Below are 71,701 nucleotides of genomic sequence, written 5' to 3'. Positions count from 1 at the left end.
AGATCCTCCATCTTCATCTTCCACAGATCGAACCGCGTCCCATCGAATTTTTCGATCTCAATCCGTGACCCTCCCGACATCTCCGATAAACCCTAATCTCTCGAACACAAGGCTCTGATACCAATTGAAGGGATTTATCGGAACCGAATCAGATGATCATACAGAGAATCGAGAAAAATTGAAAGACGCGCGAGATTACCCGGGTTCACCCCAAGATTAGGGCTACGTCCCGCAAAGAGATTTTCACTATATTTTTCGGTTTACAGCCAATTTGCAAATTACAATAATAAAACCGAGCAAAATATAGATGCCCAAAAACGGGCTAAAAAACCTAAATCTCTTAACCCCAACCATACGGGCCGGCTTAAATAAAAGCCCGTCGGGAGGCGCCGCCCCCGAACCCCCCCCCGTGGACCGGGCAATGGGACACCCGTGTCGGGGCGCCGCCCCGAACCCCGCATCCCGCGCGTAGGGGTCATATGTCGTTGGGTAACACTTCGGTTTCCTTAAACTCACGTGGGCGTACCCGATGTGAGAAACAAGGGTCCCCGAAGTATTCGCCAACTCTAACAGTACGAATCCTAGAGCATTGTATAAGTTATGACCCCACCAAGTCCTGCGAATTCCATTAAGGGGAGATCGGCCACTCGACCAATGATTGTACCATTATGAGGCACAACGTTCGAGCTTTGGAGGCTACTGGAACCACAACAGATCGTATGAAGATGTTCAATATTGTCCCCGAACTCGATTAAATGGAATGACAACATTGAATGTCTTCATGCGGTTCATGGATTGAGTTGTACACGTATCAAAAGTTCGGAGATCTTATTGAACAAATTTAAAATTCAGGGATCTCATTGAACATTGAACCAAAATTCATGGATTATTTGTGCCATTATCACTATTATAACATATGCTGCGAGGGATGCACACGTACGGACGTTACAAAATAATGTGTTTTGCCGCCTCCACTGCACTAGTTATATCTTTATACACGGATCACACGAAGTATCCAATTAACGCGCGATTGCCCGAAAATTTCTTGGGTTCTCTGAAAAACCCACCACTTGTTCTTCATCTTCGCCATCAATTTTGAACTTCCAGATGACCTAAAATGGCGTACAATTCTTCCTATTGTTGTCTAAGCGGATGACAAATCTACAAAGTTGTTTTGTGGTGGGCCTAGCGATGGAGATATCAAGGAAACACCGAGACAATTACATGGTTCACTTATTTCATGTTCTTTTATATACTTAATTATTCTAGAACACTCGAACTTTTAGAATGTACAAATGTCGACACCTGACGCAATATTTTCACAGTTTTCTAAGATTCAAATATTCCAAACATTGACACCTAACACGCGTATCCTCCAATTTCTCCGCCATCACTTTGAAGACAGTCTGAAATGACCTAAAGCTAGAATCAGGTTCCTCGTGAAGAGCAATGAGCAAAATGTGGTGTGCTGTTTGAGAACCGGAAAAATAAATTACGTTTCTCGCTAATTATTAAAAGGTGCCTATGGTAACATTTCGATTTCCGAAAATAATTTCTGAGCAGAAATGATTTTTTCCGATTCTGCACTCGATAACGGTTTCTGAACAGAATAATGCATTTGATAACTGTACAAAATTTCGATTCTCGGAATAGAAAATAGAAGAAGAATAGAAATGTGTTTGATACGACTCGAAAAACTTCTATTTTCAAATTTTTTATTCAATTGTAAAATGTCAATTGAGGCGGCGGGGGACCAGTGAATTGCAAGGGTAGGGACTGGCGAGTTGCGGCAGAAGCCGACGGTGGAGCCGTGGTTGTAAAGACGAGCATCAAATTATATTGAGCTTGTTTTTCTAAATTGAAATTGTTTCTCTTTTTGTTTCCCAAAACAAAGAAGTTATTTTTTTTTAATTTTTTATTTATGTTTTTGAGAACAAAAAAAAATCAATCAAAATACACAAAAAGAAATTTTGTTTTTGCTTCTGTTCTGGGGAACAAAAGATGACAATGAGGAGGCCGAGAACAGTGGTTATGACAAACACCACACAGGATAAAGATCGAAGCTAAAGCCATTTTCCAAAAGTTTCTGCTCCAGGGTCCTGCTAATACAGCGACATCGTTATTTACCACAAAATAACGGCGCCACAGCGATCCCAGAATCCCATTTGAGAGGATTGGCAGCCGGGATTGGAAAAGTCAAAGAGATTTTGAAGCATCGTTACTACGGACATACAAGATCCTAGAATATTGAATTATCTGCTACCGCATTCATCAATTATGATCTTCTTGTCTATGAGTTTTAATTGGTGAGATATTCCTTATGTACGAGTCCAAACAAAAAAAAAAATTTACATGATCCAACCTAATCCAAATTCACTTTAATTTTGAATGACATTTCAAAAAATGTTCTTTTTATTTTCTTATGGAAGCAAGAAAATCAGGTTATTTGAAATTCAACTAACCGCACTGAAATAACTCGATATGATAAGGCACGCTAGCTCTCTTCGCATTAACTTTAATTAGAGATTATCGCGTATGCCCTTTCTAGAAAAAAGATATGGTTTTTTTCCTCTCTTTTTTCTTTATAGATAATTCACATTGAACAAGTTTTTGATTTGTGTTACCAGAAGAGATAACCCAATCCTAATCGACATCAGATACCTGAAAAACTTGTCACTAGAATTTAAGGAACCATACTGTCAAATAAAGTCACCGCTTTGTCTTTCAAATTTATTGATGGGCGTTAATTGAACCCTTTTAGAGAGACGCGGACTCTCTCGCCCTCTCCACCCCTGCGATCCTGCGAAAGCAACACGAGCTAGGCCGCACGATCATGGAGCTTGCCGGAGTTCGTGGCATGTGAAAGAAGGCCCCGACCACTTGCCTTGCTTCACCAGCACCGTCTCCGTGAACGGCCACTCTTTCCAGACTCCAGACCCCTGCACATCCTCCAAAGGAGCTCAGAACGTGGCCTCCAGGCGTGCCTTCGAAAACTTATCCGCGCTGCCACCTCCTGCATGTTCGGCTTCTTTCAATGCATTACTGCCTGGAGTCGCGCCTCCTCCTCCTTCCAGCAAAGGTAGGGATTACGCTGCCGGCTAAATTGTGTTGGTGTTGCTAGAGTCTGTCGTGCGAATACGTGTCTCTGATAATGCCTGTATTCTCCTAAAACTTGAGAGATTTCTTCTTTGAGTGTCAGCTATTATCGTCAGTGCTTGGGTTTACATATAATGACATAGTTAAGTTGAGATGGATGTGATAAGGACGTTTATGTGTTATGGGTTGGTAAAGGATGTCATGATTATAGATTAAAAGGATTGTATAGAACGTGCTCTTAACTGTTTTGGCCTTTCACTGCATTTAGGAATACAATTATCTAATGCACCGCCTGTTTAAGGGATTCTGTGGTGAGCAAGCCTTAACTTTCTAACTTGAAATTGTTTGACATTATAGACATTTGGTCTTGTCTTTACAAACCAACCAACTGCAAAGGAGTCTTGCTTTGCCATCTTTTTGGTTGTTGCTTCTTGCCCTATAAAACTCTCCCCTTCTATCTCCACAGTTGAAACAAAAATTCGTTTATGGCTTTCTTCATCCATGACTGTATCATAAATTGGCAGGCAATAACCTTGTTTTTTAGTGAAATCTACCAAAAGATCCATGTATGAAGCACATTCAACAATCTTGCTCTGTCATACATAAATCTTTTGGTAGATTTCACTAAGAAACAAGGTTATTGCCTGCCAATTTATGGTACAATCATGGATGATGAAAGCCATAAATGAATTTTTGTTTCAACTGTGGAGATAGAAGGAGAGAGTTTTATAGGGCAAGAAGCAACAACCAAAAAGGTGGCAGAGTGTAATGCTGCAAAAGTTGCTTACACCATCTCAAAAAGCGTACATCCGGTAAGTTACTCATTTCTTTTTTGCATTACTTATCAATAAGCTGTTAGTATGGTATTATTCTGGATTAACTACTGGAAAAAGATAACTTGATTGGCATTAATTGAGGCCATTCTTATTATTATCTGCATCATAGCATGATGTGGTGTCTTTATGAAAGGAGAGATATGTATTTAGCAATCACTTTTTGCTTCCGTTCCAAACTGTTATGTGAAGTACTTTTCTTCAAAGTCGAGTAATTTGCCTTCATTTGCTCTTGTAGCGAAAAGAATGTGGTGGAAACAATTGCCTTAACATAGGTTAATAGCAGTCCTTTTCAAAGTTTAGAGAAATAGTTATCTTGAAACTATTATTTCACGGTATTCTTTTCTATGTCGTCTAATTTAAGTAACTGAAGAACAGCCGACATTCTGCAGTCTACCATTCATGCTAAATAGTGTAAGAGGCTAATTTGATTAGTTTTTGCATCAAAGCGAAACCTGGAAAAACTTGTGTCCTTTTTTTGTTCGAATGTGGATCTCATTCTGATGTTCAAGTTGTGGCTGACTTTAAATGCATGCATGCTTTGAGGCTGTGCGCGCTATCAGGTTTAAGCTTGATGATAATGGTAAATTTCTTCCGTGTTTTATTGTTGTCTCGTCTTTTACAGTTATCTCGATTGACATTTTCAAATCTACATGCTACTAGCTCTTAATTGCTTTTGAACAGCATAAACATGGGCCTGGATACTGTGATAAAAGAAGATAAATTTTTATCTCAATTGAATGACAGAGAATGCTGAGCAGAGTCGCTCAACCGTTTGGACAAAGAGCTGCAGTCCTCCACAGTAGATTGGCAGCTCGGATTCCACGGTGGCAGTACAATGCGGACTCTGGGAAACCGCTGCTTCTTCGACTCCGGGTTTGCCCCTCTCATTGGACATATTCCTTATCAGTACATTGAAAATTTTGGTTTCTCCATCTTTCCCAGCACCTTTAGGCTCTTTACGTGGAATGCGATGATCTCAGGATACGCCGAAACTGGAAACGTTGAGTTTGGGAGGGATTTGTTTGAGAAGATGCCTCGAAAGAGCTTGGTCTCATGGAATTCTGTGATAGCAGGATATGAGGAAAATGAGGACTATAAAGGAGCGGTTGCACTATTTTTTTTTTTTTGGAAACTTGGTTTCAAGGAACTTGTCTTTTACCTTATGTTTTCGTGGAAATGAAGCAGTCTCTTGTTAAGTAATTCTCATCTATTGTCTAGTTATTGATTAGTCAACAAGTACTAATGATGGATTACCATTATTAAGTAATCCAAAAATCCCAATGCGTGCCGGTGCCCTACCTGGTTCATTGATGGAGCTTTCTCTTTCTGAGCATATCTTCATGCACGTTAAACAATCTTCAATACGGACGATCCCAATCAGTTGGCCGATATCCGACGGCGAAGAGTTCACTCTTGCGCCTTGGTCTTTTGGCATGCAGAAAGACCTATGGCTGGTAATTTTCTTGTTAGCTAGGAACATGAAATGCAGAGGGAACTGATAACACAGCCCTTTGCAGAACGAGAAAGGCGATAGGTAACGCTATTCTAAAAGAATTGATGATGTTTAAGTTCGTGTGGGCAAAACAAGTAATTTTTTTCACATCGTTAATTTTAGAAGCACTTCCAGAGGAGGAGAACCTATTTCCCATTATTCTTTCGACCAAGATCAGATGCCAACAGGTTTCTGCGAAGTGCTACAGAAATAGCTGACTCGGAATAATCACTATCTTGGTACTTCCAAGCTCAAAAAATCCGGCGACGATGAGAGACATGAGGCCGAAAATCCTGATGAAGAGCTCACAAGATACAAAAGTTACAAACTTTGGCGCTTCAGGCATCAGCAAGCGAGATCAGCTGATCAACAACGGATGGATCTGCCAGTGTGCTGGTGTCTCCAAGCTCGTCTAATTGCCTCGATGCGATCTTCCTCAGGATTCTCCTCATTATCTTTCCACTGCGGGTTTTCGGTAGGCTGGGCGCCCAGTGAACTTTGTCGGGTGCCGCAAATGCTCCTATCTGAAAGTTGGACAGAAGATAAATCAGATTGCCTGGTAGAGTTATGTTTGTGAATTACCTCTCAGAAGTTACACAAGATGGATTATAAAATTGATTTCACCTGTCTATTAGTTCATGGACGAAAAACGAATTTATTATAAAGCCTGATGAAGCAAATAATATAGCACAGAAAGCCAAAAAGGTCCAGGAACATATAATGGAACCTGCCCTACATTTGCTATTGTAATGCCATACATAGTAGGGACACGAGTTTTAACAAAAGTAAATGTTCACACAAAGTGGTATGCGAGGATTACAGATCCAACTGATGACATATTCGTCTTTGGCTCGAAAGAAAGGGAGAAACCAAAACGAAAAGATAGTGGCAAAGTGTTAGACGCAGTGAGTTCATCATGATCCATCAGCCAAAAGTGCCCATTTAGCATGTCTTCCACTGTTTGGCCACCCTTGTTATGCACCTCATGTAAGGGAAGGGACATAGAGCTCCATGCGATGAATACGTTTGTGTTCAATTAAAATATGCAAATAATTTCTAAGTAGCTAAGGGCAAAATCATTAGTCGTCAGCAGGGTATCCAATTAAAGAATTAGAAGTGTATCTAATGATCAAATGAGCAGTCTGACTGAAATCTTAAGCATTAGGTGCCCCATGGTAATTAAGGAGGGATTGAGCACTGTTTGCAAAGCCCAAAGACAGATTAAGAGGAGCAAGTAAACAAGAGGGTTCAACAATATTTTGCTGTGTGTGATTAGTATGTGGAATGAAAATGAGCTCACAACCATCATTAGACTAAAAAGTTACTCTGTCCAGAACTTGCATATTTTCGGATGACAAATTTAAGTCACTTTGGGGAGTTGTCAGAAAGCAAGAGCGCTTAGTTTTCGAATAAAGAATCAATCGTTAAATGGGATGCAAACCTGTTTCCTGACGATGAGTATGAGGCTTTTTCTCAGTTCTTCGCTGTAAGGTTCACCTTCCACCAGAGTGACAAAGGCATAAATGCCTTGTCCTTTAACCTAAAGACAAAAACACGATTTGTTAGCATTTTGAGCAAGCACGGAAAAAATTTTGTCATCAATTACTCTCTCTCTCTCTCTCTCTCTCTCTCACACACACACACACACACACACACACACACACACACACACACACACACGAACGCACGCACGCACGCAAATAAAGAACACAGAAAGAAGAAGCATGTAGAAGTAACCTCATGCTCAAAACCAACAACTGCAGCTTCCGCACATTTGGGATGCGAGACAAGAGCAGATTCAACTTCTGCTGTACCGATCCGGTGTCCGCTGCAGAGGCAAGTGGAGCATCATCAGATAACAAGTCCAGTATTCAAGGATCACTAAGTGCTTTAAGAAGGAAAGAATTGGTCTTTGGAAGTTTCCCCACAAAAACAAAGCCACATTGTATGAGCACCACAAAACTGTTTGAATGTGGAGGTACTAAAAGAGAAGATCATGAGAATTTCATGTAGTACCTGACATTGATGACATCATCAACTCTACCAGTCAGCCAGTGGTAACCATCGTTGTCCCTTCATCAATGATTGAGCAAATAAAGAAATTAATGAAATCTAATTGTACAACTTACGGTGCAAAATATATAACTATAACTCCACCTTCCAAAGATATATAAGCACAAGAATATCGTTCAAGTTAAGGAATTGTATAAACATCCCAAGTAAGAGCACAGGCATAATGCAAGTAACTACAGCAATAATTTGACGGTTGTATCAACTAACCTGCTGCAGCCATCACCAGTAAAATAGTATCCTGGGAATGGCTTAAAGTATGTGGTTTCGTATCGCTCATGATCACCATAAAGTGTACGAAATGCCCCAGGCCATGAACTTTTAATGCACAGGTATCCACTACACTCGCCTTCAATTTCAACCCCCTTCTCATCCACTATGACAGGCTACACAAAACAAATGTGGAAATTAGTTGGAGAAGACACTTGCTGAAGGCTAAGAAGTTTTTCAAAGGTCGAGGGAATGAAAAGGTTTAGAGACCTGAACCCCAAAGAAAGGAAAAGTAGCAGAACCAGGTTTCTGTGGCCAGGCACCAGGTAATGGTGTGATCTGCAAGGTATGTGAGTGTCACTGGAGTTAGATTGGGACCATAAAGTGGATATTGTGGGCATTCTTTGTAAAAAGTTCAAACATGAATGCAAATGAAGAACAAAATGTACCATGAAGCCGCCAGTTTCAGTTTGCCACCACGTATCAGATATAGGGCACCTTGAATCCCCAACTACATTGAAAAACCACCTGAAGAAATGTACACCGGTTTATGGATGTAGTGAAAAATTTACATCAGAAAGTTAGGATAAAGCTCTGCACCTCCATGCACTTGGATTGATAGGCTCGCCAACACTTCCTAGGACCCGCAAGGATTTGCGTGAATACTTGGTAACATACTGCAGCACCAGAAGCAACTTGATGACATTATTGTACCATCATGAAGCTGACTTTAAAGAGCTTCTAGACTCATGACCGCAACATAATGGAAGAAACAGAGTGGCTGTAGGGGAAATTCAACAGAATATAAATGTAGGGTTACATATATTGAAAGGACACTCAATCAGCCAACCCTTTTTGAGATGGTTAATAAGGTCAGTGAACATGGATGAGGAAGTCAGTTGATACAAGAGGAAGTTACATGGAATTACTTTCACTAACAATATATCTAGCCGAGACACCTTCAAGTCAAGATCCATATTAGTTCAAGGGAACAGAGGATTGCTAAGTTTTTAAACACAAATTTAGGTGCCGAGTTGTAGAAAGACTTGCCTCATCACCATCACGCATGAGCGATCTCACCAACGTAGGGGCAGTATAGAAAATTGTCACCTTGAATTTGTCAACAATATCCCAACAGCGTCCGGAGTCAGGATAACTTGGTGCCTGCAAAAAAAAAGCATAATTTGTCATTGGATGCGAGTGCAAACAAAATGAATACCATACAGCCAAGAGGATGATGATGATTTCTCTTTTTTCAATTACTGTCTCCAGTGTAACTGACTTAGCTAGCAGGAACAAAATTTGGATATTCTTTTACCTTGGACTAGAGAACCACCTTTCCTTTCTACTATTATAGTTTTCTAATTCAGTTTCTGACTGTTTCATCAATGATGCTTCTGTTTGGGTTAAAAGAGCCTTCTTCCACTTTACAGACAGCAAAATTACAAACTTCCTTAGATTGGTCTGGTGATGTTACTAAAATTTTATCTATTTAATATATCCCTGGTAGGATAACCTGATAGGACGTTGGCTACTCACAAGCAGATAACAGAAAACTGAAACAAATAGCATGCATTTATTTTCAGAGGATCTAAGCCACCAAGTACTTCAATGAACTAGACTGATTCACTTTCTAAGAAATGATGAATTCAAATGGACATACATCAACCATGTCTGAGATTCTGAACACTCAAATTGCAAAGTCATGATTTCTATTGACCCATATCAATGACCAGTTTATCATGTTCCCCCACCGCATATGCAAACATAAAATGGTGCAAGGATTATGAATATTAAACATTACCCCTTCAAAAACTACAACAGATGCTCCATTGAGCAAAGGTCCATAGGTAACGTAGCTATGCCCAGTAATCCAGCCACAGTCAGCAGTGCACCTAGACCAGGTGAACAAAAATGCAAATATGAGTTGCAAAATAGTCGAAGAGATTGTGGACGTGATCTTTTCATGGACGTACTGGATGAATCAACTTACCAGTAGATGTCGGTTGGTTTATAGTCAAACGCATACTTGAATGTCGTGGCAGTGTATAACATATATCCTCCAGTTGTATGGAGAACACCCTATAAGAAGCTTCATATTAGCACATACCAAAAGAAACAAAGAGAGATGCATAATCGTGAATGAACCGAGTCTTGAACCTACCTTTGGTTTTCCAGTGCTACCGCTGGTGTAGAGGAGAAAAAGTGGATCCTCTGCATCAACCCACTCTACTTCACATGTTGGTGGATATTTAGGAACAACGTCCTAGAATCCAAACATTGCTCATCAGTTTCAACTATAAAGCAACCACCAGAATCCAATTCAAACTATTTTAAACTAAGAGCCTAGCAATCCAAAAGTTATAAATAGTCCAACTTTTCTAACGAGGGGACAATAAGTTCCTTTCGGAAGAATCTACCATATAAGCTGGTGAAATTGACCAAATAGAGTTACTCCATCTTCTAAATATAGGATTTCAAGAATTTAGTTATATGAACCTGCCACCATATATCTCTCCCTTCCTTCCATTTGGTGCTCTCTCTCTTCATGGCTGATTCGTTTTCGTACGTTAAGCATACACCTGCCATAAAGGAAATTAGTTTAGTAATTTGAGGATATGAACAACAAACACATAAAATCATATGCAGTGAAATTAATGACAATTGAATGAGAAAAAATATTATCATGATTATTGCTTAACCAAGCAGAATTATAGGGCTAAGTACGGGGCTTTTGGACACTTCAAACTAGATAAAAGATTTCAAGACAGACTAGTCTGACACTTCACTCCATCGACCTCTGCAGTAATCGGATTAAAACAAGGTAGCAAGAAGCAAATAAACCTATAAGGTCCCATATGTGAAGCTATCCACGTTTCCCTTCCTAAAAAGACAAAGTTACCACATTGCAAATGGACAATAAAGATTCTACGCTAATATAAGAAGGCTTACATCAGCTTGGAAGTTTGATTTGGTTACTAACAATTACCAAGCCAATAGCCATGATTATAAACATGTTGAAACAACCCAAACTCCACTACAATAAATCAGTTCTCGCAGAACAAGAAAGCTAATCCATACTTGAAGAATATCACAGAGGGGTTGTGGCGTAATTAAAATATCACTACAGAATTTCATGAGAACAATTCTTCAAGACAGTTTTCCCTGATGAATTAGTAATATTACTTCAGTATCAGTTAACCACTCATTCCATGAATCAGAGATTGACCATACATCGATCATCAACATCTTTTAGGTCCTCATTGAGTCAAAGCACGCAAGTAAGAGAAGACATAAAGGTAAGACAATTTGGGCGTCAGGTCGCAAGTAAATATTGGTAAAACCCATACCTACAGAAACTCCATTGCCAGATGATTCAACAAGGGCAGCATCAACTATCTCTTTCAGATTTATGACCTTTGAACCTCTTTTAACTGCATTGCAAGTAAGTACAACCTTCGGTTTGCAATCCACAATTCTTTGGGAAAGAGACTCTGCAGAAAATCCAGCAAACACAACCTGAAAGGAACAAGAAACGAAGCAATTGGTATAGGAAGATCAAGTACTGGAGAACGAAATAGATATGGGAGATAAAGAGATCAAGCAATACCGAGTGTACAGCACCAATACGCGCGCAGGCAAGCATGGCTATTGGCAGTTCCATTAACATGGGAAGATAAATGACCACCGCATCACCCTTCTTAACACCGATGTCTTTCAAGTAATTCGCAAGCTGAACGAATATACAGTTACCAATTACGATAACAACTTCTGATAGAGACTACTTCATTATCCAACAAGCTCACTAGCAACATAATGCACGTAAGCATCATATCCACCTGGCAAACTTTTTTAAGCAGCTCTGAGTAGGTCAAGGTGCCATCATAACCGGGCTCATTCCCTTCCCAGTAGATGGCAATCTTGTCTCCAAGTCCAGCTTCCATGTTTCTATCCAAGCAATTGTAGCAAATGTTGGTGATACCACCTTTGAACCACTGCTAAGTCACAATCGAAATCACAAAAATGGTAATGATGAATTCTTTTCTGAGAGGAAAAAAATTTGAACGACTTCAGATTATTTATGACATGGCAAAAGAGGAAAACCTCGATCTTGACTTCGCCCTTCCGCACATCGAGATTCTCATAGTATACTTGCTCACCCCACTTCTTTTTCCAGAAGAATTCAGATGCAATATCAGACCAAAAGCCGGCTGGGTCCTCAATAGACCTTTTGTACATCTCCAAGTACTAATAACGTCGAAATGGAACAGAATCAGATCAACCCACCAAAACATGCAAAAGTGCCTCAAGGCCAAAGCCCGCAAAAAGAAAAAAAAAACTTGGGAAAAAGGAGACAGACAAAAAAAAAAAACTTTACCTTTTGCGGAGATGGAACAAGAGCCTGTTTGCAAAATTCATCACTGGGGAAGACGAGATCATTCTCTTCAGAGGCAAGAGCTTCACCGAGGATCACAGCATTCAAGTGCGAGATCCTACCAGCCCCCGAGGGCAGAGTGGCCAATGAATCCACATGGCGCAAGTGATGCGACGTCGTCAAGCTCCTGTTCGACGAACATGTATATGATCCCACTGAGTCGTCCGATCCGTAAGAGGCCATCACGGACTTTCCGACACCAGATTGGAGATTCAGAGGTTGAGGAAGACGGCGACGGTGGTGGGGGCGGTAGTGATCAAATCTGGAAGCGGGAAGAAAGAGCAGACACTTACATGCCACCGCAAGATTATGACTTTGAGGAAGTACCATCCTTGGAGAATGATATCGACCCTTATAATATCCCAACCATCGAAATTAAATACCAAAAGTCTGCATTAAAGAAAATCCAAAAATGGCAAATATTATCCTAATTGGTTTCTCTTCCTCCTTACAAAGCCCTCAAAGTTGACTAAAAAAAAGTCTAGGAACAAGAGATAAATGCTTACTTTCTTCCACCTGTGACTCTCGGCCTAACAGTAATCTCGCCGTTTATGAAAAGGGTATCCGGAAAAACACTTTTTCCTTTTTTTCCGATCAAAGGATGAGAAAGATGACTACTTTGCGAAAGCTCACAGCGAAGGAGAGAACCGAGATTCGGTCGGTGAGCAGATTGACATTTGGACTTGGGTAATTGGGCAGTTGAAGACCGAGAAAAAGAAGAAAACCAGGCTTGAAATCTGGCAATTTAATAAACCCGAGAACGTTCAACGCACGAAAGCTCGACAAGAATAGAATAGTAAAACTTATCTTCTTGGTTTGACGAAGTACAGCAGTATAAATTTAATCGAATCTAAGCCAGACGGGCAGAGCCCATTTCTCTAATGTCACGGACACCGCCTACTCAATACTGGGTCGACAGAGCTGCCGATGGCTGACCCCATATCGGCAAAAGACGAATAAAAAATTATACACGGTAACAGTCTGATATAAAGAAGTCGGAAGGGAGGAGGTGGGGGGAAAGGGAATTAGGCAAGAGAGAGAGAGGGTGGCGAGAGATTCTGGGGGGAGGCCAGGCGATCGGGATGATGAGAAAAACGCTGACGCAGAGAATGAATCATTTGTTCTGCGAGGCAGCCTCTGTCTCTCCCCTGTTCTGAGGAGAAGCTTTCTGAGTTCGGCTGTTTCTAGATTATTATTATTATTATTATTATACCATTTTCTGCCCTTCGTTGTAGGAATCGCCGTCGATTCTTGTCTCTGATGGCATGGCGTATGGGGCCGGAGGTGACAAAATGTGTTTAAGATCATATTTTAATCTCTATATAATAAATGAGATTGCCTCGGTGGCCATTTTTCTCATTTAGGAGGAGGGAGGTAAGAGGTTCGAATCTCTATCTTCAGATAGAGTGGGTGGAGAAACCGTGAGGAAGTAGGATTTCACAACCTGCACACAGCGATTAACATACACAATATGATTTGTATAGTAAAATAGGATAAGATAGAACTAGATAATATATATAAATAAAATAAGGCTATCAAAAAATTATTTATAATAATGTAAGTCATAAATGAATTGCATTTAGTTTTAAAACAAGCTTAAGCGGGTCATAAATGTATTATCGAATAACTTGATGGGTCTTAAATGAGTTCTAAATTGATCATAAATAAGTTGACTAATTATCTTAAATGGGGCATAAATAAATTTTACAATTTTAAACTTGGGAATGTTTTATAATTTTTTCTTATTTTTTCTACAAAATTCGATTGAAGGAACCCCAATCACTCGAGAGCAGGTCGCGACACCGAGGAAGAAGGAAATCCGATTTCTTGGAAATAAATAGGATAAATATTAAGCACAAAAATAGAAATTTATAACAAAATTTTTTTTTTAAAAAATTGAATTAAATATAAAAGTGTTTTATCAATATGAGTCGGGTTATGTGTGTGTATTGGGTCGGGTACAAATCGCTAGATTTATATTGTATGAAAATTGATTAATATGATTCGGACAATTTTCCCCACAACCCACTCATTTAACGGGTCTAGAGGAGAGGGAGGAATTTTTTTTCTTTTTCATTTTATGAGCACTATATATTAGTAATTATTAATTAATTAAGCTTCATTTGTTTTGCTAAAAATTAATAATTTAAAAAATATTTTTCTACAAAAGATCGTTTACATCGCTTAATGAAGTGAAGGAACAAAAGTTTCCGTTGTCCTTAATAATGTTTAGATATAAATTATTTTTGTTAATGAAAATATTTTTTATTAACTAATCTTTAGCAAAATATTTTGCAAATCATTCTTTTTTTCGTGAAATAAATGGAGTTTTAAAGTTGGAGAGAAATGCACTATAAGTCCTAAAACTTATTAGGAAAGCATAATTGAGTCCCGAAACTTTCGAAAAGTGCAATCAAATCTTAAAACTTGTCAAGTTATAGCAATCAAGTCTTTTCATTAACTCTGTCTACTTTATAATGACATGATATTAGTATTATTATTTTTTCTCTTCTGCGTGCATATCCTATGTGCCGTTAAAATTAACTAAAGTACAAGAACGGCCGCGTTTTGTCACCAGTACTAATTTTGTTACCCAAAATCTTAATTATATTAGTGGTTGACAAAAGTCTAAATTGTTTTCCGGAAACAAAAAGAAAGGCTAAAAGTAAAAAATAAAATAAAATAATAAAATAAAACCACACGCGGAGGGCCAGGTTCTCCCGCCTCTAAACCTTTTATAAGCTTGTCTTTTTTTGGAAAAAACTTTTGGACTTTTTCAACCTAGTTAATTGTTCGACCAAAAAAAAAACCTAGTTAATTTAAGATTTTGTGTAAATAAACTAGGACTTGACCAAACAAAAAAGACATCATTTTAGTGCTTTAGTTAACCATAGCGCTACGTACAACGCGAAGTGGGAGAAAGAAAACAGTAAAAAAGATTAATCCATGATTTATCGTTAGTCAAATCTGATGCATTTAATAAAAGGACTTGATTGCATAAAATTGACAAGTTCATTGATTTTATTACACTTTTCTAAATTTTTAGAATTTGATTGTACTGTTTTGATAAGTTTTAAGAGTTATGGTGTACTTATGGAGCTGTCAAGAGTAGCAAGTTTGATACTGACTTGCTGATGAATCATTCCATCCGGTCCTCGATTTCTAAGGCTGTCCACCACAAAAACGTTTGAAAAGGAAATCCATGGCACTGACATTATGTCAACTTGACATACTGAGCTGTCAAGTGTCAACAGACGGTGATGAGAAGAATTGTCTAAGACAAATGGAGCGAAGACCTGATCAAGCGGCCAGAATGTCGCAAGTACACTCAAGCATTTTGCAAATAAGAAATAAAGCACCAACAAGATGATAGCTTAGATGATCGGAGATTTTGTCTAATTTCTAGCACTCCGGGAGTAAAATCCCGAATGCATCAGGAAAATAGGAACGGGACATACTTAAAGATCGTTGATAGAGATGGACCGATCGATATATTCGAAAGCTAGTTGAGGCACCATCCTACCACTAAAACAAAAGAGAAGGAATAGAGTCAGCGGAAGATTACATTTATGGAGGCACCCGATAACAAAATCCCATGTCATATGGTCCCAATTTTCTCACAAGGGCGTCCTCTGAGCATTTATTCTGTAATTGAAGGTCGTAATGTCCGATGAATCGACTTTTTCTTGTGGCATGTTGAACCCATACTTGGACCTTTTTTTCCCCTCGTTAGATTAGATTTAGCAATCCCTTTGCTGAGGTAGTCCTTACTACGACACGTCGGTTGAAAGATCCGGGTCCATAGGGTAGCTAATTATCACTCATTGGTATGAAAGAAGTCGGCAAACTTTCAAAACGGAAGGACCTCTTTTTTTTTTTTTTTTATCTCTAATTATCATCTCTCCGACTTTTGCTCAACCTCTTTACAAAGTGGGGAGCGAACCCCGTAATTATGATATTAACGTCTCCACCCGCCAATCCCTTATCGGCAGAACCGCATGCCAATTGGCAAAAAAAGAAAGGCCTTTCACCTCCAGAGATATGATATGGTATGGTTGGTTGGTCACCTTCAAGGACCAAAATGAATCCTTAATCGGCCTTGTCGTTATTGGGATTTTTTGTTATTATTATAGTAATCCCCCTTACTTTAAGACGGTCGAAGAAGTAAATTAGTCATCTTACACACTGCAAACATAAAAGAAATACTCGAGAGTATCTAACTCGGAATCTAAAACTCCATAGAAGATTGAAATTCTCGTTGACTTGTCTTCTTTGCTTAGGCTGGCGAAACCTTCCCGGCTAATCAGGCTTTGACCCCTCCCGGCATTATGCATTTAAAAGCACAAGGAGAAGACCCAATTGAAATTGTCTTTTTGTCTCGATCTAGGAAAGCTCGTACCGATGAAATAGTCCATCCCTCTGCAAAATTTAGAATCTTAGATAGACTTCCTTAATTACAATCATAAGCATTAATCGTAACTTCAACGAAAAAAAGGACATATATATAATTTAGAGACCATATTGATAAAATAAAAGTAACAAATAGGGATGAGATTGAGCAAAATGAAAAACTATAGAGGTTAGCGGCGCCATTATCTCCCAATAAAGATTGCACTATCCAAGAACAGGTTAGTCTAGAAGGCAATGGCCCGATGTTAGAATTCGACGCACAATCACAACGAAGTAAAGCGTAAAAGCGAGAAAGAGAAATTAAGATACAAAGTTTTTTTCTGGTTCATCATTAAACTAGGACTACTTTTAGTAAATGATTCCACTATAATTAGTATCTCGCACATTTCAAACCATAAAAGCTCTCTTAATTCAATACCCCTGTATTTTCCTATCAATGGAAAATATGAATCGCACTCTAACACCTGGCTCCTCGTGGTTCGTCATTATGTATCCCATCCGATGAACCGACGCGCACCGAGAACACATGCACTTAGTGCACTTCAAGCATTTTCCCCGAGCTCGCTCGCGATGTGCACCTCAAGAACTTTTTGATAAAAAAGGATATCCATAAACAAAGTTATCAATTCGAAATGCTAAGCTGATAGCCGGCGTTAACGAGAAGAATTGTGTAGAAAAATGTAGTGATGCTTGATCAAGTGGCCACAACGTCGTAAACACACTAAATATGCTGCGAGCAAGGAACAAAGTACCAACAAAGTGTTGGTTTAGATGGCACTGCTTGAAATCTTCCCGGCCAAGCTCCGTGCCATGGAGCTTCAATCTCTAATCTCGTGGAGAGTGGGCTTTCCTTGTGATCCGGGATTAGAGCCTTGTTGAGAGCACTTCAGGAGTAAAATCGTCAATGATAGGGGAGTGCACCCTTAGAATTGTTCGGGGAGGTGGACTAGTCAAGACACTTGAAAGTTGGCTTTAGTACCGACCCATGAGTTCTTTTTCTAAGAATAAAGCGAGGCGTATGTTTTCAGTTTTCTTAAATTGAGCAACAAACCGATCGACCGACTCGTTTGTTGCGCTAATCAAGTCTAGCCAAATCGGTAATCGATATGTCGTTTTACGTCTTGCACACTCCTTACGAATTTTGGGCAATCTACAAATATAGAGAAATACTCGGTATCTAACTCATAACATGAATCGACTTCGAAGTCATGACATGAAATATTTATTCCACAGATTGCTCTGACTTCATCGACTTAGGTGAGCATAGCTGTCATTACATATACATTAATCTTGTTTCACCCCTTTGGTATTTGCGACCAATCTCGCCCCTCGACTTTGGGTTGACTTAGCGTGCACTCCAAGCTGTCTCAACAATGAAATTGACTTTTCCAACTCCAATTATTTCACCAAAAAAAAAAAATTAAATCATTTAAAAGAATATTTTTCTTAAAATAACTACTTGCATTGCTTGAGATAATTAGCCAATGAAAAATATTTTCACTATCGACAACAATTTATGTCTAAACATTTTCATGGACGAAGAAAATATTTTTAATTCATTCGATTTTGGGAGCAATATAACCGGTTATTTTAAAGAAAATGTTGTTCAAATCACCCATTATTCAAACGGAGCCTGAGAAAAACCTACACCAATGAAATTGATGGTCGCTCCCACCACAGTGAAACGACTATCTTGGAACCTTAGATACCTCATTAATCCTAATCATAAGCATTAACAGTAAAGCTAGTGTCTAGATTCTCTTCGATGATCGTGTCATTTGCCTACTCGACCCAAACACGTCGAGTCGCTGATATTTATTTTGAGTGAAAGCTAATGAAAAAAGCGGCATTTTCCGTACCATGTTGATGCCGGTTCGGTAAATCGGACGACGTGGAGTACCTAAAAACCGAGATTGATTTTATGTAATCAGTTCACGAGGGTCTTAAAAACCTTTTTTAGACCTGTGGCGGCAAGTTCAGAAATCTTGAAGAAGTCTGGGCTTTGAGTTTGACTTTTCAAATGTATTGGGCCTCGCGTTTGGGCCTGTTGGGCTTATTCCTCCCACCACCTACACGCTTATCCAATTTGCTATTTTTAAGGCCTAACTTGCGACTCGAATTGGATATTTACCATTTTAGGTTTTTTTTTTCAAAAAAAAATAATTTGAAATATATATACGTGTGTGTGTTAAAAACGATCGCTTATATTGTTTAAAATAATTAGTTAATAGAATATTTTTTAATTATCTTCAACAATTTATGTGAAAATATTTCCATTGGCGTTAATTTTTTTTATTCATTTTTTAAGCAATACAACTAATCAATTTAAAAAAAAATTATATATTTTTTAAGACAAAAGGAATCTTAGTTTAATTTTTTTCATCTTAAACAATCAAGCAGGCTGCGTCCATGAAGTCATTCCGAGTGTGGAAATAGCCCTGCCTGTAAATTTCTCGTCTCAAAATTGTCAAACTTCAGTGATTATCATTCTTGTGAGTTTCACTTAAAAGGGAAAATTGCGCCAACAATCGTAAAAGTACGCTTGAATTCAGCAGAATCAAGTCATTCTGACAAGATGTTGGGAAAATTTGCTAACGTGGCACGTTGAAAACTTAAACATAGCCTATAGCTTTTTTACTAATTTTGAAGAGATACCCCGTTGATGTGGCATTACGTCAGAAAATAGGCAAAATATTAAAAGCTGGAAAAAGAAAAACAGCTAAGAGAGGCGGGGTTGAGTCGGATCTTATGTTAACCAGGGCCGGCAGCAGCCCTGGCGAGGGCCAGCAACCCTCGCTGATGAATTGGGAGGGCCACGCGATCTCTCACTCAAACTAGTAGACTAAAGAAGCTCCTTGATTCGTTGCCGTCAACGGATTTTCAAGTGGTGGAGTTAGCCGGCGGCCTCTCGGAGAATCTCATCCCTCTCATCTCACTGAGGTTCGAAATCGCAGGCGAAAAGGGCAGAGTTGAAGTTTTCCTTCACAAGAACTTACAGAAAAGTCAAAGAACAGGCCGGCCGGAGGGAGTGACTTCATGTTTTTGGCCTTTACAGGGTTAACTATGAACTGGCTTTCGATGCCAGATAGCAGTTTAGGATCTTGGATAGCAGGCCAGAAGCCGAGAGGTAGAAGCGAAAACAGAGGTCAAGAAGGCCCAAACCCCCCCCTGAACCAGGAGGTGAAGAAGGCAAATACCAACAATGAACAATAACAAAACATCCTGCAATTCATCTCGAAGAACAAGCAAAACGAGTACTTGGCTAATAAAGAGAAAAGCCTGATCTCCAGTTATCATTTCACTGACCAATCTCATCACTTTGCTTTTGTAATCAAGTCTGCTAATGGCAGGTGCACGAGCTCCTTCTTTCCCCTGGATGATCCGGCGCATTCCGTCCTAGACTCTCCCGGGAGAAAATCGACCGCGAAAACCGAGCAGCAGTAGAAGCCCAAGTTCGGGCAATCGAACGTGCAGATCTCACTTAAGATTTGGGTACTCAGGTCGTAAGAAAGGATAACACCGGGAAGCCTCAGGTAGATGACCTTCAGAACTGAGCTATACCCGCAAGGAGAAATAGAGTACGGCTTCCAGTTCGACAACGAAAAGCAATACCTGTTCTGTTCAAGTTTTGTGAAAACATCTGGCCTGCATGAGAATGAGGCTTCCGGTTGGACAGTGTGAACGAGTTGTTCAAGTCTCCTGAAAACATCTGGGTTGCGGGCGATTAAGGTTTCATGTTTGACGGTGTGGACTAGTTTCCACTCGAAACTAGTGATATCGCAGGTGGAGTAACCAGGATAGTTGCCATGATCTTGTCCACTGAGAAGAGCCCAAGCGTGGATTCCTTCGAAATTAGAGTAACAGTAGTGTACCAAACCTTCGGATTCCCACAAGCACTGTCCAAAGGTCATCGTGTGCCACGTCCAATTCTGAGAATGGTTCGGAAGCCTAATGAGCTTACAGTGGTGCTGACTGAGAATGCACATAAGCAAGTACCCGCCGACTTCCCAGTATATAGCTCCGTTCGCGAAGAGAGGTGTTGTGCCGGGTTTTGGAAGCTCAGGTGGTAGACGGATTAAGGGACAATAGGGACTCCACATACCTGTTTCAGATGAGAAAATTTCCATTTCTAGCCAATCATCCTCTTCTGAAGATGCTGAAGGGGAGTTCGCAGTAACTGATATAGCTTCAACTCGAAAGACCCGCACAACTTGGTAGTGTTGGCCATCAAAAGCGAAGGCTGTACTGATGCTTCTCCTTGTGATCTGAGGCTGTGGAAGTGCTATCCACCGCTTGGCAAACAGATCATAAATAAGGAAAGATAAGGGGTTTGCTGATGGAAGGGTGAGCAGAAGCAGGCCATTGCAGGAAGCAAATACATGGGCATTTGTTTCTGTGTGGAACCCATGGTTTCGATCAACACTTACATAACATCCCTCGTATACATCAAGGAGAACAAATTGGGATGAGCCGTTTTGAAGAAGGTAGTGGCACAGAAGGCCTACATGATGATCTCCACTGACACGGGATATGCTGCTGGAAGGCCTCTCCATAGTTCCCAGAGAGACAAAGCTTCTCCTACTGTGCTGAAGTAATTGCAGCTCCAGGAAGTTCCCATCAGAAATATTAAAAGACCTACCAACAAAGAGTTGGAAATTAGTATTATCCTACTCCTTGGATCAATTCCTCTAGGCCTTGGCTTAAAGTGCTAAAAGAATATGAGAAGATTTTGATACTGCCAAGGATGTGGTCCCCTCGACATTCTCGCCCTCATTTGCCCATGTGTCGGCAAGAGATTTTGATGAGGTTGTTTCTGCTATTAAATTATATGACAGGCGCAAATTTTGACAACTCCAATACAAGCTAAAACAAAGTCAAATAAGCGGCCGTATAAGATTCCTTGTTACATATAGCTTCACAAAGAAAAATGTCAAAAGGCTTACCAAATAAAAATTCACTTGGTCATGTAAGACCTCTTCAAAGCCTATCTCTTCAGGACACCTTGACTATAAACATTATGAATCATGCTTTCCTATCCACATATGCATGCCCGCACGCATCTTATGAAGGAGTTACATCATTTACTCAAGAAGAAAACCGATTTTGTATTCTTATTCAAACATCTCATCCTTAAATAGTTTGCTACACCAGATGTAATTTGTCAATTACAAATACTATATTTGATGCATAAGACACTTCGCACTAAGAAACATCTTCAAGTGAGGACAACCATATGTCTAGGACTCATCGCATCAAGAGGGGCCCAGGTAAATAGGACAGGCTTGAACAAATTAAATAACCAATTTATATGTATCATCAGCATGTAACTATGTTTTATGTTAGATCAACATATTCTGGCTCATTATAGTATGCATAAATTCGGTTACAAGCAAACATACTAACTATGTAAGTTTTTAGTTCACAAAAAATGCCACTTGCCATGACACACCCTATTTACTGAAAAGGTCATTTTCCGGGATATAAATGAGGCAAAGCACAAAGATAAAGAGTTAAACAAAGACAGAGCATACTTAAGATATTTTTTAAAATAATGCATCAGGGGCTCCCACCGCCTGCCTTACCAAGACTGGGCTCATCAAAGTCTGGAACGGGTTAAGAAGTATAAATAGTAGTAGTTTTGCCCGGCAGATGCTATTCAACATAAGTGAAGGAGGTTCACATAAGGGACTGTAAAGATCTATATACTAAGGAGAGGGATTACATTCTTTGCAACTACACAGAAGGTAATCAATGTGCAGGTTACCTTGGAATAATGAAAGCTCTACGACCATCTAGTTCTCCTATCATTGTTCAACAAGCTCCTCCTCCTTTGAGCATTTTGCTACTTGCTCATGCTTCAGGCATTCCTTTTGTTAGGGACAAGCTTGTACAGCTTTAAAAAAATTTTTTACCCTCCTGTCACAGGAAAGAAGTACTCTACTTTAAAAGAGTGCACATAATTGAAAAGCAAAAAGATAGAATGCGTCATCCCATTAGGTGGAAAAGGAGAAGCTCACTTTTGATTAGGACGCACAAAACTTGACATACAAAAGGTCACTCGATCATCATCACTTACTAAGAATAAAAGTGGATGTTCTACAGATTCTTGATTTGCCCCCAAGCCCAACATGACTAATTCGCCTCATACTTCAAGAAGAGATAATATTGTCACAACCATACATCCTTTCAACTCCATTCACCTTTGGGAAGAGTGAAGTAAATCAGTTGGTTAAAGAACAAAAAAAGTAAGTTATATATCAATATTTTAACCTCATTGTCTGCGAATGAGCAGCCTATGCAACATTGCTTGATTCTAGGCTTAGTATCTGCCACTTATGATTCTTTCACATCATTAAACTTTCTGTAAAGTTCAACACCAATGAACTCATTCACATGTTATTATGCAATTTAAAGGTGAAATCATCACACAACACGTAAACTGAAGCAGCTTCATGCTGCAGCCCCAGTTGATCCAAAAAACGTGAGGCCCTGGAAAGCATAAGTAAACCATATCATATGTAATAGGGTAAGGACTATAAAACGTCTACTTCACAAACTTTAATTCTCCCAAGGAAATTGAATAAAAAGTAGGAAAACAAATGAGCATGAATGAAGATAATGGAAGTACTTACCATTAAATTAAAACAAACCTACCACAGCTCACATCTAACAGTTTGTTATGCCCAATACTTATCTTTGGTTGAGAATTAGATCCAACACATCTGACTGGGCTGTATCAGCCATGAAATAATGTGGCGTACCAATGTGAGCGGAAACTGATTGATATTTACATGCTTCCAAGATTTTCAAATTCTAAACAGGTTAAGCAAGAGTTATGCTTTCTCAAAAGAGGATCCTGCTAAAGTTTGCATGAGGAGCCTACGTGACACATCTAACATCTTGGCTCACCAGCACTTGGCTTTTTAGCTGACCCTTTAAGACCTTGAATATCAAACCTCACTTTTTTTCGCACAAAGTTTGTAAACCACATGTTTCCTTCCTTCCTAACTTCCCATAAGTTTCTGAAGTTATTCTGTAATTGAATGAGACCAAGCAATTGAGAAAATGATTGAATTATAGACGTCCCTATTGAATTCCTTCAGATACACCAGCAAACTGAGAGGTTGATAAAGAAGCAAAATGATAAGGGGATCCAATAAGAGAATGACAACAAAACATAGAAGATGCTTTCGGAATAAGGTTGTGCAATAGTGCACCAATATAAGCCAGTAATCTACAAGAGAATATTTTGTCCAGGGACTTTTAGATATCCTAAAAACCCTCTACGAGCTATTATGCTAGACAGATAGATTTCCCAACTCCAACAACAAAAATTGTCAAATTCATCTAACATCATTGATAATAAAATGGATGGCAATTGAAAAGACGTTGAAAGAATCTTAGCTCAAGGCCCGTGCTAAAGATTATCACAGCATCATGCAATTTTTCACTTGGTCAGAGCGTACGCTAGTGCAATGAAACTGAAAAAAGAATAATGGATATGATTAGCAACACTAATCCATTCCACTGAAGCCGTAGAGATTGAAACAAAAAGTGATTAATTGAACATATCTCATCTCAAGCCAAGCTGCAGAAACTTGAGAACCATCATGTACACGGTTTAAAAGGTTCTTCGATAGACAAAATTTAACTGTCAGCTAAAGCCATGTCAGGGAGCTTTAGGATCATAACTTCTGCATGAAAGCCGTAGCTGGTAGTCAAGACTATACTAACGACTACATTGGTCGGGCAATACTTGAGAACCATCATGTATACAGTTTAAAAGGTCCTTCGATAGACAAAATTTAACTGTCAGCTGAAGCCATGTCAGGGAGCTTTACGATCACAACTTCTGCATGAAAGCTGTAGCTGGTAGTCAAGACTATACTAATGACTACATTGGTCGGGCAATATCTATACTACATTGGACCATGGCAGGGAAACGTCAATTGTCAGTCCACATCCCATTTGAAGTGGGGAAGCTGACAGTGGTAGATACTACCCATTTTTTAGGCCTCTTCAAAACTTGAAGGAAAAATCCCATCTGCACTTGAAACATATTGGGCAATATCTGCCTCCAAAAATGCTGCCGATATATTATTGTTTTGCTTCATCTGCGTGTTGCGAAGAAAATCAAAGTCCTCATCTTGCATAGTGGCGCGATTATATAATTCAAGCAAGCAAGCATAATGCTCTGGAAGAGGTGTGATTGCATAAAGTTCTCTCATATTTACAAACAACTGATATGCCTTCTCCAGATTGTTCATATGTACACAAGCACATAAAACCCCAACAAAAGTAATTGCGTCTGGCACCACATTTCCCTCCTCCATCTGGCCAAAAAGAGCAAGAGCTTCTTCTCCACAACCATGGACGCCTAAGCTAGTGATCATTGCATTCCAAGTAACTAAGCTCTTGATCTGCATCTCATCAAACACCCGTCTTGCATCTACTAAACTACCACATTTGCTGTACATGTCAATAAGAGCTGTCCCGAGGAAAACCCCAAGGTCGAAGCCATTCTTCAGAGCATAGTCATGTATCCATCTACCCAATTTTAAGCTTCCCAGCTCTTTGCACGCTTTCAACAGATTAACCAGTGTGAACTCATTTGGCTCAACTTTATCAAGCTGCATTCTCCGGAACAAATCAAACACCTCCTGAGGTTGCCCATTTTTCACATACCCATCAATCATTGCGGTCCACGAGACAACATTTTTATCGGGCATCTGCTCAAAAGTCCCTCGGGCAGCATCCAAGTCGCCACAAGCAATCAGACCGCAGATCATGGTCGTCCTCGAGACTACACTACGTACGGGCATATTCTCAAACACCCTGCGCCCACTCTCTTTATCCCCACACTTGAAATAAAGATCCATCAAAGTGTTCTGAAGAAAAACGTCCCTCGAGAACCCCGCCTTTATGGCCATTCCGTGAACCTCTTTGCCTTTATCAATAACCGATAAACCGATGCAAGCTTTCACAACGAATGGGAAAGTAAACTTATCAGGAGCAAACCCTTTGCAAATCATGAGATTATACAACAGAATCGCCTGCCGCGAGCTTCCATTCATCGTATACTCTCTAATCATAAGATTCCACGTGAAGGTTTGCGGTCTCTCGATGCGATGAAACACCAAAGTGGCATAGTCCATCTTACCATGCGAAGAGCAGGCTTGAATCATCTTCCTGACGAGCAATTGGTCACTGGACAGGCCACTCCGGATCATCTTCGCATGAGCTTGCTTGAGCTGCCTGAAATTTGCACACTTTTGGAGCAAAACCAGAGCATCCTCGGAACCAAACCTCTGCGCGGAGTACGACAACGGGGTTCTCCCTTGAAGACCATCGGGCGTGCTCGAAACACAAGCAATCATTATAGTGAGCTTCCAATGCGGGTATTTCACCAAAGGGCACAAATTTTTTTCTCAGTTGGGAGGACAAAAATTGACTCTGTCGAGAAGAGAAGCGAAGGCACGCCGACGACTTGCTCAAATTGGTGGTGGCGAACAACATGAGATAAGAGCCTGGTTATTCATAAAACCACGACAACAATTGCAAAGTCAAACGTTAAAGAAGCCCGTGCATTGCTACCTCGAAGTCCTTTACCTCGCTCGCTGCTCCTGAGAGAGAGAGAGAGAGCAACGGCTCCCCTGCAGTGGCTGCCACGAAATGGGATTGCATATGAAAATGAGAAAGCGAAGGGAGAGCAACAAAAATGTGTTTCTAATTTTACCAGAGATGGAGATGTTTAAAATATCTCCTTTTTCAGGATTTTTATTTTTCCTCTCAGAGAACATTTCCTTAAAATAAGTGAGTGCTTCCTCCAGTCATGGGATAAATGCTCTAGAAATTTTAATACTTATTATGAAAGTGCGATTGAATCCGAAAACTTACAAAACGGGCAATCGGATCGTAAAATTTGTCAAATTAGTGCAATCGAATCATTTCACTATTTTCATGTAATTTGGCTAACGGAAAATACTTGGCTTTTTTTATCCGACGTTGCAATGATGTGGCTAAAACAATTTGATTTGATATGACTTTGATGATAGAAAATTTATTTAAGTTGTATTAAAAATAAGTAAAATTTAAAAATAGAGAATAGAAAATAGAAAAAGAAAAAGAAAGAAGATGCATGCGAGGGTTGCAAGCCCGCCACCTCACTATAGTTGGAAAGGGCCAGCCAAGCATCAATGCTCTTCGGAGGACTTTGTGTCATGTCGTGTCCCACACTCTCCAACGCTTTGACATTTCGATACTCTTTGACATGCGACCAATATGTGATCATTGCTCCATACACATCAACGACACACACATGGTCAATTTTAAATATTTTCAAAAAATTAAGGATCAAAATGTAAATTTATCAAAAATATATATATTTAAGTCATATATCCAATCACCTCAAAATTAATGCACCAAACCCAATTAGCAAAAAAAAAAAAAAACACTAATCGTGAATTTGTAACAGAAAAAGAACAAGAACAAGAAGAAGTAACCGTGTCGCATGTTGGTGTCGGTGCTACTTAACTGGAGCCGGTGAAACCTTCCCCGGACCGAGTGAGGGTTGCCGATCTAGTGCGGGGGTTGGTAGCCCTTCGCCGGACGTGGTTGAGGACCGCGACCCTCACCCAGCTGGGCGAAGGCCGGCGACCCCGCCAAACATTTCCCACCATCGGCGGCCCCGCCCATCAATAGTGGTGGAGCGATGGCTGTCCTGGCCTGCAAATTCCTTTGTTTACTTTCTTTTTTAAGTGCTTTACATTTTGCATATATTTAATATAACTAAAACAAAATTTATATAAAAAATTCAAATTTTGTCCACAACGACGTCATTTTAGCCTTGTGCTCCTTGTTCTAGCCACGTAGGGTAGAGTAGAAAAAATAATAAAAGCGGCCATATCTTTCGTTAGCCCAATTCGACGGAGCTAACGGAAAGATTCGATTTTACCAATTTGACAAATTTTAGAACGTCCACTGCACATACCTCTATAGTTATCTTCAGGAATTAGTAAATAGAATATGCATGCACGTTTAAAGCGGAAAAGACATGTTTTGGTCATTACGTGAAATTCAACCCAATTTTTTTTTTTTTTAAAGAAGAAGAAAAACTATCAACATTGGTACTCGAGTTGCCTTTGTGGCAATAAAATCTTTTACTTCTAAACTTCCATTTGACGGCATTGCTTCCGTTAATTTTGGAGACTTTTAATTTGTTCGTCCACGTGGCCGTCAATGAGCCAACGGGACATAGTGTATGTATTCTTCATGTGCAAGTACGAAAAAAAAATATATTCAAAATAACAGATTATCTGAAAAACAGAGAGCGACAACTACTCGCAATGTCCCAACCTATCAACGGAGTAGGTATTTCTAATCATTTCTGGGGAACGGATTCCTCTAAAGACCGTTGGATAAAAAAAAATATCTGAAAAACTCTAAATAAAAATTTGAAGTGTCATCATTTTCTCAAATAAGACCTTAAAGTGGCATGAAAGTTTTAAATAATAGCCTAAAGTGGCCATGACTGTTTCAAATAAGTGCTTGACATCGCTGGTCACTCAAGGGCATATTCGTCAAAATATAATTTTATTTTAATTTTTAGTTAAATGAAATTTAAGAAAACAAAAGGCTAAAAACATGATATAAATGCCCTAACCAACCAGCGGGTGAGGCCCTTTTTTGAGACCGATATGGCTACTTCGGGCTTTTATTTGAAGCAAAGTCCACTTCATGTCCTTATTTGAGAAAATGATGATATTTTTAGTTCTTATGTGAAATTTTTCCATACATCACATAGATTGATCATAAAGACTTTAAGGTTTTTTTTTTAATATATATTACAATATTTTGTAATTAAAACTACGATAAATACAAGAAATTAGAGCTCATAACAATATGGGCGAGCATAGCTCTAGGGTATAACTGGGAACCCGAAATCGGAACCCGTAGGAATCGGTTTGGTTCCTGGTTCAAGGATATACAAGGTAAGTTCGAGGTTTTGGGATATATAGGGTGGGTTCTATGTTCTAAAAGACGAGAAATTTGTTCTGATTGATAGGTTCCAGGTTCCACCATCTACAATTTGGAACTTGGACCTTGGAACTAGGGGTGTGCATGGTCCGGAGTCGGTTCGGTCCTCGTCCCCAAATTTTTGGAACCAGGGACCCGACTGGGACCGGACAAGACCAGGACCGACAATCGGGTCTTGTCCTTATAGGACCAAGCGAGCGAAAAGGCAAATGCAAAAGGAGCGAGCATAGAGCGTAGCCGCATTGCGAAGGCGAGATGCGAGCGTTGAGCAAGAGGAGTGAGTATCGACTGTCGAGCAGAAGATAAAGATAGGTAAACTCATGTGTAGCGAGAGGAGTAAGTGTTGACTATCGAACAGAAGATGAAGATGGGGATTAGGTTTAGATTAACTATTTCTTAAAAAATTTCTAATTTTTTCTATCTCTATCTATATATATATTTATATATATTCTAGGCGGTTCGGTCCGGTCCTATCCATGATAGAACAATGGACTGGACCGCCCGATCTCCAATCCCATTTATTGGGATCGGGAACCGAACCGCTCACCTCAAGGATCGGACCAACCCATTCGGTTCCGTCTTGATCCAGTCCCCGCTGATCTGGTCAAGTTTGCACACCCCTATTTGGAACCCGAAACAAGTTTTTGTGTTTTTCTTTGTATATATCTTTGCGTGATCATGTATAATCTAGGCATGAGTATGGTTCCGGGGTAAAATTGAGAACCAAAGAATTAGTCGGGGTTGAGTTTGGATTGATGGTAGCATTGCTTCGCTAAGGTTTTGATGTTTTATTGGCCTTCTCTAGACTTTTGCAAGTTTTGACTTTGTTATAAATAGGAGAATGAATTGATAGACTGACAATTTGTGAGTGACACATGGAAATTGATGTTGTAATTATATGGAAGTTAACCGTTTTGGCTCCTATTTTTAAAGTTATTCAGCTGTGGTTAAAGTCTTATGATTTCATTGTTTTTATGGATCCCTTAATAGTTGTTATGTTGACTCTAATTTTGCTTAACAAAAATTAAAAGAAAAATGAAAAATTATAGATTCGCGATATCCAGAACTGCTCTCGGAACAAATGATATGGTGGGTTTCAGGTTTCAAGGTATGACGGATAGGTTTTAGATTTTTAAAAAAATGAGATTCGAGATGAAACTTACAAGAAACGTGAAATCTCTCGCTCTGAAACCGCTCACCCCTACATACCAATCTGAGAATCCATCCGTCGGTGGACCATACTAAACTGGCCATCTTTCTTTCTTCCACTACATACCAAGCCATGAGAAGAACAAATAACAGAATCACTGAATAAAAGCAGAGCCAAAACGGGCATCAGCATCACCACCAGCCACTCGAATCTACAAGAAGATAATTATTCAAAGAAGGCGAATCATTCGAAGCGATCACCGATTACGACAATGGCATCGTATCCCTCGTATAAAAATTTCCCACTTCCACGGGGAAGGATAAGAGGCAGAGGAGTGGAGAGGGAGGCGGCCGGGGCCGGACTCACCTTCCGCCGGACGAACATGGACGTCTTCATACACGAAGACTACCTCATCAAACGGCGCCAGTCCAAGAAGTCACAGCACATCAAGCAGAAGCTCCTCCTGGAGGTTCGGACCAAGGCGGGGCTGCAAACCTCTGCTGGAGAGGCGGCGACAGCCGGCAACGGCGGGCGCGTGAGTTCGCCGACCATGGAGCAGTCTCGAGATCGAGCCCCAGTGTGAGATATGTTTTTTTTTTATTTGGTTGTTTCCTTGAAGGAGTAGTAGAAAGAGAGCGCTACTGTCACCAAGCTCACATGTAATGTGCTGGTGTGCATCTCAAGTCTGGCTCTGTCTGGACTGCATCAATAGACAACTACGAAAATAAAGGTTGCTGAGTATAGGTAAGAACAAGAGCATCATTAGTGAAGGTTGCTGTGCCATGCCCGTGATCTGAGCAGCTTGGTTTCTCGGCATGTGATCGCAATGTCACTGATGGAATCAATCGACGTATCCGCAACATGTGGTGCGCATAGTCATTTCAGGACATGTAAATGGCAACCACCTAAATATGCTATTGCTCTGTTTGTAGCCAGAGAGAGGATGTGAAGAATTGTTAATCTGTGATTCTTCATGACAAGTGCTATATAAGCGTGGGAAGAGGGATAGTTCGGTTGGAAAATTTCTCCTGCGATCCGGGTTCACATGAACCTAGCTTGCATGTATTGTTGGATCAGGTGGGTTTCACGTGAAATTCATATGATCCAGCAGTTCACGCAACTGCTGCAATTGATATAGAAAGCATGCTACCCCTAATCTCACAATAAAGTAATATCAAACAGACTCGAGTCACTCGGCATGTGTCGGCGAATTGAGTTCTTGAACCCCAAGTCTTCTCCAAGACACTCAGCATTATGTATTATATTGCCTTGGGAGATTCGTATCTAGCTGTGAGAAAGAAATGGGTCAACAAAATCAGACTCCATGTGCTTGATACAACCAATCTTCTCGAGTTTAGTCATTGTTTTGTTGGAAGAAACGAATCTGGAAACGAGGTTGACTTTTTGAGTCCAAGTGGACGTAATCCTAGTGCTCACTCCTTGTCCAGCGCATCATCAGCAACAAAACCCCACGATGCTTCTTGATTTAACAAAACGAAAATGCAGGTACAAGTGAAGAGATCAGTTGGGTTGTGATCCACGACATCGCCTGTAATGTTGCAGACAGAAGTCAAAAGATTGGATCAGCCTCGTAAAACATCTGTTCTGTTTCTCCTTTTCATATCACGGATGTCCGAACATCTTTTGGTTATCCAGTTGGAGAGCAATTCAAGATTAGGAACTTCCTGGACCATCATCAGTCCAGAATGCATGTCTTACTTTGATTCGATAATATTTCTAGGAGGGAAACCAGAGAAGATCACGGGTCAGCGGATCGTGAAAAAACCTCTGCCGAGTCACGAGGATCGTCTATGTCCCATCAAGAAACTGAACAATCGAGACAATCGATAAAAAAAAACGTCGCTGACGAACAACCAAGTTGATTATTACACACTAGAGATAACAAAAATCTGCAACGCCATCGTCGAGGGGTGAAGCTAAATCTGGCAAGATGATTAGTGAGTTCCCAAAGAGAACTATCACATCCAAGATTGAACAAAAGAAGAAGGAATTTCATATGTCCCTGTCCCTCTGGCACTCCGGAGGCACACTGGGGAGCCTAACTCTATCAGTACAGTAGTTGTAGATGGTGAACTTCTCTCGGACCCACCGCAGTCGCCGGAACTGCGCGGTGTCGAGGTCCTGGAACTCCTTCTGGTCCCACCATCGTTTGCCCTGGCTCTCACAGAACTTGGCATTGACCGAGGCCTCGCAGCCATCGATGTGGAAGCTCTTGTAGGAAGCCACGAACGGGGCTTTGGCCCAGTCTGTCTTCTCGATCCCGCCGCGTGTGGCCCAGTCTTCGGCGTTCCACAGGCTCGAGTAGATCTTCATCGGCTGGTCGAAGGGGAACTTCACCCCAAGGTCCTTGCTGTTCTTGAACACTCTTATGGGCACATCATCCACAAAAAACCTATTGGGTACATCGAATTTCCGAGACACAATTAGAACCGAAATATGTCATTCAGGATAGAAAAGATCTGTGGTTCAAAGATTGTAGATTGGCATCGGATCAAACACAAAAGTTTCGTTAAAGTCGGAATCTTTAAACGGATTGAAGCAGAACTACCGGTCCACCAGACTTCATCGAACCTCATTCTCTGGTCGATTCAAGAATTGACAAGGTCGAGCTCGACTCGGCTCATCATAAGTCGATGCGAAATCGCCGATGAGCCGAAGTTCACATAGTCGGAACTTTGTAATTATTGCAATAATTGCTGGAGACTTACACAATCTGATATAAGTTCCAGAGCACAGAGTAGGAGTGATAGTCCTTGGTGGGATCAAACCACAGATAGATCCTCTGCTCTTTGTTTCCTTTCCCCCCAGTGAACACATTGGTCTGCAAAATGTATGGTTGGCCAGTTCTGTTCCCCAAGAACTCAAAGTCTATTTCGTCATGCTCTGAGTTCTGAGACGACAACTGCAACAATGACACACAACCCACGAGTTTCAATTATAATTCCTCTAATAAGGAACAACAATCTTCAAAACTAGAGTGAAAATTGGTTGGATTGCAGAAGGAAAAGCCGGCGACTTACGTAGAACGCGGTGACCGTGCCCGCCGAATCGCCGGGCACCATCTTTATTTGCATGCTGAAGTGGCCGAACAAGTAGGAGCCCTTTGATTGGAAGCCAGTCCCTTCAAGAGCAGAGGCAATGTCAAAAGCAAAACAGAGCAAAAGTGACAGGAAAAAAAAAAAGCTTACGAACTGAGAGATTCCGTCCATCCTATCCCCCTTCTGTCGCGATTTCAGATCTGTTTTTCAATGTTTTCGGTCTACTAACGAAAGTAGCTACATTCGCGACGAAACCGAGTGCTAGGGGATCACAATGTCCTTACCGGTGTATTTGTCGAGAGAGAGCTGAATCTCGGAACCGCCATTGAAGTACTTGATGTGGTCGAACGCCCAAGTGGGCACGTAGCCGCGGCCAAAGGGGACGTCCACGGGCTTTCTCGGCGTGGCGCCCCTTGCTCCCGAGGCGAGAAGCGAGAAGCCGAGGCACAGGAACCATAGAGAAGAAGCCATTTGCCTTACTCTGAAGAACAGTATAAACCCTTAGGCCGGCCAAGTTCACCGTTACTTATAAAAGCAGACAGAATGTGGGGGTTTCCCGTATAATTTATGGCATCAAACTCTAGAACAGCGCAACGGGGACCGACACGGAGAGAGGAAAGAGAGATTCCCGTTGGTCAGAGAACATGTGGGTATGGACTAAATCCCTGGACCATGCGTAAAATACATTAATCTTCTCGAGCTTGACGCCTTTCTTTAGCTTTTCCAAGCTATGCTTTTGCTTTTCTTCGTTCGCATCGAGGATTTGGTGGAGACTGAGAGAGACACGACATGGTGTGCAGTGGTCTATCGACCGACCGGCCACAAACCGTAGGGGACAGTTGGACGGTTTGGGTCTCACGGTGTCCGGTTTTGCTGTGTGATTTGGATGTGTTAGGCGGGCCTCGGAAATGAGAGCCGCGAGAAGAGTTTCATTGGAGCAAAGCGGGGGGATGGGCAACTTCTTGCCACGACCATGGATGCCAATTTTAATTAGGAAGCTGCTAGCATGATAATTTAGCAAGTATTATCGGTTATTTCGATCATACGAATTTTCAATCAATGAACGCTTTATGCAAAACACGCCGTGATGGGATGTGAACGTACGATTGAGATTTTACCGTTATACTATTAGAAAAGCATTTCCCTTTTAACTATTCTATTTTCAGGGAGGCTATTTTTAGTTTGAAATAGATTTTTCTATTTTTATTTCCTGTACGACTTTGATGACAACATAATTTTTATTTTCGAATAGAAAATCTTTTGATAACAAGCATAAAGTTTTTACGATTACCGGCATCTGCGCCTAGGCTGGGGATTGGCGGCCTAAGACCGGCTACGGGGAGATGGCGACTAATGACCAGAAACCGACGGTCGGTGACATGGACGCGAGGAGACCGCACGCGAGAGAGAAGAAGTGAGCGATGAGAAAAATTCTTACTTCTGTTTCTATTTTAAAAATAGAAAAGTAGAAATTTTTTACTTCTCATCTCTATTCCAAACCTATGCCTAAGTTAAAAATATATCCGAGAATTTCAAAAATGAAATTAATTTACTAAATGAATTTCTGTTTCAAACATGTTTTCGAGAAAAGAAAAATAGAAAAATGTAGAAACAAAATTATTATCATTCGAGCCCTAATGGAGTGCCTTTTATCTTATTCCCGATTTCCATTAGATTTGTGCGATTTTTCTTGGTTATGTTTCAAGAACTGGGGGGACCAGCAAGGATATCGACATGTGTAGCTACGCCATGTTCCGTCATCTAGCACAAGGACACGTATAAGACAGTTATTAGCTGATATCTTAGACCATACTCAATTGGCTACGAGCATGTATCACAGTACGTCGCATCACGAATCATCGACAGATCGTGCAACATTGCATTCGCATTTCCTCTTGCAATCGAGGTATGTCACAACGCGATCCGTTTCTGGTTGTGGCGTTCGCATTTCCCAGGCTACCTTAGTACGTATGGGTAGGAGGCCAAAGTTCAATTCGAGAGTTTGAACTCCGATGACTTCCTTTGGAGATTTTCTAACTTTAGTGTCATAAAAATGAAAAGCATTTATTCTGTTCTAACTTTATTGAATTGAAAATTTCTTGCATGTGTCTTTATGCATATCAATCGCATTAGAACTCAAACGCTATTTACATGATCAATGACCGTAATGCATCGAAACCATACGAACCTAGACCTAATCCCATCAATAATGGATCAATCATATAAACTTTTCTTTTTTCACGGCATCACATGCATATTCCTAACCTAAATTGGGTAGGGCGAGCAAACATGAGTAAATCGAAATAAAGATGGGATTTCATCCTCTCATGATCTACTCTAGACATTGGAATTGGGAAGCTTTGGGCACGCATAATCAACTTCCGGCTAGAAGTTGATTTTTCTACTTTTCCTCAAAAGTAAAAATTAACTTTTTTTACTTCTACGCTAGAAGTTATTTCTGATCATAGAAATTTCTTTGGTAACGGTTGAAAATTTCTACTATTTAAACATTATTAACATAAAATATTCTATGAAAAATTATTATAGGAGGCAGAAAAATTTCTATTTCATTTTTGAACTTTTTTAAATTTCTTTGAAAATAATTTTTATTATTAAAATATTATTTAATTTTTAAAAATAAAAATTTTATTATTTATGTTTTGCTCCGACAGCTAGAGAAGGCAATGACGGCAGATGTCGTGGTCGATGTTGGCAGCGATTGGCGGCGGTCGCGGCCGACAAAGATTAGTAGTTGGTGGCGATTGCGGCCGACAAAGGTTGGTAGTGGGCGATAGTTGGTGGCGGTGGTGGTGGTCGGCGGTTGTGAGTGGTGATTGTTGACACCTAAATTTTGATTTTTAGAAAATCATTCATATAAGCATAAAATGAGAGTTATTCATAATTCTCACAAAAAATAAATTTTCATGCATTGCATATTTAATTTTCGTCGGTCAAGTGTACGTCATGTCGGCTAGGGCTAGAGATGAGTCAATTGAGCATGATTCCAACGGACGACCGAGTTAAAATCGACTCAAAAGTCACTAGAGAAGGTGCAGAATTTTTTACTATAATTTTGGACTCAAAACAGCCCGTTTGAGCTCTTAAAATTGCAAAAAAGCCTTAATTAATTACCCATTTTATTAGTTAAGGTCCAAGTGAGTCCGGAATCACAAAACAAGCCCATAAAACATTGAAAAATAGCCCATTTCGCCCTCCTCATTCATTTGGCCGAAAATTGTAAGAGTCTAAATCCAATAGGACTCCTCAAGATCAGAATTTTCGATCTAACGATCGATATCTAATTGGAGCTTTTGATCTAACGGTTTAAATAAACCCTACAACTCAAAGCCCTAGTTTTCTCTATAAATACATCTTTATGCCTAGGGTTATGGGGGTCGGCAAAATTTTTCTGCTCTCACACTTGAGAACTCACGTGGAATAACAAGGGGTGAGGGAGATCAACTTTTTTTTCTGGGCTCTTAGGTTTGTGTTTCTGCTTGGCCTCTTCTGCTAGTCTTTCTTGGCTGTTTTCACGGTGGTTTGGTGCTTTGTTTTTTTTGTCTACCTTGCTGTGGTTTAGTGTCGATTCCCCTGCTATTTGACGTCGTTTTACTGCTGATAGCCGCCTGTTTCAGCCGCTGTTTGGAGCCTAAAATCCCCACTGTTCGACAAATTTTCTCCGGCATTAATCAAGGTCGAGCTAGCTTGTTCGCCCTTAGTTTTACTATTAATCGCTGCTGTTCGATACCCTAGTTTCACTGCTGTTCTGTGCTAAATTCGCTGCTATTTGGTACCAAGTTCATTGCTATGCGATAGCTGAATCCGCTGTTCTGCGTGCTGATTTTTGTGGCTGTTCGTGCTGATTTTTACTGCTAATATTAGGCCGATCCGCTGCTGTTTTGTCCTGTTACTTGGCTGTTTCTTTAGGTGAACAGCTCCCTGGACAGGCCAAGAATCACAAAACTTCGTCTGCGTAGAAAGTCCCTGGCTGTTCAGTCTGAAAAATCTGCTTGGAGCTCCTAGGCGTACGCGATACTCCTTAGCCGATCAGTCTTGAGAGATTTGCTCACCAATATTTTTCGGTTCAAGCTTTGAATTAGGTAACAAAGAATTCTCTGTCATATCTTAGAATTTGTTATCTATGTGATCGATTCCTTGCCTTTGTACCTTATTTTTTTTTTGCTAAATTTCGATGACTGATATTGGTCCGAGTTGCAAGAAGTTGTCGAATTGAAAGCATGCGCGAAAAATTTGGATTTTTACTCATGATATCACTAGATCCGAAAATACGAACATGATTTGGTTGAATTTCACTTCGTCTTGTTTGTCTTGATTGAATTTGGATTATCTTGCATATTCTAAAATTGATTAGATAAAAGCGAATTTTGGCAAGATAAGTTAGTAATATTCAATTAAGATTTGGTGGGTCGTTCATGGATAATGATTGATCTTTGTATATCAAATTTGAACTTTTCCGCATATCTTTTGGCTTGTGGATGATTATGCATATCTTGAGCATATTTTCGGATTCTTTAGGGAAAAAATATTTGGTGTATCTTATGGATAATCTTCGAATGGTTGGATCTGAATTTTTTCGAAAATCTGAATATTTTGGATAAGATTGCATCCCGATTGAAAATTTCAAACATATCTTTAAAATTTGGGAAATTATCTAAAAAATTCATTCCAAATCTCAAGTGATAATCTTTTTTAAGTTTAAAAGATATGCAATCCCTTGCGGATAGGGCCATATGCCCTTGAAAATTCCGGAATCCCCTAAGGATTTTCGAAAATTCAATAAATATTTGCACATCTTTAAACAAAACTGCCTATAATGTATGCTCCCCGGTGCCTAGTCCCGTCGGAAAATTAAATTACACGTCACGCCCATGATCTTATGGGATGGGATGGTGATTTAAATATAGAAATTCGTATTCTGCCCTTTGGCGAAAAGGGACGTTGTATTTCTATATAGTTATCCTCATACTGACTCGAATCTTCGAGGATGTAGCGGATAAAATCTCGCTCCGGCCCGGATCTTCGGGAATGAGAAGATTTATCGGAAAATCGGATTTAAAGGTATATTATGGGCATTTTTGTTTAATTTTGTTCAAATTCATCCGTTTCAATTCAAAAATTCAAAAAAAATAAAAAAAGGGAAAATCCGAAAATTTAAAAAAGGGGAAATAAAAATCACAAATTATCAATCGGGAAAATGCATTTTCATGAAATTTGGTACCGAAAGGGTGTTAATTAAAAATTAACATAATCAAGTCCCCGAACCCTAAACCTCCGGTTAGCAGAAAATAAAGTATTCTCCCGTACTTTATTTAGGTATCTAATCTACCTACCAAAAAAGATTAGTGGCGGCTCCTAAATTAAAAATCAAACCTAAGTTGCGAATTGGTAGGGCTTGGGAGAGTCCGTATTAGGTTAGTTAATTCATCTGATTAACCTAATAATCCATTAACCTAAAAATTTATTTTTAGGTCGCGACAGTGATGGGCGGCGGCCTGCAAAGGTCGGCGGTGGTTGGCTACAAGAGATGGTCGGCGAGTAGCGGCCGACGGGTAGCCGCCGGCGGAGGTCTACAATGGGCGGGGGCAGGTGATGGTAGGCGGTTGATGTGGTCGAGGGCGACGGTCGGCTACGGTTTGCACCGGCGGGGGTCGGCGGATGTGGATAGGATTGAAAAGAGGGTAAGATTGGAAAGAGGGTGATGGTGTAATAAAAAAAGGGTGAGGTGAGAAGTATTTCTTGAATTGGAGAAATTATTTTTTTTAACTTTTCAAATTGGGGAAAAAATAACTTCATAAGTGAAATTTTCTTTTAGAAATAAATTTTTTTATCAAATGGATTTCCACTTCAGAAGTTATATTACCAAACAGATTGTTGCTTCAAAAGCATTTCTGAAATAGAAATCCACTTTCAGAAATATTATTATGCACACCCTTTGTGATTCCATGGACTCAAATTTCAGAGCGCGAATTCTTTAAGCCCTAAAAATCTAAGATTGAATCTTGGACACGCCCCGACCATGTGCTCCCCCTACTGGTCTATCCTGTCCTCTTGTTAAAACTTATCATTTTTCAGCTTTACTTTTCAATCCTTAACTATTGTCATGACCGAAAAAATAAAAAATCGACATTGTTACTAAATCTAAAATTTAGAGAAAATTCCAATCGCTTAATAAAAACTAATTCTAAATTAAGAATCAATTTACTAAGCGAAAATTTATTAATTTGAAAAATATTTTTTAAATAAATTACTTGTATCATTTGAAATAATTAATTAATGAAAAATATTTTCATTCTCGTGAACTATGATTTTTTTTTTGCTCAGCCTTTTTTAAAAGCAATATAATGAATAAATTTAGAATTTTATTTTTAAAATTATTTTTTTCGGAATAAATGTACTTTAATATAATAATTTTTTTTTCTGAAGCTGCTTCATAGCTAAGTTTATATAAAAAGAATTTCATAAGAGAAAAGCTTCATCGCGACTTGTGTGAGTCATCATTGAATCGATGGGGGGCTATTCGTGAATAATTGACAACAGATCTGGTTCGTCTCCTGATTATTCGTCAGATCACCATAACCATTAATGGGATTGATAACTCCAAAGTTAGTACACTTAATAATCTTAGATAATAATGCTTCTGCTGCTGCTGCCACTAAGACTTATCCTGATTATTATATCTTTACAACATTAATTAGCGTGTGCGATCCTGAGAGACAGCTTTTGTTTAGCTGGGAACAGAGAGCTCTAGTTCAACCTGCTACTCTTCTGAGCACATAATGTGCGGAAATTAACAGAAATTCAGGAGCATCCCAGTTAAAAATTGGGGCTCGAATGAGAAAAGCATGTAATAAGTGGAAATTCAGTTTTTGTTTCTCTAAACTCCAGTTGACTTTTTCCATGTCACCTTGAGTTTGAGAGAGGATGTTAGAACAATTAGGTTGATTCTGTTAGATAAATTACGATTACGATTACGATTGTTAGAATAATTAGATTGATTTTGTTAGATATATTATGATTACGATTCTGTGAATCATAATTAGGTTCGATTATAACTGATATTGTAATATTACGTTATTATAGATAGTTGCTCTGTAAAGTCTATAAATAGGCTCTTGTATAATCAATGAAAGATGTACAGAAATTTCACAACTACATTCTTCAATTCACTTTATCTATTCGCTTTATCTTCATCGACACTAACTTATGTCTAAAAATATTTCGTGGACGATGAGAATCCCTTTTATGAGCGCTATGGGCGATCATTATTTAAAAAAATATTTTATGAATGATTCATTTTTCACAAAACAAGCACAATCTTTGTTACAATTGTTTTTCTCTTTTGACATGGTCAAGTTGGTCAAATATTTTATATTTCTCCCTCTACATGCTAGAATATTTTATACGCCTCCTAAATAAAGAGCCTTAATATTAGGAGATATGGGGCTATATATACTTTTGTGTGTGTGCTTATGACTGATAGGCAAAAATAAAGATTGTATTCATAATATAAAAAAAAAAATACGCCGATGCCTTAAGTACACGAAGAAAAGTCAGAAATCAAATGAATAACAAAAGGCAGAAATCTTATCGGGATAGTTACACAAATGGTCCCCGAACTTTGGTCTAATACGCAATGTGATCTTTGAACTTTTTTAATATGGTCCATGAATTTTTGGTCCATATTCAATCTAGTATCTGAATGATTATATTTCTGGATTCAATCTACTATCTAGATTATCTAGTTCAAGGATTAAATTGAATATGAACAAAGTTCGGACTCCATATTGAACAAATTAAAACTTTAAATTTAATATTACGCATTTGACTAAATTTAATGATCACATTGAACAAATTAAAAATTTAGGGATCATATTGGGTATCGGATCAAAATTTAGGGATCATTGTGTTATTTTTCCAAATTTATTGTGTGACAAGATTGATATATTTAACGTCAACCGGAGACTTGGTGGCTTGAGTGGGCCTATCAAGGTGGTCTCCGGTGCAAGCTTGGACGGGCATTGCAGTATATTGAGTCGAACTTGGCCGTGGCTATAGCTAAAGCCAGAAATGTCGGGCATTCCCATAAACAAATTCTTGGACTAGATCATTGACAATTTTAAAATGTTGCAGAGGTCGAGACATATCAATTTGGAATGTGATTATTAGCTTGGTCAAATATGGGTACCATCTATACAATAATACTTCAAGAAGCAGGGATGGCGGAAGATATGGCTATTCCAATTCCTCCCTTTCGTTCGGTAATGTTAGAATCGTGTGAGGAGGGATGCAATTCTGTGTCTTTGTATTGTAATCTTGTCGCCTCGTGATAGTGTCTCGCCACATTTATTAATCGTCTCACGAAATCAAAACCCCAATATGAGGTGTGTATTAAGTGGGTTACACAACACAGTCGTCTTAACACGTTTGAGATAAGGGCACTTACTACGCAAACCTGCAAAAATGTGTCTAGATGTGTATGTGTACATCGGAACATGCCCAACAGTATCATGTTGCGCGAGGGACATGTTACATCCGTACAACTAAGCATGCCTAACCATGTCATAAATAGATTGGAAGGATTGATTCGCACACAACACATTAATTATTCATATATGAACGAGTTGAATTGTTTACGGCAAGGACCATTTAAGTTTGACATGTACGCTCTCCATTATATGTCATGTCAGCGGGTCGTGCCGAAACTTGCCGGCCTTAAATGTGATATAGACATTTATATGAATAATCTAACTTGCTAATTGCCAACCTTTTACTATACTTTCACTTTTGTTGGTAGGGAAACAAACAATAAAAAGCAGTACAGGAAAAAAAAAAAAAAGACAATAAAGAGATTGCTTCAGGAACGAAAGAATTGCACGTCTTCATAAAAGCTCAGTCTCTTATTATAGGGGGCAAGGACCAAATTACAACACCTCTTCTGGCTTTAATCCAAAAATTTACACCAGAAGGCATTCACAATTTTCAATACGAGAAACAAAAGCAAGATTAAAGAGACTAAATAACAACTGCCAACTAATTTTGTTATTGAGAAGATTAATCTTCTTTTTCTTCTTTGTAAGCGTTAGATACGCATCAAGTCATGTCCTCAAGAACTAATAATGGACATCCTTAACGATGGGCGATAATCAGACGCGTCTTCGGAGCATCTCCTGGTAATTCTTGAAAGACTCCATCTTCTGCAACCTCATCTACCGATGGAACCTCCTTATGAACAGATCGGCAACGTGGTCGATCTCATTCTCCAGCACGAACTCCTCTCCTCTGTCTTTCTTGGAGTGCTTCACCAGCTCAATCACCAACCGCCGATGACGAGTACTCGATATCATCAAACAAAGTGTGTCTCAAATCTGGGTACTTCTCGTCATCTTCACCATCATCATCGTATCTTCTTTCTCTTCGTTTTTGGCCGGCATGCATTGAGTCAGAATGGGCATTGGCTGGTGCACTAGGGCTTCGCTGTCGCAGTAGCTAACAATGGCATTCTCGTTCAGCTGCTTTGCCGCCACGTCGGCGTCCTCGACCTCCTCCCGGGGTTTGCCCCGTTGAAAGGAGACACAGTGAGGCTGAGGATCATTGATTCAGCAACTGGTGACTGAGTATATTATGAAGTTCCCTTTCTAGGTCATCGTTCACCTGGAAATTTTTCATAATGCTTGAGATATTGTCTTCCGGGGGACGGGTTGGCTTTCCATGGACTAGTTTTAAGTAGAGCAGAGCCGCATCGAGTGAGTGGAAGCTCTGGCCTTTGGAGATGGTGGCGGTGGCGGGTCAGGTGGCAATCTTCTCAAGCACGTGGTTGCGGTGGTGGTTGTGGCGATCGAGTTTGGTGCTCTAGGTGTAGTGGTAGCTCAGTATGGCGATGGTTATCGAGTTCGGTAGTAGTGAGCGGCGATGTTTGAGCTTGAGGTAGGCAGCGAGTGATGGCATCTTTTGACTCCAATGCCGGTGGTGGCTGGAGATAGGAGGGGATGCACAAGTGTTGTTTTGGAGAGAGAGAGAGAGAGACGTTGGTATGGAAAGAGACCGAGTGCGTGTACACACCACTCTACGCATGGTAATCTACAACATTAGCGTCCACGCTAGTTAATGCCGTTATATTTCTTTCAAAAGAAAGAATTACCATCAAGCTGATTTCTTAAAATTCTGAAATTGGATCGAATAAAATAACGTTAAGAGACAATAATAAACGACGAAGAAAAGCTTAGGGACCAATTATGTCGAGATCTTAGTATGTAGAGTACTCTCTCTTCGACAAACTCTTCGAGATATGTAACATCATCCAAGGATTACAGTCTTCTTAATTACCAATTCTGCATTTTATATGCAGTCACGTGCTTTTACACGTGAGAATGGACATGAGAGATGACAACGTACATGAACAACAGATATCTATAGCAGTGTAAGAAATGGAAACTCAGCTCACAAAAGCATCACAAAAAGTTGATATTCTCATATGTCACTTTAGACTTTATTCCCAATTCTTGGTGAGAGACAGGAAAAAAAAAAACCTCAAAAAAGTTAATTGCAACTTGTCCAACACAATAGACCACTTGAATTCAAAGATTGACAGAATAGACCACTTGAATTCAAGGTTGGGTCAGAGTTCTCGGAATGCTCAATTGGCGATTGCTTAATGGAGTTGTATTGCTCCTTTTCATGCCACACAGCGCAATTAGCGGCTGGAAAGCGACTAGGGTTTACCTGAGATTATAGTCCATCTCAACGTCATTCTAGTATAATCTAGCAATTAGGGAGAACATTGTTGGAGTTGGCGAATACTTCGGGGACTCTTGTTTCTCACACCGGGTACGCCCACGTGAGCTTAGGGAAACCGAAGTGTTACCCAACGACATATGGCCCCTACGCGCGGGATGCGGGGGTTCGGGGGCAGCACCCCCGACATGGGTGTCCCGCTGCCCGGTCAGCGGGCGGGGGCAGCGCCTCTCGACGGGGGTTCCGCTGCCCGGTGAGCGGACGGCTGCCCCGCTCGCCGGTGAGCGGACGGCTGCCCCGCTCGCCGGTGAGCGGGCGAGGGTTCGGGGGCAGCGCCCCCGAAACCTCTATGGGTTTGGGTTTTTATTTAAGCTGGCCCGTATGGTAGAATTAAGAGGTTTTAGGTTTTTTAGCCCGTTTTTGGGCATATATATTTTGTTCGGTTTTATCATTGTATTGTGTTGAATTGGCTGAAAACCGAAAAAATATAGTGAAATCTCTTTGCAGGACGTAGCCCTAATTTTGGGGTGAACCCGGGTAATCTCGTGCGTCTTTCAATTTTTCTCAATTCTCCGTGTGATCGTCTGATTCGGTTCCGATAAATCCCTTCAAACATTGCTCAATATGGAGTCAAAAAGGGGAACTTTGAACTACCCTTTAGATACCTTTACTCTCTTTGCTTTGCCACTTCTGAGTGGCCAATAGACTCGTTCAATGTACAGCCGGGCCAAGTTGGGTCGGCCTCGGCGAGCTCAAGTTTGAACTCAAGAACTTTCTTGTCCAAACTCTATACCTACTTGTAAGTTGTCATGGTAAAAGATATACATAGAGAAAGGCTATGATCTTTCAGTCCATCGACCTTTTGACAAAGTCCCGTTTGTCAGATTGATCTCTATTTCTAAAAAGGGAGCGGTACTTGGATGATCAGTAAACCCCTTTCCCTATTATATCCTTGGTTGGGATGGATAGATCTACCACTTCACTTTCACTTCAGTGACACAGTCGTCCGAAACTTTTCAACCCGTAAAAAAATGGAATTTTCTTTAAAAGAAGCCATTTTCATAAAGACGAGGCCATCCTAGCTCATTCTTGGATGAAGAGTCCCTTGTTGAACCTCTTTCTATCTGTATGAATTTTTTATAGTGCGGAATCTCCCCATTGCATTCCATCATCTCGTATTTTACTGTACCGTATTAGATCATAACCATCTATTGGGTGAGAGAAAGGTAGTGTAACTAATCCGATATTCTTTATTCATCTATTGATAGGGATCCCCATTTGGGTTTGTGCTTGAATGGAAGTGATGAAATCGCAAAGAGAGAAGTAGGGCTCCTATCGACTCAAGATTGGTTCTTCGATTTTCTTTAGGAGTAGCTATGAAGCCCCTACTACAATCTTTGTAAGATTTCTACGATTTCTCATTCATGGATGTTGATAATATCCTTCCATTTAGCAGCACCTTATGATGGTAGAGACTTTAAGGAAAGGGCGAGGTTCAAACGTCGGCGACCTTTTCTTCTTTAACTTCACATGCTTTTCATTTCCTTGGTAGCTGGAAGTTCTCCAATAGTATGACAAGCTGGAGGATTTTTTGGAGTCGTGAAGAGTAAAAGCAGATTCTTGGCATCACCTTGCATCAACAGGAAGTCTCGCATCTGAAAGTCGAAATAAAAGAAATTGGGGAGCTCAAGCATTTTCTTGAAGGAGAGGTTTAAAGATTCAAAAGTACACAAGTAACTCGACTGGTTGAAAAGGGGAGCGAGCGGTGGGGACATTGATCCAAAGCAATCGACAGAGCCAAGGAAACTAGTGGCTTGAGTCACCCATTTGGGTAGCAACTGCCCCTAAGCCGGTGAGAGGTCTCGTTCAAAGGCCACTTTAGTTTGCAAGCTCGTTCCGATGCCAAAGTTCTCCGGCCAAAACCACGAGCATTTTATGCAACGGATACCTATCACGTGGCAGTAACATGTGGTGTAATCGACCAATTAAAAGTGATAAGCACAGACACTTGACGTCAAACATGGATGAGATTCATAGCAAAAAGATAATGATGATTGATCGGTTATGCCAAGTCATTATACCTTTCAGTGTGTGGGTCACGTTAGGTATTTTTTTCGTTGTCAAGACATATAGTCTCTCATCGGGTCTAGAGATTGGTGTAAAAAAGTTAAAATCGATATGTTTATATCAAAGAATGGAAGCATCTATAATCTTCCCCCCCTCTGGTCTTAGATTTGGGATTTTGACTGTGATATTCAAAACAATATAAGTAAATAGAAGCATAATTTAATACCTTAGAATGATGCGAAAAATTTGTGACATGCTAATTTTTAGTGGTTCAAGATGTGCTTTTCCCGAGTCAAGCAAACAAACAAAAGTGATCTCTTATTTACTGATCAATGATCATCAATTTCCACTCTAGTCTCGAGACTCGTTAAATACAAATGGGTCTTGTTTGCTTTCATTTCTAATAGGAGAAAATGTCCTTTCAGCTAGGTTTCTGAGTGACGGTTTATAAGTATGGACATTGCATTGCATCTAACTTTAGTCAAATTTCTTGATAACTTGTAAAGCACCGATCAAAATTATAGTCGAAAAAATCCGTTTTAAGAGGAGAATATTGCCCTTGGCACAAATCAGGTTACTTTGAACTAAGCAATGGTTCGACCACAAAAAAATAAAATAATAATAATAGTAAGGATGCCGAAAAAGGAGAATTTTCTCGTTGTTGCCTACATCAAGGGGTCATATGCTTTGAAGATGTGAAATACATGTTATTATGGAAATTTAATTATGGAAGTAATGAACATCATCCTCATGCCTTCCACATAAAGAGAGAGAGAAGGGAGGGGGGGCGGGCGCCACCAGCATCATAGATGGCTAAAGGCTGGTCTACAGCGGTTAATCAAATTGCAATAAAAATCTTCAAAATAATCATTTTTTTGTTTTTCCTTTTTTTTTTCTTTTATTATTTTTTTCCTTTTTTAGGGCAAAGGGCTGGCGGAGCCATTGGCCCATCGACGAGGGGTTGAAGCCCCTCTCCGGCCAGATTTGGTGTCGTGAGCTATCGACAACTCCATATTTGGTGAGGCGAGGGCCTCGACGCCCTCGCCCATGGGCCGATGGGGGCTTAGCCAAGAACCGATGGTTCCGTCGGCTTTGAACCAAAAAAGAAAACATAAAAAAAATTAAAGAAAAAGTAAAACTAAAAATCAAAAAAGAAAATAAAAAACCGAACCAAATTGAACTGAATTTTTGATTCGTTTGATATTTAGTTCAATGCGAGATTTGGTTTGGTTGAAGCTTAATCCTAATGGTTCAGTTTGGTTTGATTTTTTTAAAAACCAAACCGAACCGAATCATTGACACCCCAAATTAGGATAATGTGAAGAGGGCCGGTCATTCCATGTCTTCATGTCGCAATCTTGTTGCCTCGTAATAATGTCTCGCTATGTTCATTAATCCTCTCACGAAATCGAAACCCAAATATGAGATGTTTATTAAGTGGGTTACACAACTTAATAGTTTAACGCGTTTGAGATACGGGCATTTGCGACATAAACGTGCGGGATTGTGTCTAGATGTGTATAAACATATCGGAACATGTCTAAAAGTACCATGTTGCACGGGTAACATGTTACATCCGTATGACCAAGCATATCTAACTGCGTCATAAATGAATTGAAAATGGTCAATTCACACACGAGCCGTTTATGAATTCATATATGATCAAGTTGCATTGTTTATGGCAAGGACCGTTTAAGTGTGACCCGAACGTGCTCAATTATATATCATGGCAACAAGTGGGGCCGAAACTTACCGACCTTAATTGTGGTCTAGACATTTATATCAATAGTCTAACTTGCTAACTTGTTACTATACTTGCATTTTGATGGTAGAAAACACACAAAAAGAAAAATGCAGTTCAGGGCAAAAAAAAAAGAGGAAGAGCAAAATAGGAAAAAGGAGATTGCTTCAGGAACGAAAGAATTGCACGTCTCCAAAAAGGCTCAGTCTCTTACTATAGGGGGGCAAGGCCCAAATTACAACACCTCTTCTGGCTTTAATCCAAAAACTTACACCAGAATGCATCCACAATTTCTCAATACGAGAAACGAAAGCAAGATTAAAGAGACTAAATAACAACTGCCGACTAACTTTGTTATTGAGAACTGGAAGATTGATGTTCTTTTCTCTTCTTTCTGAACGTTAGATACACGTGAAGTCATGTCCTCATGAAGTAATAATGGACATCCTTAACGGCGGTCGATAATCAGACGCTTCTTCCGAGCATCTCCTGGTAATTCTTGAAAGACTCCATCTTCTGTAACCTCATCTGCCGATGGAACCTCCTTATGAACAGATCGGCCACGCGGTCGATCTCGTTCTCCAGCACGAACTCCTCTCCTCTGTCTTCCTTGGAGTGCTTCACCAGCTCGATCACCGACCCGCCCGACGACAAGTCCTTGATGCCGTCAAACAACGTGTGTCTCAAATCTGGGTGCTTCTTGTCATCTCCACCATCATCATCGTATTCTTCTTTCTCTTCGTCTTTGGCTGGCTCACAGTGAGTCAGAACGGGCATCGGCTCGTGCACCAGGGCTTCACTGTCGCAGTAGCTAACAATGGCATTCTCGTTCAGCTGCTCTCCCCCCACATCGGCATCCTCGAACTCCTCCCAGGGCTTGTCCCCGTCGAGGTTGTGGTGGTGGTGGTGCTGAGAGAGGAGGTTCTGGAGCTTGTGGGAGAGGGTGCTGACGAAGAACTTCTTGTCGTGGTGCAACAGCGAGAATATGATGAGGCGAGTCCGGAGGGCGTCCGTCTTCCTCCTGAGGGCCAGGGACTTCGACTTGGCCATCCCCGACAAGGCCGCGAGCATCTGCTTCAGCATTGCAGGTACCTTGTTCTTCATCCACTCGGAATCGTGTACCACCGGCGTGAAATGAGAGAGGCGCTTGTCAATGTGTGCTCAAGAATAGCTCAAGAGGTAAAGGAGTGGGTTAGGCATGGAAAAGATCAAGAGGGGTCGACAGGGGTTTATATAGAGAGAGGAGTCCGAGTGATCGGTAAGTTTGCTGCGACTTTAGTAGGTGGAAGAGACAGGAGAGCGGAAAAGCACGAAAGAGTAAGGGCTAAGGAAAAGAAGGAGCTTCGAAAGTGGAAAACAGAGAGGACAAAAGTGGATTGAGAGGGACACGTGGCGGGATTTGGGAGGTTGATTTCGAGTGAGGTGGGGTTAAAAGCCGGAAATCTTGGTCGTTTTTGGTTTTGGAGAGTTACACTGCATGAATAAAGGTGGTGGTGGTGGTGGACAGTGGTGGTGGGCGGTGGTGGGGGAGGCTGATTTATGCTTTTTGGCCTTTTTTAGATCGGAATAATATCATGGGTAACCCCAAAAGAATATGATGGAGACGGCCGTTAGGTGAAAATACTAGATTTGACGGGAGCTAAGGCCAAAAAAATGTGAAGGAATTGCCACTTTTATAGAATTAGGGTCGCATGTATAATAAGGGCTAACGGGCATGGAATCACAACATAAGAGACGAGAGTTGAAAGTAACTTTAGGATCATTGATGTGGCAACTGATGCTAAGTAGTCTATCGAGCTACGTAGCAGTGAGAGGTGAAGTTTGAGCTTGACGGAGGAAGCAAGTGATGGCATCGATCGACACCAATATCGGCGGTGGCTGGTGATAAGATGGGATGCACAAGGTCATCTCGTACAACAGTTAATGCCGTTAAATTTTTTTTTTTTTCAAAAGGAAGTATTAAGTCTTGTCGATTTCTTAAAATCCCGAAATTGGATCGAACAAAATAAGGCTCGGAGACAATAATAAACGACGAAGAAAAGCTTAGGGATCAATTATGTCGAGATCTTAGTATGTAGAGTTCTCTCTCTCTCTTCGACGAACTCTTCGAGATGTGTAACGCTATCCAAGGATAACCGTCTTCTTAATTACTAATTATCCATTTCGTATGCAGTCACGTGCTTTTACACGTGAGAATGAACTTAAGAAATGACAATGTACATGAAAAACAAATATCTATAGCAGTGTATAGGAATGGAAACTCAGCTCACAAAGCATCACAAAAAGTTGATATTCTCACATGTCACTTTAGACTTTATTCCCATTTCTTGGCAATAGACAGAAAAGAGATAACCTTAAAAAAGCTAATTGCAATGGGTCCAACACAACAAACCATTTGAATTCAAAGAATGATGGGTCGGATTGGATCGGGATCAGAGTTCTTGGAATGCTCAATTGGCATTTGCTTAATGGAGTTGTATTGCTCCTTTTCATGTCACCCAGCACAATTAGCAGCTGCAAAATGACTAGGGTTTGCGTGAGATTACGGCACATCTGAACATCATTCAAGTTCAATCTAGCAATTAAAGGGACCATTGCTCACCATGGAGTCAAAAAGGGGAATTTTGAGCACCACTTTAGATGCATTTGCTTGCATTGCTTTGCCACTTCTGAGCGGCCGACAGACTCGTTTAATGTGTGGGTCGGGCCGGCTCGGGTCGAGTTGGGCGGGCTCAACTTTGAGCTCCAGAAGTTTCTTGTCCAAACTCTATGCCCACTTGTCATGGTAAAATATCTACATAGATAAAAGAATCAAATGCTTTTTGCAAGCTCATTCCGATGCCAAAGCTCTCCAACCAAAACCAACAGCAGTTTATGAGACGGATACACCACGTGGCAGTAACACATGGTATAATCGATCAATCAAAAGTGAGGTGTATACACACATGACGTCAATGAGATTTATGGCAAATGTATAATGGTGTTTGATCAGTTACGTCAACTCATTATAACCACATGGGGTATTCGTCACGTGAGGTATTTTTTTTTGTCTAGACATACTAAAAAAGGTTGAAAAATATATGTGTATATATGTAGATATATATATAAAATCCCTCTTCATTTTATTTTAAGTTGCACCCTCGATTTTAGATTTTGGATTTTGACTGAGATATTCAAAATAATAATAAGTAAATAGAAGCATAAATATTAGGACCTCGGAATAATGCACAAAAGTTGTGACATGCCAATTTTAAGTGATTCAAGATGAGCTTTTCTCAAGTCCCCGAGAAGCAACAGGAGTGATCCCTTTATCTTACTCAGATTCCATTCCCAATTGAGTCTCGAGACTCATTAAACACAAAAGGGTCACGTTTACTTTCATCTCTAACCGGAAAAAAAAAACATCCTTCAAGTATGTTTTTGTATTGGTGATTTACAAGTATGAACGTCACCTGCATTTGATTTTAGCTACGTTCTTTTGATAACTTGTAAGCTGTGATTCATCGATCAAAAGTATAGTCTAAGAAAATTTCGTTTTACGAGGAGAATATTGCAAGCTAGGATACCTTGAATTAAGCAACGGAAAAAAAGAGTTTTTTTTTTTTTTGGGTCGGAAACGGAAAAGAAAAAAAAAAGGAGGCTGAAAAAGGAGAAAACTCACGATGTTTCAAGCCTCCTTGTTGTGCAAGACATGGGCTTCTCGACACTGGGTGGGTGGGCCATAATGACCCGAAAAAGTTCGAAACGGAATGGACGGGTCACGACAAAAATTCAATGAGAATTTCCGACTCTTCGCCAAGAAAATTACTTTTACGATTGACCCGTTCTTCACGGTCGGGTCGGTCAATTGGAGTTTCGCGGATGTCGTGTGGTGGATTTTTTTTTTTAATGAATATAGGAAATTGATCTTGAAGTCACCTTGAAGAAATTGAGAGGTCGTGTTGCTTGCAGAAATAGGTCATATGCTTTAACGATGTGAAATATATTGTTATTATTATGAGAATTTAATTATGGCCATAATGAAGACTTCCCTCGTACCTTCTGCTTAGAGAGAGAGAGAGAGGGAGGGAGGAGGGGTCGCCACCAGCATCAAAGGTGGCTAGAGGCTGGTCGACGGATGTGCCAGCTCGGGTGTGACGATGAGAGGAGGGAGCGGGCGAGAGACTTAGTGATATCATACGGCTCCAGGGCGACTTCATAATTATGATTCAACCTGTGAACACGTGACGTGTATCCAGCCATTCTTTTAGACTGTTCGGTTTGATCCGGCTCGAGTGATAAAAACCCGAATCGAACCAAATCGTTGATAGCCCTAATGAGAGCAAATATATCCTTTTTGCCTTCATTGTCGCCCACCGTTGTCTTTTCTTCCCTTTCTACTTACCTATGAATCGTGTGACCAAGGTGGTTTTTTCCTATGGTCGGCATGTTCACACCCTATTGTTTTAGGATGTCTTGTACCTTTTAGTTAATTTAATCTGTGCACGTGAAATGTCCCATTACTGGGGAATATCCTTTGATTGGATATAGGATATGCTTGGAAATTTCTCCGAGAAAGACACCAACAAATAGACACCCAAGCCAATTTTCTTCTGATAGGCCAATAACTTGCAAAACTTTCCAATATACCCATCTTTTCCGACGAAATTCATACTAGATATCCATGCAAAATTTTCTTTAAGCATGAGCTCGATCTTGGCTGGTCTATCTTCATGATTAAATTAGGGATAAAATAAGTGTAAGCTTGATACCGAGCCTATTGACATGCCAGTTCGGACCCACTTTTGCCCGAAATTTTAAGCCAAATCATAGGTCAATTAAGATATATTGACTGTTTCGTACCACACCACATCAATTAACTTTCATGTGAATATGAAAATGCTTGTCAAAATGAGTTAAAACTTGCACTCCACTGTATTCAATTTGTTATTACTCCTCCTTCCTGGACGGTACCTCGTAGGCCAGACTTCATGCATGAACTATTGATGAAGTTGACTAAGGCCTCAGCTTCGTTTCGTCATTTTTTTTTAACAACGTGAAATGTGACAGAAAGTGACATCTCCTATATATTTTCTCAAAAAATTTCTATTTTTTTTTTTGTCATGTTTCCCGTTCTCCATAATCATTTACTTAACAAAAAAGTATCCATACGAATATTTTGTATCTTAAATGTTGGATTAGAAGGTCTAGATTGCCCGGCCTCGTACTATTATAAACCTCACAGTCCATGACCAAAGTCCAATTTTACTAATAGATGGAGCAAACGATATGTATACAGGGGGGAAAAAAAAATACCAAAACTATCATAAACTTATTGTATTTATACCAATTCGATTCGAAATATTTTAATTGATCAATATAATTCTAAACATTTTTGCATTGATACCAATTGAGTCATCTCGCCAATTTAGACCAAAAATCGTGGACTAGGAATTTTTTTTAATAATACTCTAATTATTTTTTGAATTTGTGTAATTCTTTTGTTTTTTTTTTTCCTTTTTTGTGTTTTTTTTTTCTTTTCTTGAGGGCTAGCGAAAGCCGTTGGCCGACCCTCGCCGGCATTGGGCTAGAGCCACAACGCCGTAGCCTAGATATGGCAAGGGCCATGATGCCCTCGCTGTGGCAGATGAAAGCATGGCGTGGATTGTTGCGCCCTCCTTGGACAAAGCTAGGGTGTGTTACCCCTAGTCCAAATCTAGCAAGGGCCGCAATGCCATTACTAGATCTGTGCTAGACAAGAGTACTGCGGCCCTCACCAGCCTTGGGTGAGGGTCAGCCAGCGGTCCTTGCCAGCTCTCAACAAGAAAAGAAGAACTAAAGAACAAAAAAGAAAAGAGAAAAAGGAAAAAAACCAAAAAACTATGAAAAATTCAAAATACCATATAGATATTATTAAAAGTTCATGTTAGTGCCAACTGTGTCAAATGAGATGACTAGCATCCACATCGGCGATAAGATGCTCGGGTGAGTTCAATTGGTTGAATTAAAATATTTAAGACTAAATTAATACCGACACAATAGGTTTAGGATTTTATGTATTTTCCCGTATATAAGGAGTATATAAATGTCCTAGATAAGCAATGTGGTATACTTTAACACCACCTCAGGTGCATGCCCAATTGAGAACGATATGCAGATTTGATTGATGGTGGGGGAGGGGGTTGGGTTTCACATGCGATAAGGTAAAATTTGGCTTTGATATCGTGTAAGAAAATAAACCCAAAAGTTTAAGCAATGTGGAGGGAGACGGCACACACAACATATAAGGGCGGCTCTATTTCCACCCCTATATGACTAATCCACCCCATAATCATTTTATTGCAATTTGTAGCAGTGGCCCCATTCCTTCTTTTATTTATTTATTTCTATTTCTAAGGATCTAATTGCCATAATTGTAATGCAATATTTCACATGTTTTACTTTTTTATATCATGGGTACCCACACACAAAAAGGCATTATGTTTTCTTTTTCATTTTCAGATTTTACTTCTATAGAGATAAGTTTTTTCAAAAAGAGAAATTTTCAACGAATATGTATCAACTCCCTTAATTACTACATCAAAGAATTTGTTTCTTTTCGTTACCATTGTCGAAATATTTATATACACAGCATGTAGGACATTATAGAAGTACCGAAAAATACAATAAAAAAAGTCGACGTGAAAATGTGATGCAGAATGAAGCATATTGATATTTTTTCATAAACATTTATCGGATGATGTTAATTTTTTTTCCATCCAAAATGATGAGATCTCATTGGCATTTTCAAAAAAGAAATTCCTTTGTATGCAATGTTTAGATTTAATTAAGTTGCGTCTTTTAAATTTTATATTGGAGAGTGCAACAAAGAATTTTTTTTGTTTGTTTCATCATATCATCCCATTATATTTATATGTGTATAAAAGACAACCGATAAGAAAAGGTTTCACGGTGATATGCACAACTAGAGCAAAAGTTTATAAGAAAGTGATTGTTTTATAAAAAAGCATATGTCAAAAAAATTTTAGATAGTACATGATAATTGTTCGTTTAATTTGCTTAACAACGAAGAAAATTTTCTTTATTTTTTTTTTTTTTGAACATTCTTCCTTTTGACAAAACTAATTCCTGGAAAAGTAAACTCTAATAGTAACATAAAAACATAGTGCCTACAATCAACAAAAAAAAAAAATCTAAAACTCTTAATTATGGCAATTAGATCTTACATAGAAATTGAAAAACTAAAAAGGAAGGAAAGTAAATAAATTTAGTACCACTGCTTTAAATTGCAATAGAATGATTGAGGCTAATTTTTTCTTTTTGGTGGAAAATGGGTGAATTTAGTCATAAATGGGTGCAAATAGCACCGCCCTTTTATATAAGGAGTATATAAATCCTGTAAATAAGGAATGAGAGATTTTTAAATGTACTCTCGTTTCATCTTCGAGACGAATACACTAAGATTGCCCGTCAATCAATTTCATAATGACTTTTGGCGATATTTCTTAAATGAAAAAGACACTTTTTATTGCTCAAACGAGTTATGAAGTCCCCATCAGGACAATGACCACGTATTGCTCTGTCTCCCCAACTTCTCAGTGAAATTGCCGTTTCCTCTAAACAATTCATAAAGAGAGGATATTGAGGGGAAAAAAACATGGGTTCAGCTCCTAAGGTAATTAAACTATAATAACAAACACATTACCTGCAATATGCATCATAAGCGCACATCTTTTTTATTTACTCATCCGTAAATATATTAATTTGTCTAATAGTGAACACGATGCATTACGCAGAATTGTCTATCTAGGTTTCACATTTCACATTATCATCTAGTCGTTTTATTTGCACGCACTAGGTTGTGATAGTGACTGTTTAATTACAGATTTATTATAGGCCAATTACATCATGGTATTTGCTCAGAGAAATAGCTATTGCAGTGTGTTTCCCCATAGAATTCGTAATGCATGTATAGCATTTCTATAGTATAGATTATGCTTATTTTTGGATAATCACATATTGATAATTAAAATATTAAGTATTTAGTATATAATTGATGTAAATAATTTGTTTGGCTTTAGGCACACCATCGTCGGTGTCGTCATCATTATTGTTATTATTATTATTGGTATTTTACAATAATTAACATAATATTACTGGCTTGGAATTAGGTATAATTATGTAAAGTTTAATAATTAATATTATATATTTGCATCACGGTATTTGCTCCGAGAAATGGCGATTACAATGTGTTTCTCCATAGAATTTATAATGCATGTATAGCATTTCTATAATATGGATTATACTTATCTCTACATAATCACATATTGATAATTAAAAAAATTTGTATTTAGTAAATAATCGGTGTAAATAATTTGTTTATCTTTAGGTACATCATCATCATCATATTTATTATTATTGGTATTGTACAATCACTAGCATAAAATTACTAGCTTAGAATTAGGTATAATTATCTAAAGTTTAATAATTAATATAGTTATATATGTAATGTAATGATTATCTTAGTCGCTAATTATTTTAGTTAATCCTCAAATTGTTACATACTTATTATGTCTATTATACTGTTGAATGTGCAATGACCTAATCTTCACTTTAAAATTCAACTCTGAATCATAACCACAACTTAACTCTTAAATAATACATGCAAAATCATATATTCATTTGTAATATCCTGATAACTATGGGGTATTACACTCATGATTGGGTATAAAAGTGGCCATAACTATAATGTTATGTATTTAGATGATCACATGTTATATGCTTAACTTTTTAACAATTTATTACAATTGAAGTGTTATGATATCCGATAATACATTTTCTGTATTAGACTAATGAATCGTGATTAACTATTAAAGTGAGAGATGTTTTTCCCTTGCCATATATTTATTCATTGAAACAAGCTGTGTAACGGGCGTTACATTGTATAAACCAAATATTATAACAGTTATTACAGCTCTATATGTTATATTAGCAATTAGCATGTGATATCTATCACGTTACAATGTTATTCAATTACTGCGACCAAATGGGCCGTATATACGTATAGAAAATGCTGTCCGCCATGCTCAACTTCATAGTTGCCCAATGGTAAAGGATCACACCATCTATTATGAGGTCGGTCACCCGTTCAAGTCTTCTTTTAAACGAGCCTTTAGCCAACTGATGCTTATGACATTTTTTACATTATATGGAGACTTCTTGTCCTCTAGGTTGCGATGATGGGCTCATACACCGAAAAGCATACCGAATAGCTATGATTTAAATCGGGATATTTCATACCACAAGTGTAGCTCTCATGATATTTTTGCGTCGGTTGATGGTTTCTACCCTTTTCAACTCATAAAAAGGATAAGTCTAAACATGTGTGAAATTCACCTTATGGACTCATCAAGTAAATCACTAATATTCATTGGCAACTTTGATCTGAAATCGAGCTACTTGAGGTCGTCCACAGCAAGATCTGGCAGTGGTGGGCTTGCGGCAACATGAGCGGATGGCAGTTCAAGATGGACGGTGACCCGGTGAGGCGGACTTGATGGTTTCGTTCTTTTGTGACACTATGTGCGCTTTTGAGAGAGAGAGAGAGACTCTCAGAGCATAATGGTGGCGATGCCAACGTAGAGCGGGTGGCTGCGGTCGCAAGTGGTGGGTGGATTGGTGGTGGCGACTGATGCTAGGTAAAGTGGCTGATTTCGTGGGGTGATATGCTAGTGCTTTCATCTGGGATTTTAGGTATGAGATGTTGATTATAGGCTTTAAAAACTCACCATTGAAATCAATACATGAGTGAAATTTTTGAAAATGATTTTCGTCAGCAACCCAAATTTATTTATCTCAATAGAGTCGACAAGACACTTCCAGGAAGATACTCAGCTTATTGTATCCTTCATATTAAATCAAAGACAACGACGGGAACAGGACAATCATCGCGGCTTGTGACGTGGTCCAGTTTCAAACCTCTGACGCGCATAGTTTCCTTCAAGATGACGAGGAGTAATTTCATTGAATCGAGTCATCCCATCGCCAATTGAAAAGGGAAGATACGCACGTATTTTCTTGGAAATTGAAGTTAGATTATGAAGATCCTCCGACCAAAATGGTCATTACTTAAATGCGGAGCTTAAAGTAGGAAAATCGTTCACATTCGACTAGATGTTCTTTCCCTTCGTCTACTGGACAAACTAAGCAAACCCCTTCTTCTTAGGAAAAAGTATCCAAAAAAGTCTTAAACTTATTAGAATTTAATCATTTCAGTCATAAGCCTTTTAATTAAACCTTTTAATTTTATCAATTGAGTATTAAACATTTTCACATTTTACCAATTGAGTTCATTTGGTTTATTTTGGCTTGAAGTTTCTAACGTGGATGCTAGTTGTCCTATGTTGCATGGCCGTCATTGGCATGAATAATTTTTAATACTATTTTAATAATTTGTCGAATTTTTTTAAATTTTTTTATCTTGTTTTCCTTGTTTACGTTTTTCCATTGTTCCTTTTCTTTTTTTTCTTTTTGTTTATTTTTCCCTCTGCCACCACCACCGAGCCTCGTCGGTGGCTGGCGAAGTTCATCGGTCTCTAGCGAGGGTGGAGGGAAAAGGTATAAAGAACAAAAGCAAAGGCAAAAACAAAGAAAACAAAGAAAGTAAAGAAGGAAAACAGAACAAAATAAAGATAACAAAAAGAATTCCAATAAAATAAAATATTACTAAAAATTGTACACGTCAAAGTTGATTGTCCACTTAGGACAATTGATGTCTACATTAGTGATTTGTGACCAAAATTAGCCGAATGAACTCAATTGGCAAAACTTGAAAATTTTTAGAACTCTATTGGAAAAATTAAAAAGCACATGACTAAATGGGCAAAATTGTAATAGATTTAGGACTTTTTGTACACTTTTTCCTATTTCTTATGATATCTCCAAATTATAGGTTTATTTTGAAAATTGGAGTATTATTTTCATTTTCCATACTTTCCCTCGCACAAGAAAAAAATATACCAGTTAGAATTCTTTTGGAATTTTTTCTTTCAAAAAGTGATAAATCTATCATATGGCAGATAATTTAGTTTTGTTTTTTAAAATTTGGCCAATTTAATCCTAAAATTTTTTATTTTCTAATGTTGTCTTTCGGGCCAAATTTGATTGAAAATCGATGATGTAGTGGTTCGGTTAGCCAATTTTTGCAATTTTTTCCTTTTCTTTTTCATTTTTTTGGCAAAGAGAGATTGGGAAAAAGTAAAGAAAGAAAAAATTCAGAAAAGAAAAAAATTGCAAAAGTTGTCAACGAGAGCGAGAGCTATGCCACCTAGGACATCCAGCGTCCATGTTAGTGATTTTTTGCCAAAATTAACTGGAATGGCTATATTGAAAAATCTGGGCAAATCGTCAACATGTTAGAGTTAAATTGGTCAACTAAAAACATTTTAGGACTGAATTAACTATTGTACAATAGGTTTCATTCTTTAATATCAAGGACAAGAATTTTTAAAAGTTTTTTCTACTTGAAAGTTGCCTGAAATTTATTAGGATTAAGCGCACATACAAAGTGAAACCGAGAGTAAAGGCGAAATGAAAAATCGAGACACATACCTTTAAATTAAGGTAACATCCATCAAAGGATTCCATCACGATTAGCATCTCTCACATCTCTATTACAACTTTCAATTATAAGAGAAAAATATTACATAATAGATGGCGCGAGAAAATCCTAGGGGCTGAGAAAGTCCTAGACCACACAATAGCAAATCGTTAATGACCGTACCTTCTTGTCGATGAGGAGTATGAATCACACTCCAATAAGAATAAGTGTTGGATGAGGACATATCGCGGTGTCTATAGATGGAACTATAGTAGACAATAAATTTGCTATCATCACCGAAGATTAGCTCACAAGAGGCTCTACAACGGCCGTTTCGGTTCAAATCTTTGTATTTGGCCGTGTGCTAATTTCTGAAAATCGACCTAAAGAAAATGACTGAGCAAATGGAAGAACGAAGAAATGAGCCGAGTCCATAAAATTGAACAAATTATTCCCAGCACCCTGGGAGTAAGTAGAGGTAGTGAATACGAGACGTTGGAGAACCGCGAGATCCAATGTATCGCGTGGTCCGAGCCTACTGCCCCGGGTGCGGTCGATAGCCCAGTCGACAACTTCTCAAAAAATTGATGCTACTCAACCTCAAGTCACTGTCTAGTTTCACTTTTCGCGGTATTTTCTTGGATAGAACCTCGACTTTCCCCAAGGCAATGTCAATAACTTCATGTCGCAAGGATCTTCCTGCCATTTGCTTGGACATGACTAATTTAAGGCAAAAAGACCAGCTGAAGACGTCACTTTCAATCCCGCCGACCAAGGAGCCCACGAACCTATCGTTTCAAATTCCCAACAATTGGGTCGTAGACCATTCAATTCCCTATTTCAATGACAAAAGGAAGTCAAAATAATTAAACTCCCTATTTCAGCTTGCAAACTTCACTTTTGGACCCACAAGCATATAATAGCTTCTTATAAACAATATATATTCTTATTTTTTATTCTGTCTCTTCCATTATTTATTGGACGTGAAGTTCTAGGAAAATGTGAGGATTGCTTAGTCCATTAGAATACCCTAGTGGTGCTTTCCATAGGACCTTGTTACCACCTTCCTTTGCCCTTCTCAATACTCTATGTGACAAGCTAATTTTCATTAGCGTCTCTATAGTCTATATCAATCAATGAAATTAATAGCGATATTGCCAGGCTTGCGGCTCAATTTTCCCTCCCTATAAATTTGCTTGCACCTTGAATTGGCTAGTGCCAGCCCAGCACTTAGAATTCTCCTCAAACCCCACATAGAAATCTCGTTGTTGGCTTACTTTAACTCCCTCTTCTTTCAACTCTTCCAAAATTCCAATGGCATCATTCTCATAAAGAGGGACTTAGTTATAGAGTACTTAGTCTTGTTGTTGTAAAAGAAGAGTGCTTTTGGGTTAGAATTCTGGTCATGGAGTTGCAACCCAGAGTGAGCTCAATCATTGCCACAAGGCTACGGAAGATTGTGAAACTCGCTTTTGTAATGATCAGGAAAGGGTTGATGTCCAAGAGAAATTTGATCAATGACATGATCGATGAGGCGAGGGACAGGAAGCTCATGAGAACATCGCTGAGGAGTCTCAGCTTCAGTCACTATAATCACTCGACGAACATGCGGCGGGTCGGGCTCAACGGGTATGAGTACGAGTTCTCCTGCAGCAACAGCCCGAACCCGGTCATTGTCCACTCGGCCAAGAACAAGAGCCAACGCTTCCCCTGCATGAAGCTCCCTAAAGTCATCGAAGACTTCGTCGAGGACGAGCCTGTGTACCCTGAGACGGTCGTTTTCGTGGCGAAGACTCCTGAGTACACGTTCAACATCCAGATCGAGAGACGCAGCCCACTCAAATCGCCCTACTCGGTGAGGGTCTCTAATTTCTCATCAGATGATGAGGGTGATGGGAAATATGGGCTAGTGGACCACAAGGCTGAGGTATTCATCAGCAGGTTTTATGACCAACTGAGTAAGCAAATGGTGAACTAATGCTTCAAGCTCTAGTTCAAAATCCTGCTTTTAAGTTTCGTGGGTTGTGCGTATGAATCTCACAAGTCATCCACCAGATTTACAAGCATTTTCATGGTACCCCACCTAGGATATAACAAGAAAGAAAATAAGACCCATCTCCTTTTTAATGTTGGGCTTATAAGAGTGGTTGTGCTGTCTGTAAATACTGTCCGATCTGAAACGTCTTTAAATACTTCAGTCTTTCTTATGTGTTTCACATGTGTGTACAAAGCTCCATGATTATAAATGGAGCATGTATAAATGGCAAAACCAACAAATTTATGTACAATATTATGGAACCGTTGGGTATGCTTTTGTTCTGTTTCTTGCTGTATTTAGGGTTTACTCATGATATTAATGAGTCCATGATAATCTTTTTATACTGCTTCTTCATTAGATTGATTTATCTTTTGAGGCCCACCTGAGCCCTTCACTTCACCAGCAGGACAAGAATATCATAAGTACCATAATTTTTGTATGGTGTTCACTCGAGTGTCATAACTTTTTTTTCAATCACTTAAGTGCTATAAATTATATACGGCATTAACTTAAGTACCATAACTCTTTTTTGTCGATCATTTGAGTGCCATATAACTTTTCAATCGGTCACTTGAGTGCCCTAACTTTTTTAAAAATGTTCACCACAAGTGATATGCCACGTCAGATTTACGGCACTTTGATGAATGTTTTAAAATAAAAATTGGCACTTAAGTAATCAATTGAAAGTTATGGCGTTCAAGTTAATGTTTTTTTATAAGTTATGACACTTAAGTAGTCCAAAAAAAAATATGACACCCAAGTAAGCGCCGTTTGAAAGTTATGACACTTATGTTGTACTTATCTCCTTCACCAGCATTTCTCACTTAAAACTTACTATGCAAGTGGACTGATATCAGTTCTACTGACATATCGGAAGCACGTGCTGCATGCCTCTTCAATTGGTTGCCTTCCTATGGAGATTATGATTATTTATTTCTCAATGAGCAGAGAACTCTTGCGATTCACTTGCTGGTAATAAATTTACCGAAATCAGCACGAGAAGTATTAGGAACACCAATCCGTAAAGGGAAAAATAGAAAAGAAGAGAAACCAACTTTACATCCAAAAACCAATTTTCAAATCAGAAAGGGAAAAATCACGGCACTATACTAGGCAATCTCTCCATTATTAATATCAGTATCAATGTTATAAGCTTCAATGTTACAACTATAAAAGATATTGCACCAATATATATTAGGAATCTAGGGGATTCATAATTGTGATGAAAATTACAAGTATGTCATTAGCACTAAAAGCTCTGCACTTTAATATTATTTTTCTCTATCAAATTTCACAACTTCATCAATCTCCCATTTGGAGGCTGGTCTTCAAAAAATAAGAATAATATTTCATAGTCTTCACCCATCTTTGTAACCCAAATTATCTTAATGCAGTGATCCCCCTCATCACTAACCATGGAAGCCAACTAAGGCAATGCACAACATTAGTTTTTTATTGGTGACAACCTTTGTTAACATTTATGCTGGATTTTTTGTACCAAAAATCTTCTTCAATGACAATGCCCCATCATCTATCAACTGACAAATATGATGATACTTCAACTCATTGTGCTTCGTCCTTGAATGCAATACCAGATTCTTTGCAAGACAAGTAGCACTCTAATTATCACTAAAAAGAACATTGCTATCCTGCTCCTTGCCAATCTTATTAAGAAAAATTTTCGACTAAATCATCTCCTTACCAGCTTCAAATATTGCAACATACTGTGCCTTAGTGGTTGAGAGAGATACACACGTTTGAAGTCTAGGCATCTAATCGATTGCAATGCCACCTAAGATAAAAACATCACTCGATGTGCTCTCCATATTATCCAAGTCACCACCAAGATCTGCATCAACAAAACCTAGTAGTTACATTGTTTTTCACAAAACATAATGACATACCCGAAGTACCTTTTAGGTATCTTAGTAGCCACTTTACAACTTCCCAATACTTTATTCCTGGATTAGCCATGTATCTACTCACATCTCCCAATGTGTGAGCTGTGTCTGGTCTGGTGCACACCATAGCATATATTAAACTGTCAACAATTGACGCCTAACATACCTTAACCATATATTCCCGCTCTTCATCTATCTCTCAAGACTGCTTCTTCTAGAGCTTAAAGTGACTTCTAGGCTTTGTCTTTTGAACTCCGAATCTGTCTAGCACCTTTTCAATAATTCATGCAAATCTATATCATGTGATCCTCATTCCAAGAATTTGATTCGCTACGCCCAAGTCATTCATCTCAAACTCTTTTAACAATTTCTATTTCAGTATGTTGATCTCCTTCCTGCTGGATCTTGTAATAAGCATATTATCCATATATAACAACAAAATATATAGTAGTAATCAAATTTCTTGAAGTAATAGCATTGATCCATCTCACTTTTGGTGAACCTATTACCACACAAAAAAGTGTTAATTTTTTTATACTGCTGTCTAGGAGTCTATTTCAAGCCACACACACTTTTCTTCAGCTTGTAGACATAATTTTCATTTTTAGGAATCTGAAAACCTTTTGGTTGTAACATGTAAATATCCTCCTCTAAGTTACCATGGAGGATTGCGATCTTAACATCTACTTCAGATGCAAATTCTCAATAGTAACAATACTCAATACTAGTATGATAGTAGCTAACTTTACAATTGGAGAAAAAATTTCTATGTAGTTAATTCCTTCCTTTTGCTGAAAACCTTTTCATATTAACCTTGCTTTGTACCTCTTGCTTCCATCACATTCTTCTTTGACCTAATACACCCACTGATTTTGCAATGCCTTCTTCCCATCTTATAACTAACAAAAGAAATCCCACATCGAAGAATTTGTAATGTGTAGAGCAGTTAATGTATTCTAGTTGGCCCGCAACCTATTGACTTAATGTTTTGGGTGAATGGGAGTCCATTTAGATATGTTAAAATGCTTGGAATTGGGCTCCCTCTTGGTGATCTCCTTCAGCAAAAGATATCGGGCATATGTTATGCCCTCCCTAACAATTAACACCCAAGTTCTGTTCTTCTCGAGTGAATCCAACTTAACCCGCATTGCTAACTCCCATTTAATAGAATTTTTAACCTACACTATTTCGAAAAAAATTTCCAACTCACCAGCGTCAGTTAAAAGATTTAATAATGTAGAATACCTATGTATAGGTTTAGATGTTCTACTAGGTCAAGGTATATGTTGTTCTTGTTTTGGTTTTTTATTAGAGTCTGCAACAACGGTTTCACTCTTAGAATCCCCTTCCATTTCAATCTCTCTAGTCTCCCCTATTTATTCCTTCGCACTAGATTTAACCACATAATCTGTCATTGTATAACATGTTTTCATTGAATGTAACATCAATTGTTCTTATTATTTTTCTATTTATGTTCATCCCAGAACCGATAGCCAAAATAATCATAGTCATATCCAATGAAAAAAACATTTTTTTACCTTATGTTATGAGCTTATTTTTATTTTTAAAATCTATGTAGACATACGAAACACAACAAAAAACTTTCAAATGCGAGAGATTCACCATCTTTTCACTTCATTCTTCTTACGGTAGCTTGAAATCAAGTGGAACTAAAGGTCCTCTGTTGATTAGATATGTTGCTGTGTTAATTGTGTCTGCCCAAAACATCTTGGGTAATCTTGCATTCATCCTCATACTTCTTGCATGCTCATTTAGAGTTCTATTCATCCTCTTAGCAACTCTGTTTTACTGTGGTCTGTTTTGAACAGTTCTTGTTATTCTGATTCTATTCTTTGCACGAAATCGTTTGAACTCCTTGATAACATACTCATCACCATTATCGGACCTTAGACGTTTAATCTCCAGGCCATTCTCATTCTCTACTTCAGCTTTCCATCTCTTAAAATTAGAAAACAAATTAGATTTATTTTTTAGAAATTAAACCCATACCTTCCTGGTGGAGTCGTTAACAAACATGACATAGTAGCGCGAACCTCCAAGGGAATGCACAAGGGCTGGCCCCCACACATCCGTACGTACCTACTCTAACTTTCCTTTCTTTGGTTTTCTCCTAATCTTCGAAAAACGAACACATTTCTGGTTGCCCAGAACTCAACTTTATATTGACCAATATCCATGGACTTCAAATCATGTAGTTTTCCCTTAGATGCTAACAACTTCATCCCATTTCGCTCATGTGTCCAAGCCTGCAGTGCCACAATTTAGAATTAGCTTCAGATTCAATAACTGTTGCGGCTTCTTTATTGCTTTTAGTCATGTACAATGTTTTTGACATTGTTCTTCGTGCTACAACCAAAACACCTTTGATGAGTTTCCAAGAGCTATCACAAAAAATAGTCATGTATCTTGTATTGTCTAATTGACTTATCTGACATCACGTAACTTCCACCGATACCCGTTAGTAGTTTTACTGTAAACATAACCCTTTTCCATAATTTCTAAAGATTCATCATTGGCAAGATAAACCTTCACACACTTTCTAGCAACGAAATTGTGTATTAATTCTTTACACGAAGTAGAGTGAAAAGATGCACCTAAATCGAGAATCCAAAACTCAATTGGATTGTCTATGCTCAAAATTAAAGCATCCTTGTCAAGCGTTTCTTCAAGAGTTGCATTCACATATTTCTGTTCTTCTTGATTTTGATCTCGATTATGAATTTTCGTTCTTGGGGTTGTATAATCTTGTCTTAGATGATCACTCTTTTCGTAATTTCAGCAAGTTATTCCACCACGTAGTCTCAATTTGCTTCTCCCTCTAGAATTAGATCTACCACAGTAGTGGTTCTGCCCTTGTTGATAGCTTCTCCCTCTACTTTCGGTATTTAAGGCAATACCCAAAAATTCATTCAACTCTCTTTTGCAAATATCCTCTCTAAGAATCAAATCTTGGATCACTTGAAGCGTCAACTTTTTCTTACCAAACGAACTACTCACTATAGTCATAGGTGCACTCCAACTTTTAGGTAGTGAAGATAATAACATTAAAGCTTTTACCTCGTCATTGAATTTGATTTCCACAAAACTCAACTAAGTCGGGATCTTGTTGAACTCGTTGATGGGATCTGCCACAAAAGCACCTTCGTCCATCTTCATATTGAAAATACGACGCATCAAATATACCTTGTTTGATGCGTAAGGCTTCTTGTACATGTCAGATAAGGCCCCCATCAAATCTACCGTTATCGTCTCATCGATGATGTTCAAGGCAACGTTTCGCGCCAATGTGAGACAAATTAGACCTAAAGCTTACGGATCTAACAATTCCCACTCTACTTGCTTCATCAACTTTGGTTTCTCTCCCGAGAGAGGCTGATGCAAGTTATTCTGATACAACAAATCCTCGATCTGCATTTTCCAGAAATCAAAGTCCTTGCCTTTAAATGGATTTATCTTCACCTCCCCTTCATTCATATTTGCCGATCCCACTATTTTGCCAAACCAAGTTCTTGTACTAGTTGTTAGGAATGAGAATCATTGAAGACAAAAAAATAGAAAATAGGAAAAACGAATTTTTATAAGGAAAAACCCATTTTCGCAAATTAGAAAGAAAAAAATTACAGTAGCACACTAGGCAATCTCTCCACTAGCGGTATCGGATTATCAGAGTTACAAGCTTCAGCGTTACAACTAAAAAAGATAATGATCCAATATATAATAGGAGTCTAGGGAATACATAGTTATGATGAAAATTACAAATATGCCATTAGTAGTAAAAGCTCTATGCTTTTATATTACTTTTCTCTATTAGACTCCACAACTCCATCAAGAAGTCGCAATTGCACAACAACTTGTTCATCTTATCAAAAATGTTAAGATATGAGATGACACCATCTAGAAATTATGAAGGATAAGATAAATAGGAGAAGTTTAAAGGTATTTCTATAGTATGTTGACCCCATGTGGGCCCAAGTAGCCATGGCCAAAGCACCCTAGATAAGCCAAGATCAAAGCACTCACAAAGGACTTGTGACACTTTGCCCCGTTTGGACTCCATTTGTTTCACGAAAAATAGTTGATGCGCACAACATTTTCCTAAATGATCCGTTGTATTGGTTAAAATAATTATCCAACGAGAATTTTTTTTATTACCGACCTTAATTTATGTCTCAATATTTTCTAGGATGAAAAAGATATTTTTCATTCATTCATTTCTGTGTGTAATACAAGCGGACAACTTTTAGAAAATTAACCATCGAGAAATATCTTTTCTATTGTCGACGATAAATTATATCTCAATATTTTTTTGTACGTTGAAAACATTTTTCGTTTATTCATTTTTGTATGTGATACAAGTGATCATTTTTAGAAAAATATTTTGTAAATCATTCATTTTTTTATGAAACAAACATAGCATTTTTTTTTCATGAAATCATTTGCATGCAATCATGATCAACTCTATTTCTAAATCCTCTAATATGTGAAGGTGAGAGATAATCAACCAATAATGAAAGCATTAAATAAAGTAGTAACAAATAAGTAATAAAACAAAACCAAATAAAGTGAGTGAACTACCTAAGGGATAGTTGCCAAATTATCCTAAATTTGTTGTGCGGATATCAATTTAGTCTTAAACTTTCCAAAATTATCAATATAATTCTAAATCTTTGCACAAAATTTTAATATATTCCTTTTGGCCAATTGCCATCAGAAATAGCTGATGTGGTGACCACAAGTTAGCCACGTCGGTGTGCTGCGTAGGATGGCTTAATCGGATGCCATGTCCAACAAATATATGGCATGTTTGATTCAACATTTGACCAAGGGATTTTGAGAAAATGCAAATACCTTTAGGCTAAAGGCATTTTCCAAAATGCAAGTAGTGTTTGATAAATTGTATTTTAAAAACACATTGGAAAAATTTTTGACGTAAATGATGTTTAGTGAAAAATGAACTTTGTAAAGTATTTTTACTTTTTTGAAAAAAAGCAGCAGTTGGTGGCGATGGTGGCGGGCGATGGTCAGCGGTGATCGGTGATGGGTGGTGGTGGCGGGAGAAAGGTTGGAGAGCGGCGGGGATCGGTGGGGGCCAGCGGTGGCGACGGGAGGGCGACGGTTGATTTGGCGGTGGCGGCGGTTTTGCAGTCGGCGGTGGGCGGCGACGGCGACGATCATCGGCCGTCGGCAGCCGCGATCGTTGGGGGTCGGCAACGGCGGGACAGCAGTTTGTGGTGGTAGTCGGCGGACATCAGTCGGCGGCAATGGACGGTAGTCTGCGGTGGCAGCGGATGGCTAGCGGTAGTCGATGGGGGGTGGCTAGTGGCGGCGGGCGACGGCGGGTGGCGAAAAGCTAAGCTAACAATTTAAAAAAAAAAAATTAGTGGTATTTCTCAAAAGTTCTTTAGCCCGGTACTTTGGGCTAAAGAACTTTGGAAAGCATTTGAGATGTAATTGTATCTTCCCAAAGTGAGCCAAAAAATGAACCAAACACTATTCATATTTGGCCAAGAGACTTTAGAGCCCCAATGTTTATTTCCAATGTTGAACCAAATAGGGCCTATGTAGTAGATGCATATGTAAATGCACCGATTCTTTATTTTTTTTTTCAAAAAAAAAAATTCCAAGGAATCTAATCTCATTTTAAAAACTGTACTAGATGCTTAAGTAATCTAAAATGCAAGATGCGATCTTCAATAAATAAAGATTTTTGGTAGGAACAATATTTCATTTTTTTAAAAATATGTAAAAACGATCCTTGAAAAAAAAAAAATAGATGTCACCACCATTCTTCATTTGGTTCTCCAATTCTTAGGCAAGGCTTCAAACAAGTCATATAGAAAACCCCATGGATCTTCAACAAAGTAGGCCACTGAAGCCGATAAGCAGCTTTCTCCACTTTAGCCAACACGGGCATTGGCCATTCAAAACTTTTGGATGAGTTTCGGATCATTCTTCCTGAGGTACCACAACTACCCTAATCCTCGAAATGCTCGAATCGCCTACTTAGGTTCAACATGCCTTCTCTTTTGAACAATCCACTTTTGCATCTGCTTGGAGATTCATTAACATATTCAGTTGGACCCACATTCTTTCAAAATTTTAAGTTAATAATTTACAAGCCAATTAGAATATATTAACTGCTCAACATCACACAATTATCCGATATGAGACTTTTACGGCACAACTCACATGTGTAACTTAATATAGCAGCTGACGACCTGCCACCACTTCAAACGAGCTCTTGTTACGGGAAGAGCTTCGTTAAATGTTAAAGTAGAATTAGGGCAGAGTCGAGCTGGTTCACCCAACTCTTCTATCTAGTACTCATGTAACATCTCAAGTGCTCTTTCCAACACCTCGTCTAAATCATTCAGTTTGACTATTTATCCGGGCCTAATACCACAAAAAACCTCAAACTGGTATAACTGTGATAAATTTTCTTCAAACTAATTTTTTTGTCGCCAAAAATCCAAAATCAGGACACCAAAATCGGTACACTAGTGACTAATTTATTCCAAATTAATTTTTTGATCATGAAAAACTCCAAACTGATACACCTATGACAAATTTACCCTCCGTTAATTTTTGTTAAATGGAGTTAATACCATGAAAATTCTCAAATTAGAACTAGTGTGACAAACAAATGGTAAAAATCCCAAACCGATACACTCGTGAATTGCCACATGTCATCCAACTTAGAAATTTGAAGATAAAATTTAATGAAAACTAATGGATGGTAAATATGCCATATGTGTATCAATTTGGGATTTTTAGTTGTCAAAAAATTAGATTGTGGTAAATATGTATTTCGTACAACATGTAGAGCTTGTCCCTTGAAAGACCGCACCGCTCGTTGTTCCCAAATAGCAATTCAAGATGGAGAGCGAACCCATGAAGTGGATGGCGGCATGAGGTTGACTTGATGGTTTCGTGCTTTTGTGTGAATGTGTGTGTGTGTGTGAGAGAGAGAGAGGGCAACGGTGGTGGTGGCGATGCCGGTGGTAGTGCAGGTGGTTGTGATCGCAGCGGTGACCGATGTTAGATGAGGTGGCTGCTTTTGTGGGGTGATATGTCGTTAGAGTTAGTAGGGTTTTCTTGGCTCTTTTTTTTTTTTTTTTTAGTGAGAGATGTTTAGAGTCCTTTTACAATTTACCTTAGGAGCCTTAGGTTTGTGCGATGCTGATTATATATTTTAAAAAGGACTTTTTACTAGCATATTAGTTTTTTTTAGTGATGGTAAGAATAGTAACATAAATTCTTAAATGAGTGCACCCCACAATAAATTTTAATTAATTAATTATGTATTTATTTGGTTTACAATAAACTGTCAATCTCGCAATAGATAAAAAAAAAAATGTAATGTAAGCATATTCATTTTGAAAACCGAGGATGCAAACTAATATGGGAGTGAAGCTCGTACTCCAAATGGATTTATCTCACGTGACTTTTTCACGTGTGAGAGTGGCATAACATAATGAAGCCGTACCAGAGTTGACAAGAAACTTCCAGGAAAATAATACTCATCTTAATTTATGCCCTAAATCAAATCAAAGACTAATAAAGTGTACAAGCCAATAATTGCGGCCCAGATGACAAAGACTAAACCTCATCATGGTATTGAATCGGGTCATCCCGTCGCCAATAGAAAAAGGAAAGAGATGCACGACGCATTTACATGGAAATTGAAGTCGGTTATGAAGATAGCCGACCAAAAATTTGTTTAGAGCGATTTATACTTTTGACTTTTCCATGTTTGTGGCGCATTCACCTTTTTTAATCTTAAATTATTGGAAGTTTGACAATAGTAATAAACATTTTTATAGCTATTTTGAATTTATATAGTTTTTAAGATTTTGACGGGAAAGTAAAAACAAATTTTCGATTGTCCTGCCATATCTTATTTTGAAATGATGTATGGTGAGAAATAGATGGAATTAGCACATTTGAGGTCTTATATGGCCTGATAAAAGGAGGACATTTAAAATTTTCTCCATCGAAATAAACATGACAAATCAGAGCCACTTCGAGGATCATGATGAAATGATTAAATGATTGAGTTGCTCCCGTATTTTTTTTTTTTTATTTAGAAATTACAAGTTCCTTCGAGCCAGATAGGAATGAAATGCAAATTGATAATGTAATCCTACCGCAAATGTTTCCCTCTTCCATTTTTCTTCCCTTTTCAATCAAGTTACCTTCAGTTCCCTCTTTGGGTGTGATATATCCTTAACGACATAAAACAAATTCTTGTTAATTGTTTCAATTAAATGCGCATTGCCCTCCTTTATTGCACAAAATAAGCAAATTCCGTTTTGGGTCTGATATGTCCGAATAATGAATTCATATTGAAAACTGGATCTATATTTTTATTTTCCATCTTCCCCTCGCACTACAAGTATGTATATATGTATGTATGTATGCACACACTTCCTATCTCTTATATTAGAGGGTACTCCTATAAAATGTTGAGATAAAGACAAAATTAGTCTATTAACAGCATCTTGCATGGTTAGTCCATTTTCATCTTCAGTACCTTGCCCGTATTCGTCTATTCTATAAGCATTTAAAATCTGAATTTTTTGTTCATCGGTTAAGTTATTATCCAACCAACCTTATAATACGGGGTTGATGGGAGGATAAGATACTTCTTGTTGAGTTTTATAAGTATTTGCTACCATGACCATTTGATGTAGTATAGTATTGACATAAGTTTCAGAAACACCATCTATATTCCATTCATAAATAGCATCAGGAGAATATTTATTTTGAATCCTAATTGATGATGATGATTCTTCTAGGGCTATATCAA

The 71,701-nt window shown here is 38.9% G+C and overlaps 6 protein-coding genes across 6 annotated transcripts; 1 reads left to right on the top strand and 5 right to left on the bottom strand.

The window, feature by feature from the left end:
* Positions 1-5,514: 5,514 nt before the first annotated feature.
* LOC115747493 (acetyl-coenzyme A synthetase, chloroplastic/glyoxysomal) lies at positions 5,515-13,279 on the bottom strand. The gene is made up of 19 exons (XM_030683680.2): positions 12,646-13,279; positions 12,083-12,529; positions 11,809-11,952; positions 11,544-11,699; positions 11,315-11,437; positions 11,055-11,223; positions 10,204-10,286; positions 9,869-9,970; positions 9,698-9,786; positions 9,509-9,599; positions 8,755-8,868; positions 8,305-8,381; positions 8,154-8,232; positions 7,975-8,043; positions 7,705-7,880; positions 7,441-7,497; positions 7,162-7,252; positions 6,866-6,964; positions 5,515-5,948 (listed from the first exon to the last, which is right to left on the bottom strand). The coding sequence occupies exons 2-19, from the start codon at positions 12,467-12,469 to the stop codon at positions 5,763-5,765; spliced, it is 2,292 nt and encodes a 763-aa protein (XP_030539540.1). The 5' UTR covers positions 12,470-12,529; positions 12,646-13,279; the 3' UTR covers positions 5,515-5,762.
* Positions 13,280-19,587: 6,308 nt separating this feature from the next.
* On the bottom strand, positions 19,588-22,836 carry LOC115747488. Its single transcript, XM_030683671.2, has 2 exons — positions 22,314-22,836; positions 19,588-21,184 (listed from the first exon to the last, which is right to left on the bottom strand). The coding sequence occupies exons 1-2, from the start codon at positions 22,355-22,357 to the stop codon at positions 19,864-19,866; spliced, it is 1,365 nt and encodes a 454-aa protein (XP_030539531.1). The 5' UTR covers positions 22,358-22,836; the 3' UTR covers positions 19,588-19,863.
* A 1,181-nt stretch (positions 22,837-24,017) lies between these two features.
* Positions 24,018-26,222, bottom strand: LOC115747487 (pentatricopeptide repeat-containing protein At3g26630, chloroplastic-like). Its single transcript, XM_030683670.2, has 2 exons — positions 24,433-26,222; positions 24,018-24,278 (listed from the first exon to the last, which is right to left on the bottom strand). The coding sequence occupies exon 1, from the start codon at positions 25,924-25,926 to the stop codon at positions 24,559-24,561; it is 1,368 nt and encodes a 455-aa protein (XP_030539530.1). The 5' UTR covers positions 25,927-26,222; the 3' UTR covers positions 24,018-24,278; positions 24,433-24,558.
* Positions 26,223-31,563: 5,341 nt separating this feature from the next.
* On the bottom strand, positions 31,564-33,453 carry LOC115747489 (xyloglucan endotransglucosylase protein 2-like). The gene is made up of 4 exons (XM_030683673.2): positions 33,079-33,453; positions 32,777-32,877; positions 32,465-32,658; positions 31,564-32,148 (listed from the first exon to the last, which is right to left on the bottom strand). The coding sequence occupies exons 1-4, from the start codon at positions 33,263-33,265 to the stop codon at positions 31,749-31,751; spliced, it is 882 nt and encodes a 293-aa protein (XP_030539533.1). The 5' UTR covers positions 33,266-33,453; the 3' UTR covers positions 31,564-31,748.
* Positions 33,454-47,819: 14,366 nt separating this feature from the next.
* On the bottom strand, positions 47,820-48,458 carry LOC115747472. The gene has a single exon (XM_030683655.1). It carries the CDS (start codon positions 48,456-48,458, stop codon positions 47,820-47,822), a length of 639 nt encoding a protein of 212 aa, XP_030539515.1.
* An 11,879-nt stretch (positions 48,459-60,337) lies between these two features.
* Positions 60,338-60,910, top strand: LOC115747471. The gene has a single exon (XM_030683654.1). It carries the CDS (start codon positions 60,338-60,340, stop codon positions 60,908-60,910), a length of 573 nt encoding a protein of 190 aa, XP_030539514.1.
* Positions 60,911-71,701: the final 10,791 nt, after the last annotated feature.

Source organism: Rhodamnia argentea, chromosome 5 (genome assembly GCF_020921035.1).
Source record: "Rhodamnia argentea isolate NSW1041297 chromosome 5, ASM2092103v1, whole genome shotgun sequence".
Taxonomy (NCBI): domain Eukaryota; kingdom Viridiplantae; phylum Streptophyta; class Magnoliopsida; order Myrtales; family Myrtaceae; genus Rhodamnia; species Rhodamnia argentea.
The sequence above is the reverse complement of the archived record's forward strand: the minus strand, read 5'-3'. Positions and strand labels throughout refer to the sequence as shown.

Coding starts and splice junctions, on each gene's coding strand:
- LOC115747488 (XM_030683671.2), bottom strand. CDS start 22,357: ATGATAGGAGAACTAGATGGTCGTAGAGCTTTCATTATTCCAAG. Junction 21,185..22,313: donor AGAGCTTTCATTATTCCAAG/GTAACCTGCACA, acceptor CTTTGTTGGTAG/GTCTTTTAATATTTCTGATG.
- LOC115747493 (XM_030683680.2), bottom strand. CDS start 12,469: ATGGTACTTCCTCAAAGTCATAATCTTGCGGTGGCATGTAAGTGTCTG. Junction 11,224..11,314: donor GTATTGGTGCTGTACACTCG/GTATTGCTTGAT, acceptor TGTTCCTTTCAG/GTTGTGTTTGCTGGATTTTC. Junction 9,600..9,697: donor AAACCAACCGACATCTACTG/GTAAGTTGATTC, acceptor CACCTGGTCTAG/GTGCACTGCTGACTGTGGCT.
- LOC115747472 (XM_030683655.1), bottom strand. CDS start 48,458: ATGAAGAACAAGGTACCTGCAATGCTGAAGCAGATGCTCGCGGCCTTG.
- LOC115747471 (XM_030683654.1), top strand. CDS start 60,338: ATGGAGTTGCAACCCAGAGTGAGCTCAATCATTGCCACAAGGCTACGG.
- LOC115747489 (XM_030683673.2), bottom strand. CDS start 33,265: ATGGCTTCTTCTCTATGGTTCCTGTGCCTCGGCTTCTCGCTTCTCGCC. Junction 32,878..33,078: donor CTCTCTCGACAAATACACCG/GTAAGGACATTG, acceptor CTGCTCTTGAAG/GGACTGGCTTCCAATCAAAG. Junction 32,149..32,464: donor TGGAACTTATATCAGATTGT/GTAAGTCTCCAG, acceptor TGTACCCAATAG/GTTTTTTGTGGATGATGTGC.
- LOC115747487 (XM_030683670.2), bottom strand. CDS start 25,926: ATGATTGCTTGTGTTTCGAGCACGCCCGATGGTCTTCAAGGGAGAACC.